The sequence below is a fragment of the Colossoma macropomum genome, unplaced genomic scaffold, assembly GCF_904425465.1.
Source record: "Colossoma macropomum unplaced genomic scaffold, Colossoma_macropomum, whole genome shotgun sequence".
NCBI classification, from domain to species: Eukaryota; Metazoa; Chordata; class Actinopteri; order Characiformes; family Serrasalmidae; genus Colossoma; species Colossoma macropomum.
The window spans coordinates 55,446,093-55,497,272 of NW_023494792.1; the positions used below are offsets into that span (position 1 = coordinate 55,446,093).

The 51,180-nt window shown below is 38.5% G+C and overlaps 1 protein-coding gene across 1 annotated transcript; it reads right to left on the reverse strand.

Annotated features, from left to right (window-relative positions):
• Positions 1–10,227: 10,227 nt before the first annotated feature.
• On the reverse strand, positions 10,228–25,708 carry LOC118811249 (scavenger receptor cysteine-rich type 1 protein M130-like). Its single transcript, XM_036575404.1, has 12 exons — positions 25,599–25,708; positions 25,065–25,373; positions 22,566–22,868; positions 22,081–22,380; positions 18,298–18,612; positions 17,858–18,172; positions 17,242–17,565; positions 14,444–14,758; positions 13,971–14,276; positions 13,550–13,627; positions 13,069–13,383; positions 10,228–10,346 (listed from the first exon to the last, which is right to left on the reverse strand). Exons 1-12 carry the CDS (start codon positions 25,615–25,617, stop codon positions 10,228–10,230), a joined length of 3,018 nt encoding a protein of 1,005 aa, XP_036431297.1. The 5' UTR covers positions 25,618–25,708.
• Positions 25,709–51,180: the final 25,472 nt, after the last annotated feature.

Genomic DNA, 51,180 nt, shown 5'->3' on the forward strand with positions numbered 1-51,180 from the left:
CACAGCACTCCCACACTTCAGCTGGCCACAGAGGACACTGGCAGCTCTCATATCCCAGCTTATGTCACACACTGTGCCCCACTCACTGAGGTACTGGAGCTCCACTTGACCAGAACAGGAGTCCAAGCCGTTCACCAGCCGAGCCCCAGTGTGACCTGAACACAGAAATAACAGTTTAATAAAACATCAGAAAACAGAATATATGCACTATATTTGCTTTCAAGTATGATCAAATAAAGCTCAGATTTTCTGCTTAACCTGAACATATTAGCCCCACATCACTGTCATGGGAACAGCTGTTTTTAAGTGAAGGTGATGTTGGACAGAAGTAAATCTGAGATTCGTTGCCTCTACACTGAAGCTCCTCTGACCACACCTGACCGTCCCCTCTGCCAAAAGCAGCTGCTCCCAGCACCTCCACAGGAAGCCCACAGCCCAGCTCTCGACACACAACCTCTGCATCCTGCTGGTCAAAGTCAGCATCACACACTGTGGACCAGGTCTCTCCATGAAGAACCTCCACTCTCCCAGAGCAGTGAGAATCACCAACCAGCCTCACCTCTCAAATGTGAAACACAGTTAGTATGAAACAAATTATGATTGATGTTTGCCTAAATGAGATACAGAGCTAAAAAATGTGAGTTAGGAGAGCCTTTGACTAAACTAAAAGTTTGAATTGGGTGAAATCTTGTTAGTGCCCTCAAGTTGGGTCACCTCAAGAAAAGCTGTGTAATCAGTTACATTATAAATTTAATTTACTTATATTTTTAACAGTGTGGTCTACCAATTGCTTCTATATTTCAGATTTTTACTTTTATTAAATTGTGTTTAATATTGACATTTTCATTTGTTACATTGACTGATCTGATGATTTTAACTAGTGTCGCAGCAAAGTACCTTTCTTTCAGTGTTTCATACCGCAAGGGACACAAAGAAAGCAGAAAAAAAATATGATGAGTTTAAGAGATGTGGGTCAAAATAATATAGGATTACTGCAGCTTACCTGAACATATTACTCCAACATGTTTTCAACACAGTTCCTCACTGCAGACTCTGATCCATCACAGGCCCTTGCATTTGGCCACACTGGTCCTGATCCTGGTCCAAAATGAGCACCACTCACTACCTCTACAGCCTCTCCACAGCCCAGCTCTCTACACACAACTGCAGCATCATTCATATGCCAGTAATCAGCACAAAATTATCCCCACTGTCCTTTATGAAGACCCTCCACTCTCCCAGCACAGCGACTGCCACCATCCACCAACCTCACACTGACTGTGCAACAGAATGAAAGAATGGAAGAACAAAGTAAATACCGACAGCAGAGGAGTAGAAGCCTAACTAACTGTGAAATTCCAAGGAGAAAATGTGGTTCAGTCTTATATTGTTTGGATCTATGTAAGTACAACTGAGCTTAGAACAGTACTTAATACTCTGAAATCACATTCCAAAGCATTTTGCAAATTGACTTTTTGAAAGCTTGTACTTACCAGCTGTGGTGAGTGTGATTGCAGAGGACAGAAGAATGAGAGCTACACAGCTGTCCATCTCCCTCTGACCTGCACACAGTCCGTTCAACTCAGCAGCAGAACAAGCTTCACCTCCACTCCCCCAGAGGGACTGAAGAAACTGAGAGGGAGAGAGAGAGAGAGAGAGAGAGAGAGAGAGAGAGAGAGAGAGAGAGAGAGAGAGAGCTCCCCACAGCCACCAATCACACTCATTATGACCGCCAATCACACTCATTATGACCTCCACTCCCCCAGGGAGACTGAAGAAACTGAGAGAAAGAGAGAGAGAGAGAGAGAGAGAGAGCTCCCCACAGCCGCCAATCACACTCACTATGACCTTATTAGAAAGAGGAGAGGAAATCATCAAACATTTTCAGTGACAAATCAGAGGAGGCATTTTTTTCTTTCTCCATATTTATCAAAAGAGCGTCAGCACTGAAGAACAGAACTCCACCTCCGTCTCTAGAGGTGTGTGTGTGAGGAGTGACGCTCGCAGCAGTGTGGTGAGAAACACACCAACATACAAGAGACTGACTTCAGAGAGAGGAAACACTCCAGTGTAATACAGCATTAATGCTGCACCTGCAGAGAGCTGATCCACACACTGATAACCATCTCTCACACACACACACACACACACACACACACACACACGCACACACTGAGTCACACAGAAAATATTCTGTTAAAGTTCATTTACAGTTAATTCTTAGTAAAAGTGTTATTTGCAAAATGTAATTAACTTGAGTGATGCCTTTCGGATTCATGGAATTAATGGTAAACATGATTACACAAAAAAAACTCTATTTGGAAAATCACTCCATTGAGGGTGCTGTCAGTTTGCTGTCACTGTAGGGGAGTACAAGACACTATGAAACACATTTTGATTTATGCTAAATAATTCTAAAAAGAATTTGAGAAATTTTAATGTTATGAGCAATTCAGCAGAAAGCAGAACCATAGGCAGGTTATAGACTGAGGTCTGTTGTATCAATTGCTAAAATTCTGATAAACTGACACAAAATACAATTAATTCAGTACAGTTCTATGTTGTTTGAATCAATTTGATTCAAAATACAATTAAATGAATAGATTTGAATTTAAATTCGAAATTGAATTGAGAACGAATGATGAAAAGAATAAATAAGACAAGATAAGATAATCCTTTATTATTCCCACACCAAGGAAATTATCAGTGCTACAGCAGCAAAGGAAGAGCAAGACACTCAAGAAAAGAAAAGAAGTAACAGGAAGAGAATTAACAAGAAAATAATTAACGTTGTTAATTACTTAACAAGGTTTTCACAGATTGTTACTTGTTACTTTATAGACAACATATAATACTAAAAGTAAGAAATAAGATAAAATATATAAACTCTATCCTTTACAAAAATTAACAATATGAAGAATTATAAATAAATAAAAGAAAAAATATTTACACTGTAAGGATATTTCACATGGAGTATTGCACATGAGGATGTTACACATGGGAATAGTGAGGAGTTAACAATATAAATATTATAAATAGAAAAGCAGAAAATCTTTACAGTGTAGAGATATTTTTAAAATATTCCACATGGAGTATTAAGTTTATTGCACACAGAAAATGGTGATGAATTCACATTGTATGTTCTGTAGGTGTGTGAGGTCTATCGGGGGGTGGAGAAGAGTTCTACTGGGAGCAGTCCTGGTTGTATAGTCTAACAGCAGCAGGCAGGAAGGACCTGCGATAGCACTCCTTCACACACTTGGGGTGAAGCAGCCTGTCAGTGAAGGAGCTGCCCAGTCTGGCTAACATCCTCCTGTCTCCCACTGCCTGCACTGGGTCTAGGGGGCCACCCAGGACAGAGCTGGCCTTCTTTATACGTTTGTCAAGTCTCATCCTGTCCACAGTTGAGATGTTGCTGCCCCATCAGACCACTCTATAAAAGATGGCTGATGCCACCACAGTGTCGAAAAAAGGTTCTCAAGAGTGCCCCATGCACTCCAAATGACCTCAGTCTCCTAGGCAGGTAGAGTCTGCTCTGGCCTTTCCTATTGAGTGCAATAGTGTTTTCTGACCAGTCCAGTTTATTGTTGAGGTGAAAACCCAGGTACTTATAAGAGTCCACTCACTCAATGTCCCTTCCCTGGATGTTCACTGGTGGAAGGAGGTGACTGCAGCTGCGAAAATCCACCACCATCTCTTTGGTCTTCCCCACATTAATCAGGAGGTGGTTCCTCAGACACCAGTCCACAAAGTCCTGGGTCAGTTCTCTGCACTCTCTGTCGTCCTCATCTGTAATGAATTTGATGATTTCTGAGGCGTCAGAGAACTTCTGCAGATGGCAGTTTGGTGAGCTGTACATGAAGTCTGCAGTGTAGAGGAACGGTGCCAGGACTGTTCCCTGTGGGACCCCAGTGCTGCAGAACGCCATATCAGACACACAGTCCGGTGCCCTCACATACTGTGGTCAGTTGGTGAGATAGTCCAGAATCCAATTTGATAGGTCGTGATCCGCCCCTGTGTTCTCCCTCAGGAGTCTAGACTGTATGGTGTTAAAAGCACTGGAGAAATCAAAGAACATGATTCTCACAGTGCTCCCAGGCTTCTTCCAGGTGAGAAAGAGCTCTGTGTAGGAGGTAGATCACCATGTCATCCACTCCAATTCTAGGTTGATAGGCAAACTGGAGTACTTTATTAAATGGCTTACCTTGGTGTTGGTGTGTGTGTGTGTGTGTGTGTGTGTGTGTGTGTGTGTGTGTGTATGTGTGGAGGGCTAAATTTGGACCCAACCAGGAATTACAGTGGTTTACAATCATTGCACTGCTGCACTTGAAATTATTTAAACCTTCTTAATCTTTGAATGCTGCTATGGAACTTCACAGCTGACAGCATTTGCCCTAGTTCTTTCATTGCTTACATGCTGCTTTGATGCCCATCCATATATAAAGCCCCTGGTGGCAGCATGGACCCACTTTTCAATTCACCAGCATCCTCCACAATGCCAAGTGTTGCTGTGGCTTGAAGTGATTGTTCCATGATGCCCTTCAGGACACCAGGCAGCACTGTGGCCATGAGAGAAGGTTCCCTGGCACTTTGCCAGAACACCAGGGGGCGTTGTCCCGACAAGTGGCGGTTCTGGCATGCTCTTTCAACACGTCATATTCATCAGATTCATCAGATTCACAACCAACATTACAAAATGTTCTTTCACATATTGAGTGCAATTACACATTTCCACCAGAGAGGACTCCAAATCCCCCAATCTTACGCAAAAATAAATTAAACAGAAAACTGAACAAAATTTTACAAATGCACATTCTTTCATTCGTGACTGTAATCAATGCTAGTTAAGCATTCCGTGCTGCAAACAAATTTCCTTGTTGGTCTGCCAGGCTTGAAACTATCATTCAATCACAAAACAGAATGCTATCAAGGCTAAACAAATGTAATTTAATCTGTTTTATTTTTCAAAAAATCATCACCAATTAACAGTTTCTTCTATTACTCTTAAGCTTCATCACCTGCCTGTAAACTACTGGTGTGGAAAGTGCTAAATAATTAAATAGATAAAGTAGTTATTATTGTTATTATTATTATTATTATTATTATTATTATTATTATTATGTTTGGTTGAATGTCTGTATATTGTAAGAAATTTTTGACCTGAAAAAAAAGAAAAAAAAACTGCTGTGGCCCCCTAGAAGTACCACTGCAGCCTGCTGGTCGAAAACCACTGACCTATGTGATATATAAGATTATTAAGAATAAAGTGGTGTGGTGCATGTCTTCCTGATCCCCAGGCAACACCGGGCCGCCCTCATGATCTGTTTCATCCCTACTGTGTCACTGTACAGCTCCTCTGGTGCACTGATACAGCATTTTGCTACTCTGCTGTGGTGTTGGCACTCTGGTCCAGCACTTTGTGAAGGAGTACATGAGAAGATAACAGTTTCTGTTGAACCCGCTCCATCAGAACATCAGCGTGGATCACACTTCATTTTAAAGTCCCCATAGATAACTTACGAATGCTCAAACGGTAAACAGTTTTAGGTTTAGAATGAGGTTTAGGTTTTGGGTTAAAAGTAAATTTAAGGTTAGGTCTAAGTTTATGGTTAGCTTTAACAGAATCTGTTCCATCCAAGCATCTACAGTGGACTCCCAGAAAAAGGTATTATTGAGCACTGATCATCTCTCTTGATAACTACATTAACCACCTGTGGTCCAGGGAAGTTCCAGCTTCTTTCTGACCAGGTCAGCAAGTGCTGACCACAGGCTACAGCTTAATAACAGCAGTCACTTTCATCTTACATCTCTCATGAATATCAGCGCTCCTTATTTCATGCTACCAAGATAACCAGGTACCTCTAACAGCTCTTTTAACTTTGCATTCTCCCTGGTCATTCCACCACCACAGCTCTGCCACCACTTCTCTATCGTTCACAAGCCAGCTGCAATAGAATTTAATTTGAAGATAAAAAAGATAAATCTTAATGTATGTTGAAGCAATTTAAAAAAAAAATACACAAAATATTTTAAAAATTATTTTTAATTCTAATATTTTTTGCCCTCAATAATCATTGCATGAAAAAAAGCATAACTATCAGAGCATCAGTGTCAGACAGAGTGACAGTGTATGATTTTAGCTGTATTTCCACTCTCAAAGAGTTTGTACTCTTCCAGTTTTAAACAGTTTGTCAAAATTTTAAACAGAGACAAAAGAAGCTTTAAAATCACACTTTATTAGCAGACTTTCCTTATGCTGTTGTAGGCATTGCATTTAATGTAATTGCTTATGATGTCAAGCAAGCAAAAATTGCTTTACTTATTACTATGTAGCAGGAATATGGGGAGGATTGTTTAACTTAAATTTCTAACATTAATAAAAAATAAAAAAACAATAGTAAAAAGTTTGTGCATAGCAAAAACCCATGTGAGCTGTTTTAAAGTAGAATTTGTATTTTCATTTCATTTTATTTATTTTTTTGTTCAAGAAATGTAAATAAAATTGACAGTGAACAAATTTCAGTCTGGCAGACTATGACATTGCAGTTAATGTATAAGCATAGTGGCTTTGAATGTAATTTAGCTGAAAAGTTTCACAAGTACTATCACAAAGTATATGAATGATATCTTTAGAAAAACAAATAGAAAGCAAAGAAACAATATAAAAATAACAACAGAACATCTGTTAAACCTGAGCAGATGCATTATTTGGCTCTCTGTCTGATGGTCTATCCCTCTTTCTCAGACACCTCTACCACATCGTCGTAGTCTGAAAGTCAAACAAGAATAATTATACTTTAATACTGTGTTAATTGAACTGTTGTTAAATTAGTGACCAACCTCTTAAACACAGGAATGACTCCATGTGTACATCTTTGTGCTAAAGCCCTTTGTGTATGTAATCTTACAGTGATGCAAATCCATGTTTAACTAATAATACTCTGTAATAAGGTTTGCAGGAGCAAGAAAAAAACAAAATCAATCTGTCTCCACCTCAATAAGTCCTGTAGACTCACCTGTTACTCCTCCTAAATCCTGCCCAGGAGTGATGACATCATCATAGCTCTCGGGTGTGTACACTGCACCAACGTATGTTGAAAAATACCCATGAGAAATGTGTTTTTTTAACCGCTGTTTGTTAAAGATGTGTTCACAATGACTGTTCCATTTTTAGAGAAACAAACCTGTTGTAATGTGTGGATTCTCTCCAGCAGGAATGGCATCATCATAGATTTCAGCCTTGTTCTCTGAAAAATTGTAAAAATAAATGCCAGCATCAGTGTACTTAAGTTTACAATTTGGTCACATTAAAAACAATATTTCAGGATAATGTTTGGAGGACAATGCTAACTACTAACTCCTCTATTATTCCTTGTACCGAGACTCGTTATTCCACACAAATCAAATCACTGTGGAGATCAGCTTTACCAGATCATGGACGAGTGATTTTGAAATAGGCAAATTACAAGATAGGAACATACTTGCAAATCTATCTGGTGTCTGACCAGCGGTGATGACATCATCATAGCTCTCTGGGGTGTTTTCTGTTCCCACCTCTCCTAAATCACATAAGAAGCTGTTTTTACAAAATAGTTTAATGATGTGAATCTTTAAAGTTATCTTTATAAAGGCACCCACTTTTCAGGCCACTGGTGGTGGCATCATCATAATATTCAGCTTTTTCCTCATTCACAGCCTTTGCTGGAAGAGAAAGAAGAAAGTTCATTTCTCCACTCATTTTAAAATATTTATTCTAAAAGATGCTTCTAGGTATGAATAATCTCAGAAGCCCAAATAATAAAATGATCTTAGCAATATACAATACAGCACTATTACACTGCTAAGACAAAGAAAACAAAAAGAAAGTGCTGTGTTGTGAATGCCTGGAAGCACTGGCTTATGAACTTATTAGTTAATGAGTATTTTTACAATTGCATTTTTAATACTTGTCAGTGGAATTCTGGTCCTCTTACCTGAGAGAAGCTCCTCATCCACATCCTCATATCCTGAATGCTGTTCTTCAGAGAGGATACTTCCTGTTAGAGGAGAGCAGAACAGTCATCAAACACGTTCAGGGTGCTAAATAAAACGGAACAAATCTCTCATTAATTACATTGAACTGTGTAACTGAGAGAAAGATGTAATATTTGTTCAGGCAGTAGAGGGCAGTGTTAGAGACAAACACTCTCACTCTTCCCTTCCTGTGTCTGTCTGGATGGTGCAGTCACTCACTCAATCACTCACTTCCTCATCTTTCACATAACAAAACTGCTACATCATGCTTACCATTTCTGCCACACTCTCTCTACTCTCACCATTTCTGTTTCTCTCTTTTCCTCTTATGTCTGTCTGTTTCTTTATCAGTCTCTATTACTGTTCATTTTATTACAAACACTTGTAGCAATATGGCATTCCGTACTGATTAATAAGTAGCCAGTAAATGTATAGTATTTTCACAACACATTTACCAAGTTATCATACACTCATATTAGCAGACGACAGAGTAACATGCAACCAGTCATGTCCTTTGGAAAGAGGTGATTTGTAGCCACAGTTCAGTACCAAGTATGAGGGCAATGGGTGAAAAACCGAGTTGAGACTTTCTAAACTTTATGCAAACAAATTATAATGTGGGGGAGTGACAATATAAATGATTGTCTCAAACAAATTTCTTAAACCAAATATACTTATTCCAAATATGCTTGCAACGCATTCCAAAAAAGCTGGGACAAGATAATGTTTACCGTTGTATTACATCACTTTTCCTTTTAACAGCACTTAGTAAACATTTGAGCATTGAACACACCAATTGATACAGTTTTGAGAGTGCATTTTTTGCCATTCTTCAGTTACTCTGATTACGAAGGCATGCTGTTATAACACATGCAGAATGATTCTTGTGTTGTTATTTTGAAATAAACAAGGACATCCCTGGAAAAGATCAGGGCATCTACAAGGCAGCATATGTTGCTCAAAAATGTGTATATAGCTATCAACATCAGTGGTGCCTTCACAATGTGTTACCCATGCCATTGGCACTAATACACCCCCTCCATATCACAACAGATAATGGCTTTGAACTTTACAGTTGTAACAGTCTGGATGGTCTTTTACTGCTCTGTCACAGTGTCTATTATTTCTATAAACAATCTGAACGTTTTACTTGTGAAACCACAGCACATGTTTCCACTTTGCATCAGTCTGTGGACTTACATTTCTCATGGATGAGAAGGACCCTCTGTTGGATGCAAATGGACAATTTGAAAATCGTATACATTTTCAGGGGGATTCAAGGCAGGAGATAGCTTTGGCCATGCAAGTACCATCTTCTTTTTTAGAAATCAGTCTTGAGTTATTGTGGCTGTATGTTTGGGGTCATTGCCTTGTTGAAACATCCACCTTCTTCCCTTTCCAAGCCAATGAGATAAAATTTTCCTCTGATGTAATGCATGTAATGCCCATGTGCTGTTTGCAAAGAACCAGCACCATATCATGATGCTCCCACCTCCATTCTTCACTATGGATATTGTGTTCTTGGGATCATGCGCACATCTTTTTTTCATCAACCATGACTAACTGAATCATTGCCAAAGCTTTCTATTTTTGCCTGACCAGACTTCACTGTTACAAAATAGCTCTCATTTGTCTAAATGCTGGTGTGCAAATTTTAGCTGTGCATCTCTGTGCTTCTTTTTAGCAGAGGAGTTTTACATGGGGTATAGGAATGGAGGTTACCCAGGAGTTCTCACAACCCTTGCAGATAACCACTGTAGCATTGTTAAGGTGACATAGACTACATTATTTGCTCTTTGGGAACGCCCAGGGATTGTCTCAATTACAATACTTCAAATTTACCCCTTTGAGTTTTTCTTTTACTGAGCAGTCGCTGGTCGATCTCCTCATAGACTGCCTCCGGCAGAGTCTTTTGCTTCCTCCTAGAGAGCACTGTGAGAGAGACAGAGAGAAACATGGAGCCAGTTCAGGAGATGAGAAGACTGATGACAGATTGACTAATGATGTGAATATACAGAAAGTTGACTGTAGATTAATCTACCTCTCATGAGAACTCTGTTCCGGTAAAACAGCACAAACAGAAGCAGTAAGGCCAGGAAGAGCACTGCTCCCAGAACCAGGAGAGACACTGGATAGGTGAGTGAAGCAGCTGGTGATGGAGTTTGTGGAGGAATGACTGCTTCTGTCTCGACCAGCTGAAAATAAATACAAATTCTATGGCACACTGCATTTAGAAACATTTAGAAGAAAAAAAACACATATTTTAATAAAAACAGTACCTGTGATGGTAATGGTAGTTACTTTGGATGTAACAGTGGGGGATACAGATAGGTCTGAAAAAAGAAAAGCATAATAATTATAAACATATTATAAACAATAATAAACATAGAACTTGCCACATAGTCAGAAACTGTGGTTTCTACATGGTGTGAGTGAGTACTATTTCAGGATAAGTTTGTTCTAGGGTTGGATCAAATTCTTTCTCTTTTGTTCTCTTTGATCTCCCATTCAACATTTTTTGCTGACATCATCGCTATAATCAACATAAATATGCCATCTGGCATCCACATAAGACCAAAAAGATGTCAATTGCCAAGACACTTTTGTTGATGTCAGCTACACAGAAGAATCTTCAGGGCTAGAAGATGAAGTCAGATAGACCCTGAGATCACTGCCAAATAAGAAGGTCACAGGTAATGGAATACACTGCAATGGAAATATTCCAAGATTCTGAAGAGGATTCAATTAAAATGCTGAGAAAATGATGCCAACAAATCTAGAAAAACACCTCAATGACTTGCAGATTGGAAGAGGTCTGTTTATGCCCTAAGAAAAAAGAATGGAGACAAGAAAGAGTGTGAAAACTATTGTACAATTTCTCTGTCACACATCACTAAAATTATTCTTGAGATCATTCAACGCAGGATAGAGCCCTACATGGAATGAGAACTGCCAGATGTGCAAACAGGATTCAGGAAAAGGCAGAGGAAGAAAATGGCATGTAATGGACAAACAGAGTGCTTCCACACTGGCAAATGAGTTAGATAAGGGTGCACGCAAGATGGTTGAATACAATCAGAGGACTCATGGATAAGCTATTCAAAAGCCTGAATATGCAAACAGAACACAGAATATTCTGTAGAAACACTATCCATAAGGAGCTGGAATCGACTTGATGGCACAATAAGAATGAAATCAGGAATGAAGAATTTCAAGTATCAACTCTCCCAAATTAACAAAATGGAGAAGATGAAGGCGACAGTAATTACAGCAACACACACAGCTAGAATAAGTATTACTTTTTGTGTGTTTTTTATTTTTTATTTTTTGTTTCAGTTGGACACTCTATAGCTAATAAAATACCCAATGCTTAATACTACATTCTCCTCCACTACTTAATGCTTTATATTCTGGCCTGTAACCTTAATGCAAATTAACAATGTTATAAACAAACTCAAGTACACTGATGCTGGTCTGGATGATTTTAAGCCAGTGTGTTAAATAAGCATCTTCCATTATTTTTTAAACCATTATTTCACCTCTTCAGCCAGCCCATAATTACTGGTATATATCCTGATGAACTGAAATGGGTCAAGTTATACAAGTTATGATATAAATACAAGCGTTATATCACGTACCAGTACAGTTACCGGAAAAAAAAATTCTCAAGAAGATCAGTGCTTTTAAAAATGTGTAAGTGTTTCTTGTTACTGGGTAAATACCAGTAAATTACACTGTAATAGTCTTATTTGGAAAAAGTTCATAAAAATGTACAGTACCCTCCACAAATGCAGGCACCCTGAGTAAACATGGCAAACATGGGCTGTAAAAAGTTGTATTGCTTATCCTTAAATCTTTCATTCAAAATATTAAGAAAGAACTAACCTTCATTTAAAGTACAATTCTTAAAATAAAAAACAGTAACTTTACAATAAAAAACAGAAACTTTACTTGTCATGCAATAAATATTTGTCTTAACTCACAATAATGCCACAACTGTTGTCAACCATAGAGATTCTTATGAGTGAAATCTAAATAAAGTATATTATCATTCATATTTTATGTTTTAAAGAGTGATTAGGAACAGTTAAATGGTCCACCATGACTTACACTATGAGAAAGACCAGAGAATACAGCAGTGGTGTATTGCTTCATACAGACCTCATGCACAGTGAGGAGGATGGAATGAAAGGCCAAAGAATCTACAAGGATCACAGCTGGAGAATTGTAGACACTAGTTAGGTTTTGGGGTCAGAATGTCTCCCAAACTACAATCAGACGTTAATGGAAATTTACTGGACTGTGTTCTATGGTTAGATGAGACCACAGAAAACCTGTAGGGTGAGCAGAAGATGAGAGTCTACAAACATGACATTACAATCTGAAGGATCTGGAGAGATTTTTGATGGAAAATGGTCTCATATCCCTTGTCATGTGTTCTCCAGTCTCATTAAGCATTATAGAAGAAGGCCCAGAGCTGTTATCTTTGTAAAAGGAGGTTGCACAAAGTATTTAATGATGGGGTGCCAGTAATCGTGACACAAATGTTTATTACATGATAAAATTTAGGTTTTTAATTTAATTTCAATCACTGTACTTTAAATAGAGGTTAGATTGTTGGTAATATTTTGAATGCAAGATCAAAAGGATAAGCAGTTAATGATGTTTTTTACAGCCTGTTTTGCTCATGTTTAAAAAGGAGGGCTGGAGGGCACTTTAATTTCCCTCACTTTATTACACATGCATTATACTACTAAACCATCAGTATCAGTGAAATGAATATATGTAACATAAACGTTATGTATGGACCTAATACATGTAAAACACCTCCCTGTGTGTTTGTGTTTTTTAATTGTTGTTTTTAATTGAATGTTTGATTTTATTTTTTTATTTTTTTCTGTCTGTGGAAAAGTACTGTGGTGTACAAGCCCACTCTCTCCCACCCTTTTTTTTTGTTAACTTTCCCTGCACATTGAATTTGCCTTGAAAATAGTTAACACTTAGAGAAAAATGTTGACGAGGTCTAAAACCCTGAAAGTAACTGACTTCTCTGACCTGTACAGGTGACTCCAGCGTCCTGCCTGTGGGAGCAGTCAGTGTGGTTCTTCAGGGAATGAGGACAGTCCCACAGGTGAATCTCATTCCCTCTACACTTCACTCTGTTCAGCCAGATAGGTCCTTCACCAGCACCAAAGACAGCACTCCCATCAGCACTCAGCGCCGGCCCACAGCCCAGCTGCCTACAGACCACCTGAGCGTCCTTGATGTCCCACAGATTATCACAGATGGATCCCCACTCAGCGTTATGATACACCTCCAGCCTCCCAGAGCAGATTCCTGTTCCTCCCCTCAGTCTGACATGCAGGTGATCTACATCACACACATCACACAAGGAAATACAAAACTGAAGCTTACATAAGGTTAACTTGACAAACATTTCCAAATGTATACAGTAATGATATACGATGGGAGTGCAGGAACACTTCAACAGTATTAACACTACTAAAAACTGAACTCAATTATTAGGTGTCCTTACTCGAGCATTGTCTGTGGTTGGGAAATGAGCATTTCAGATGGTTTTGCAGTGCAAGGTATTTTTTCTCTCCTGTTGGTTCTGAAAAATATAATTAATTCATTAACACTCAAAAATCCCAGGTTGATTACAGACTAAAACATATTATTTAGTAACTACAGGAACTTCTATGTAAACTTGTTGAACTATCCTTAGGTTCTAGAAGTGTGTAATAAAATTATGGGCCTGCCAGTGGGTGCTGGCCAATTAAGGGGTAAACCATTGAACAGCTGTTCTCACTTATTTAACTTTGAAAAACACAAAATAATAGCAGGTATCTACTTATTTCATTGAACAGTTCTCTGATTCTTCTGCCGTAATCTTTAAGTCTACTTTTAGACAGATGTATGTTTGCTCACAGTAATATTTTCAAGAAACTGCCTACCCGAGCAAGTAATGTGCGCCACTTCATCACTATTATCACAGTTGTTCTGTCCCCAGGGTGAAGATGGACACTGCCATACAGTAAAGTCATGTTTCCTACATTTCAGATCATCCAGCCAGTTAGGAGCTGATTTCACTCTTGCTTTGGTTTGGCTCAAACTGCCTTTTCTTCCACAGTTCAGCTCCTGACAGATCAAATTAATTGTTTCCTCCTCCACATCATTTAAACACACATTACCCCAGGTTCCATTGTAGAACACTTCCAGATTCCCCTTACAGCCATCAGTGAGTCTGATCTCTTTAAACTCTGGTGGGAGAAAGACACTTACTATTAAGTCTTCAGAATCAACATAGTGATACGTTTCATCTTCTAATTAAGCAGATTTTTATTTATTTATTTGTTATTTTTTTATGACAGTAGTGATAAATTACATGTCTGCACACTGCCTACATTATTGTCAGTCATCATGTTACCTGAGCACATGACTCCTACATCGTCCTTGTGTCCACATTCATTTTCTCCACACAGCTGAAATCTGCATTTCCACAGGGACGCCTCGTTCCCCTCACACTCCACCTCATTTAGCCATATGCGTCCAGTTCCAGGTCCAAACTGGGTTGGTACCGGAGCACTGAGGGCCACTCCACACTGCAGCTGTCTGCACACCACCTGAGCATTCTTAATATCCCACAAGTCATCACTCACTGTCCCCCATGAGCCACTGTGGAAAACCTCCAGCCTTCCTGCACAGTCTCCCCCAGAACCAACCAGCCTGATGGAGCTGTGAGCTAAAACACACATACAAAACCACAAACAGAGAAAGAGACTCAGTTCAAAGACTGAACATGACTTCCAAGTTCCACCTAAGTATGACTTGTTTGTTCCACATACATAATGTTTATTTCTCATAACAACGCTGATGATAATGTCACAAGCATTAAGGATTATGCTAATGTGTATTTTACTGAAGTAGAATTAAAAGGATCTATTTATGTTTAGTTCAGTTTGTAGATATTAAACATTTAACATTTTAATTTCAAAATAGTAAAACTCTTAAACAGTACAAATAACTTTAATATCTGACACTGTAAAAAATAAATAAATAAAAAGGAAACTTGCTGTAATGTTACAATTTTAAGACACATTTTTTCTTCCAGTGGACTTTAAAATCATTTGACCTTTGGAAATAGCATTTTTCAGGTTAGACACAACATAGATAGGACTTTGTTTACCATTCTAAGGTTATATTTGAGAATACACCCAAATCTGAATGAAAACTTCAAATATCTGTTCAGGGAGAACTCTTCCATTTCAAGTGAACCAGACTTAGTATTTGTTTACGTAATTGTTAATGTAAAAAAAGGAATAAATAATAAAAATGTGTTATGATATTTTTTATTAAAAATAAAATTACCAAATCTAACATTCTAACTATTTAGTTCAGACTGCAGTCTCACAGTAAACAAATAAATAAATATTTAAAAATTCATTATTCAGACCTTTGATATTGTGGCATCGGAAACAGAAAAGCAGAAAAGGCCACTGAAAAACAGCCACAATACTAGGAAAGGCAACTTTTAGCCTGTTCTCTCTATGGTAGAGACACAAACCCACACTAACTAACCAACAGTCCAACACCACAAAACACTAACCACATCAAAACATAAACACATCTTAAACAAACAACAACATAAACAATAACAGCAACAACAAATGTCGTTTTAGCTGTGATTTTCATTTATTTCCACTTTTATTGCTGTTATTTCTCTCTCTTTCTGATTCCCTAACTGCAGCAAAATGTGTAGAATTGTGACATATTAAGGGGTTCATGTGACACAGGGTAGTGTGTGTAAACTAGCCCCTCACTGCCAACAGGTTAAGTTCACTAGCCTGCTACTAGTAGTTTTGCCAGCTTGTTTCATCTCAGATGCAGGGCCGCTGGAACCACGGTGCCCCACCACTTCTTAAAGTACTGTGGTGACGCCCCACTACTTTTTGGGTTCAGGACGAGCACATGAAAACCTCAGCTTTCCCTAAACTGCATGAAACACTGAACCTGTCAAACGTTTTCTTTAGTTCGAGTTGGACGTGAGAAACTTCACCCACATTCAGGCAACACCGAACACCTAAACCACGCTAATACAGGAGAGAATTCAACACCACTGCACGTTTTTTCCACATTTTCTCTATACTGTCTGCATAATCTGCTGCTTTAACATTGCACTCTTTACAAATGCTCACACACGTGACTGTTTGTTTTTGATTAGGCATTTTGCAGTGCTGGTTCCTGCACTGCAAACTGCTGTAAATAACAAAACACAAGCAATAAAATATTGATATGTGTCTGATTATGTTGTGGAACTAATTTTTGGCCAAATATCAGCGAGTCAGTGGCCTAATTGCACTGCATCACTCAGTACTCAGCCTGCTGAAACAGTATTTTTGCCCACCACTTTTGGAGGCATGGTTCCACCCTTGCTCAGATGTACATAACTTTGAAACAAATCTCCTCAACACATATTCTTTTTAATTCTCCTAAGGTTGTGCAACACAAACTAAATGAAGATCCCCTTTCTGACAATGGTTCAGTGCTGCAGCCTGCAATGTGTATTTAAAACTACACTGCTGCACTACATAAATCAACATAAGAACAAGGAGCTTGCTTCTGACTGGCTAATATGATCACTCTTGCTTTTGCTTCCTCCCACTAAAGCCCTGTTTAAGCTGGATTAGTTTTACCTGAGGATGTGCTGTAAATCGAATTATTACCAACAAGATCTGTGATTTTAATCCAGTACAAATCTGCAATATCCATAGTTTTTACAAGTCTGCTAAGTAATAATTCCAAGGTGAATTGATAAATGGTGCTTGATTTGACCCAACTCCCAAATCCTCCAGTTCATGACTACAATACTAAAATTCACAACAATTCAGTGTAAATCCCCCCCTCTTATATGCTTTGATTATTTAACATTTTGAATTGCTCCTGATAATGCATCACCCCACACAAAGTCTCCTCCATTGTCTAGTATCAAAATTTTACTTTTTTTTTTTTTGGCACCCTATTTAACATATAGACACACAATGTATTTTTATTGTTCAGAAGTCTGGCATGTGTTGCATAATGCTGAGGTAAACATCCGCACATTGATGTTTCAATCTGAGCTATTTGAGGTAATTTGGTGAAATTAGACAGATCCTTCATCCTGTATGAATTGGCCAGTCAAATCATGCACAAAGTACATGCTCAAATAGGGCTTAAGATACTTACTAGAGCAGGTGATTGAGAGCTGTTCTCTGGAGCTGCAGTTGACTGCTTCTGCGCTGCTGCAGTTCCCCAGATGAGCTTCACTCCCTGTACAGTTGAAACCCGTCACACACATGTGTCTGTGTTCAGGACTGGATGTAGAGGAGCTGGAGAAGCTGATCACAGAGCCACAGCCCAGCTGTCTGCAGACCACAGAGGCCTCAGACTCACTCCAGGAGTCCAGCAGAACTCTCCTCCAGTCCTGCCTGAAGTACACCTCCACCTCCCCCTCACACTCCATCCCTCCAGACAACCGCACTCGCCCCTCATTAAGTGCCAGAGGGGAACCTACAGAGAACATTCACCATAAAAATATATTTGATTTTACAGCCCTCATATATTCATCAGTTTTAATAGCACAAGAATTGAACATATTATAAATGAAACACACTGAGCTTTTTTGGTAACATACAACCACATTCAGAGTTGAGTTGAGATTGAACATGTCAATATTCAGATTTCAGAATTCAAAACATATCTATTGAAATAAGTTTTGAACTTAAGCGGCCAACTTAGGTTTCAACTTACAACCCATATACAACCCAAAACAAGTCATAGTGACATGATTCGTAGAGCTCACCACTGCAGATGACTCCAGCATCCTGTTTATGAGAGCATACAGTTCGACTCCATGATGAAATGGGACATTTTGACAGGTGTGTTTCGTTTCCCTGACAATCAAACACATCAGCCCAGATCTGGCCACTCCCCTCCCCAAACCAGTCTGACCCCAACACAGCCACAGCACTCCCACACTTCAGCTGACCACAGAGGACACTGGCAGCTCTCATATCCCAGCTCACATCACACACTGTGCCCCACTCACTGAGGTACTGGAGCTCCACTCGACCAGAACAGGTGTCCAAGCTGTTCACTAGTCGAGCCTGAGTGTGACCTGAAAACACAAAAAGCTTATTAAAACAGTAGGTAAACAGAAATGCTGGTACAATAAGTAATTTTGTATAATGTGAATTGGATAATGAATATAAAATAATGGAGAGCTCAAATATTATACTTAACCAGAACATATTAGTCCCACGTCACTGTCATGAGTGCAGTTGAGTCTCAGTGAAGATGATGTTGTACAAAAGGTAATCTCAGATTCATCCCCTCTACACTGAAGCTCCTCTGACCACATCTGACCCTCCCCTCTGCCAAAAGCAGCTGCTCCCAGCACCTCCACAGGAAGCCCACAGTCCAGCTCTCGACACACAACCTCTGCATCCTGCTGGTCAAAGCCAGCATTGCACACCGAGGCCCAGGTCTTCCCATGAAGCACCTCCACTCTCCCAGAGCAGCGATGAGGACCATCAATAAGTTTTGACTTCCTGTGACCTGAGTGGAATATAAACACATTTAAATACATACAAAAGTGGAAAGTTTACAAAAAGAAGATTATTTAAAAATTATTATTATTATTATTATTATTATTAGTGTTATTTTTTCTAACTTTATGGTACTTAAATTTTATAGGCAGGGTGCAGTAGATTCTAGATTCTGTGGTGGATATCAAGATTCTAAATATGCATGGACTTGACGTGCTAAACAACCAGCCTGGCAATGGAAAAACTTTTAGGTAGCGTTCCTAGCAGTAGTTACACACTGCAATGCCCATGCAACTCTGATTTGTGTAACATTGTTTCTAGTAACAAATAGCAGCCAGGCTGATCCAGATAATAAACCAAGGAAAGTGTACTTTCCCTGCAAGTTTTGCTTCTGTAATGGGAAGTATTTTATTTTATAGTAGAGTAAGTACTTAATATTTAATTGGTAGATATGTAGTACTTAGAAGTAATTTGCTGATACATACTTTGCAAGTGCATTGTATGTGCCAAGTATGTACAGCAGTACTTACTCAGAATTTAATATTAAATATGTATGATTTACAATTAATAAATATTTGATGCATAGTTTAAAGTTTAATATAGAACTACAGAAACTGATGTGATGAATATAAGGTATAATTCATCGTTTAATGCTAAGAAGATATATGGTAATGGGAAGTACTACCATGTAACCTTCTACATAGTATTTATACAGCAACCTTTAGTTTTCTTCTATTTGTGGTATGCAGAGTGTAACCATATATAGTGCTCACTTAGCCATACATAATGTTATTCATCAGATCTTGGTTAACAAACAATGATAAATAGTATGTGGTGGCTATATTGCAGTGTAATACATAGATGAATTAAGCAAAAACAACACACAGGATTAAAGCAAAAATGGAATTGTATTGTACTAATACAAGCTAACCAGTGAAACAAGATCTTCAGTACATATAGTGTCTGCATACACAAATATACAAATACAACATTAAGGCTTCTAAATACATAAGACAGAGTGCAGTAATGATTAAAACAGAATCAGTACAGAATCTAAGTGCACACAGCACTACAGCTCTCATCAGTCCCACATCAATGAGTCATGCGCAGATGGAATGCATGAAATCCCGGAAGACATGGACTGGAGTTCTGGACTGAATTGTACCAGACTGTTCTAATGCTCCATTTCAGCCTGTTTGAGATCAGTCACTGGCCTGTTAGCTTCTGCAACTAGACTTGTGAGTCTACATTTGTTTCTCCACTGTGCTTTTTGATCTTGTCCTTTTGGATTTTTCATTGTTTTGTAGATAGTGTAGTGTCCTGCTACTGGCTTATGCTTCCAGAGTCTTTGGGGAAGCGTGAGCCAGTAGTAGGACACTACACTATGCAGAGGGCCATGCAAAGAGGCTCATTACTATAAGACATTTACACTATAATAGACACCACTTATCATTGCTGTGCTTTAACCTAGATCAGATCCATAACATTATGGATGGTTTTGAACACTATGTATGATTTTGCTCTGAATACCACAAAGACAAGAAAACAAACAGTTGCTGTGTAAATACTGTGTACAAATTTACACTTTATTTTATAGTCCTGTTCCACCATATTACCAATAATTAATAACAACATCCATCATTGGCCATCAGCATCCTCCAACAGTCCTGCAAGTCTCTATCTGAAGCTGGTCATGATGTCACTAACATTGGTGCTCGTGCAGCCACAAACTCTCCTAGCTGGTAAACAATCATTTCCACACAAACCAACAGGGACTTTGGACAGAATTATCCTTGAGCCGGTTAGTGAGTATTAAAAAGTCAGAAGCAGTGGTTGCTACCAAGTTTAGACTTTTTCATCACTTCCTCTTAAACATGCCCCACTCTAAAAAGTCCCTCCTGACATCTCGCCCAAAGCATTTGACTGACAGTGAAAATTCAAACAGGATTGCAGTTGCAAATGGGTGATTCTTATTCCATTATGTCACAATTAGACCATTGAGACAATGAAAATGAATTGTTAAAAGCACATTGCTTTTCCATATTAGCTTTAACAGCCATTATGCACAGAAACGCAAATGCAAATACACATTTATTATCTGAATATGAATTATGCCTTAAATAATGCACACTCACATGGGAAATACAATTGTAAATCCACCACTGAAGTAGCATTTTCAAATTTGTATTCAAGTTTAAATAAAATCTAAAATATGCTGCCATATAATAGTAATTTACATAGAACTATTACAGAGTGAAAAACAAATGTGCATTTCAGCTTGTATATCAGTTAGAAGAAAACCTGGTAAATTCAAATGTTTCTGTTCCAGAAGCCTCTCAAGTCAAGCCAAAGTGATGCCTAGCTCCAAAACACATTTCAGCCCTAAATTCCTTATGGCATGGATGCATGGATTCAACAAGGTTTTGGGAAGATTCTTCAAAGATTCTGGTCCATGTTGCCCATGACTGCATCACATAATTGCTGCAGATTCATCAGCTGAACATTCATACTGTGAATCTCCTATTATGCCACATTTTAAAGGTGCGATAATGTATTCAGATCAGGAGACTGGAGAGGCCACTGAAGTAAACTGAACCCATTCGCTATAGAACAACTATTGGTCTATTGGTCATGGAACCTATTTAAGATCCTTTGTGCTTTGTGACATCATGATAGATGTAGTGATTAGAAGATAAAGTAATGCACATGGGAGCCATAAAAAGATGCACATGGTCAGCAACAATGCATACATAAGCTGTGGTTCAAACAATTCCAGCAATTTAACAATGCTTGATTGGTATCAGGGGGCCCAATGTTTGCCAAGAAAACAATTCCCACTATGTTTACAACCCACCACCACCTGCAAACTGTTGATCCAAGGCAGCTTAGGTGAATGGGATGGATTCATGTTGTTTATGTCAATTTCTGACCCTACTGATCTGACTCGCATGTTACAGCAGAAATTGAGGTTCGTCAGAACAGGCAAGATTTTTCCAATTTGTTTAGTTTTGTGTTCAGTGTTCTACTGTTTCTGATCTAGAGGTCAGCTGCTTGACTCAAAGTGCCAAAGTGGCCCAACAAAACATCAAGTTTTTAACTTTCCTCTTGCTATATTTGATTCATTGATTCAACTGTTCATATATATATAATCACTGAAATATATCATTGTGAATGTGAAATATATCATTACTTATTATGTTTACTTATTATGTTTATACATAAGTGGACTAGTTGTCACACCTTGTGTGGACTCTTCAAGTGTTACGGACTACATTTCCCAAGACACCTTGGGAAATCACGTGACGGCGGACTTAGAAGTCCGTAGAATCGGAGTCCCTCATGGACTCCATTACCCAGGAGTCAAGCGGGGATCATGTGATCAGTGACGATCAGCCTTGCACCTATCAGCGCGCTCATATATATATATATATATATATATATATAAAGCAAGAGTTTATATTAAGATTGACAAACATACCTGAACAGATAATTTCTGCATCCATATAATGAACACAGCTATGTTTGCCCCATCCCAGTGATCCACAGTTTTTCAGTGTAGACTCTGATCCACTGCAGTCAACATGACTCATCCAGATCGGTCCAGAACCTCCTACAGCAAGATCAATATTTAGTGGCTCCCCACAGTCCAATTGCCTGCACACCACTGCTGCCGCTATTACACTCCCACCAACAGCACAAACTGTTCCCCACTGTCCTCTATGAAGAATCTCCACTCTTCCAGCACAGCGACTGCCACCATCCACCAATCTCACACTGTCTGTGAGAGATATAAAAACAGAGAGAGAGAGAAAGAGAGAGAGAGAGAGAGAGATAATGAAGCAATAATGACAAAAAAAGGAGTCAACCAATACAACTTGTTTTAAATACAAAATGTGTTTCATATATGAAAAAAGTGATGTCCTAAATTCTAAAGTAAATACATAAATAAATAAAAACACTTACCAGCACATATCAGTCCCACATCGTTTTCATTGGTGCAGTTGTGTTTAAGTGAAGATGATGTTGGACAGAAGTGAATCTGAGATTCGTTGCCTCTACACTGAAGCGCCTCTGACCTCACCTGACCATCCCCTCTGCCAAAAGCAGCTGCTCCCAGCACCTCCACAGGAAGCCCACAGCCCAGCTCTCGACACACAACCTCTGCATCCTGCTGGTCAAATCCAGCATCACACACTGTGGACCAGGTCTCTCCATGAAGCACCTCCACCCTCCCAGAGCAGCGAGAACCACCAACCAGTCTGACTCCTGAAGTAATATTATGAGAAAATACAAATCATTCAAGGACATCTAATGACTTACAAATTTGAGTTTTACTAATTTTACTAATTTTATAAGAGGACATAATTGTTGTCATATCTAAAGTATTTAATCTCTACAAATGAACACAGCAAGAACAGTCAAAACTGGTACATGAGATCCATCTATATGTCCATTTGCAGAATGATTTATGAAGAAAACACTTAAAAATGTTGTGATGACTTTAACCCTTGCTACTTAATCAACCCTGTACTCAGAAGAGTGTGACTTTTTAGCCAGGGTGCCGACTCTTCCAATTCAGTTTGTTACTGTAACCTCATTGCCAAGTGGCCTACATTTACTGGTTTGCACACTATGTAGCTTGTTGATAAAAAGAACAACATTTGATTGATCTATGTTCTATGTTCTGCAACTATGGTCTTTGTGTATATTAACTGCAGTCAGACACATGAGAGGGAACAGAACAAATTCTACACAGTTTGTTCTCACCCTATCCAAAATTTCTCACTTTCGTCCTCAGATGTTCTCATTACGAGAAGACATCTGGCCCCACAAGACTATATGCTGAGACAGATCCTACCTCTATAGTACTGATTTCACCCTCAAAAATAACTATGCTTCCCTAACCTGGCTGCTGAGCCCAAGGGCCAGCTAACTAGATTGGTGGAAGGGCTTAGTATTTTCCATTGACACTGGTTCAAGGCAGCTGCATGCCAATGTGAAGCCAGAGGGCAGCAACGACTGAGACGCCAGAGCAGTGTGCAGCAGTGACTGTGGCTACTGACGGTTCTATCCGCCCTAGTTCATATCTGATTTGCCACCCAAACAAAATGACTCTGGAAACTGTTTGATCAGACCAGTGAAACCTTTCAGGCACATGAGGTAAAAGTTTTTCAGTGACAGAGGCTGCCTGTCAGAAAATCTATGGCTAAAGCTAACAGCTAAAGCTAATGTTAGCAATTACAGTAACCAAACAGTAAACTTACCTTAGAATCACTTGTTATTATCTTTTTACACTGAACTATGAGCTAGGTGTTTTAGGAGTTTAATCCAAAACACTTTCATCTTCAAAAGTAAATAAAAATAACACCACCTTTCGGATGATAAGGACAGTGTGTGTCTGAATAACACATTCCACAGTAACACCTTCTAACCATATTTTCACCAGTCCAATAATTCTGACTCATTACTACCCATTCTATTCACTATAGATTTGTTATGAACAGTTCTGTTGGAGTTTTGCCTTCACTTAATGGAAAAGTAATGTTTAGAGATAGTGGATAAGTAGTGATTGATTGAGAGGCGTTTTTGTCAATATTTTGCAAATGGTCAATTCAGTGTTTTTTAGAACACACACCAGTGTGAAGTGGTGCTGGCAGTTAGTAACCAATATGTAGCATGGCTTAATGCACTCAGACATACTGTGCAATTTCAGGTATTCTGGTGCTGCCCATGCCAAATTCCTGGCCTCAGCAATTGCTTAAATTGACTATACCAGGATCTGCTACTCATTGGAGCGGTAAAGTGATTTCAGTGAAAAAAAGCAGATTCCCAAGCTATGCAAAAGAGGGCCTATGACACTCACTGCTAAGGAGAGCCATGCCATGCTGCGGACTGAGTGTGTCTTTTTAGTCCAGGAAAAAAACAGCAACTTTTCTCCAACCTGATGGGTAATTGGGTAAGCACTACTGGAGTTTGTTTATTGGATGTGAGCTGGGGCAGGGCAGTGAACAATAGTGGTTCACCTGGACCGTTTAGCCACTTATTGGCCCTAAAAGATCATCATCAGCCCAACGATTGCTGTGTTATCCGGTAGGCGTAGTACTGAGTTTCCCTTATGGAAGAAAACATCTAGGATGAGCCTGTGTGTGACAGTGCCTCTTCTCACTCCAGGTCTGCTAATTAATATGTGTTTATTGGAACTGGGCATTTCCAAGTTACCTGCTTTCACTGGCCTGCACTGCATGCAGTGGCAATTCAACTAAAGGTAAACCTTGTGATTCACCTTCATTGCTTCAAAATATATATTTGTCAACACTCTTATTGCTAAAAAGTACTGCTATGCTTATCTGTACCCAAAATATATAGAAACATATTAAACAATTCATAACTAATTCAACAAAGTGTGGGAAAGTGCTAATGTTAAGTAATTTAAAATTTTTCTGCATTCATAATATAATTTACCTGAACAGATGACTCCAGCATCTTTGGAATGATCACAGTTATGTTTACTCGAATCTAGTGAAAAACAATTCCTTAGTAAAGACTCTGATCCGCTGCAGTGCACATCACCCATCCAGATTGGTCCTGATCCTGATCCAAAGTGAGCATCACTCAGTGCATCTACAGCCTCTCCACAGCGCAGCTCTCTACACACCACTGCAGCATCTCTCATATCCCAGTTATCAACACACACTGTTCCCCACTGATCATCAAGAAGAACCTCCACTCTCCCAGCACAGCGACTGTCACCATCCACCAACCTTATACTGTCTGTACAACAGAGAGAGAGAGAGAGAGAGAGACAGAGAGAGACACAGAGAGAGAGCACCAAAGACAGTATGTAAAAACTTTGCTCTTCATATCAGTGCTATGATATCATCTGTAAATGTTGCAAAGAAAAACTATTTGTTGAAAGGTGAGAAAACAGAATTTTAATTTTATAAACAACCTTCACTGCTGCCAAAAAATGATATTAACTATGAATGCAACTCTTACCAGCACACACAAGTCCCATGTCATTATCATGGGAGCAGTAGGGATTGAGTGAAGGTGATGTTGGACAGAAGTGAACCTGAGATTCATTCCCTCTACACTGAAGCTCCTCTGACCACAACTGACCCTCCCCTCTGCCAAAAGCAGCTGCTCCCAGCACCTCCACAGGAGGCCCACAGCCCAGCTCTCGACACACAACCTCTGCATCCTGCTGGTCAAAGTCAGCATCACATACTGTGGACCAGGTCTCTCCATGAAGCACCTCCACTCTCCCAGAGCAGCGAGAACCACCAACCAGCCTGACTCCTATAATATTATCATAGGAGGAAAGACAGTAATAACTCTATTAGTTAGCATTAAAATAATAGTATTAAAATAATATGTTTAACAATTAATGATGATGAATGTAAAAGTTTTTAGATAGAACAATTTGATGGATAGACCTTCAATGTCTTGGGACTTTCATTAACAATGACAGACATAAACAGGTGACACAAAACCCAAATAAATGAGAGAAGAAACACAACAAGTATAGACTCTTCCAGACAGATACACTGTTGATCAAAATAAGTATTTAAAGTCCTGCTGTGTTCTGTGACATGATGATCCATTTTTTAGCCACAAATGGCAGGATATTCAGTCATAAAGATTGCTCAATTGGCTAGTGGCTATTATAGTAGAGTTGCAGTGCATAAAGCTATCATTAAATGAATGTTCACTGAAGAGTTCAGTAGTGCAACCATAGGCACTGGTCTACAGGAATGTTCAAAAGTGATATACCCAGATCACTCATCCTTCATCATATTCACCATAAATGCACTAGTGCATGTGTGGTGAACATCAAGAGAATGGTACTGGCCTGAATGCTTGATCCCTATAGCTAGGGATTCCAGTAGCTCTATTATGCTATGAGGGACATGAAGGCATGTAATGAGTCCATAGGTCCTTGCAGAGAGAAGAGTTATGAGGAAATATTCTGATTAATCAAGAAAAAACATTTCTTTCCTGATCGGAATGGTCTTTTCCAGGAGGACAGTCCACAGTAGTCACTGAATGGTTTGATGAGTATGAAAATGATGAAAATCTCATGCCATGGCTTTTGTACACTATAAAAAGTGGTAACTTAAAAAAAAACTGACTTCATGTGGTAACAAGCAAATGAAATAGTTTTTCAACTCAAATAAATACTTTGAATAAAATGCTGGTTCATTTAAATAATTTATTTAAGTTGAATAAAACTAGTTTCACCACTTGTTGCCACATGAAGTAAATTTTTTAAACTGACAAACCAATTTTTAGTGTATTCACCATAACTTAATGCAACACCTGTGTTACACAGCTCTCCCTACCACCACCATCATCACAACACCAACTGGGCGGATATCTTTTCAAAGTATGGTGTTCCATCACCCATCCAGTACATTTCCACATTTAGAATATCTACTAAGGTTCACTAAAATTCTTCTGGTGGACTAAGACACTTCATGTTGGTGTTACCTTTACTTTTGCATCCATCTATAGGCATATTTGCAAATGTTTAGGTATATGATTGCCAAAAGGTTTTAAATTCAGTGACATGGCAAAAGGGAGCAAATCATGTTCGAATAGAAAAGTAGACTGACTCATTTTTTTAGTGTAACTTACCCGAGCAAATAACACCAGCATTTGTTGATTGATTACATGCATGTTTATCCAATATATTTGACTGGCATTTCTTCAGTGTAGACTCTGATCCACTACAGTCCACATCATTCATCCAGATTGGTCCTGTTCCCAGACCAAAGTGAGCATTACTCAGTGCATCTCTGGCCTCTCCACAGTCCAGCTCTCTACACACCACTGCAGCATCTCTCATATCCCAGTTATAATCACACACTGTTCCCCACTGTCCTCTATGAAGAACCTCCACTCTCCCAGCACAGCGACTGCCACCATCCACCAACCTCACACTGACTGTACATGAGAGAAAGAATGGAAGTGACATGAAAAGATGGAGAAAGATGAACATTATTCAAGCAGAACCAGATGGCTGCAGACAGAAAATTAAACCCAGAGATACATTTTAAACCTGAGGTGAGTAAGAGGAATACAACTATAAAGATATATTTCTTACCAGCACACACCAGTCCCACATCATTGTCATGGGAGCAGTAGCGATTGAGTGAAGATGATTTTGGGCAGAAGTGAATCTGAGATTCGTTCCCTCTACACTGAAGCTCCTCTGACCACACCTGACCCTCCCCTCTGCCAAAAGCAGCTGCTCCCAGCACCTCCACAGGAAGCCCACAGCCCAGCTCTCGACACACAACCTCTGCATCCTGCTGGTCAAAGTCAGCATCACACACTGTGGACCAGGTCTCTCCATGAAGCACCTCCACTCTCCCAGAACAGCGAGAACCACCAACCAGCCTGACTCCTAAAATATTATTTACAATTAACATTATAAACAACATAATAAATACACAGTGTATACAGTGTTTGCAAAGGAATAATGATTAACCATTAAAGTTACATGAAAAAAATGGCTGCACACCTGAACAGACGACTCCAACATCTTTAGAATGATCACAGTTATGTTTACCCCATCCTGCTGATCTACAGATCTTCAGTGTTGACTCTGATCCACTACAGTCCACATCATCCATCCAGATTGGTCCTGATCCTGATCCAAAGTGAGCATCACCCAGTACATCTACAGCCTCTCCACAGCGCAGCTCTCTACATACCACTGCAGCAGCTTTCATATCCCAGTTATCATCACACACTGTTCCCCACTGTCCTCTATGAAGAACCTCCACTCTCCCAGCACAGCGACTGCCACCATCCATAAGTTGCACACTGTCTATATAACAGAGGGAGAGAAAATAAAGAAAGAATTCAATTAATTGTGAAATACAAAATTGCACGTTATATGTTATTTATCATTTACACATCATATTCTGTATTTTTGCAGAAACAGTAGAGCCTCCATATTGAGCTATTATTCAATTTTTGGTCAACTTACTAACCATCTGATTAGAGTGTACTACGCATTAGCTGGCCACTAGTTAGTTTCATTTTTGTTTTGTTTTCATTTAAGTTAAAAAGAAATGCGAAGAGAGAAAACAGGAAAAAAAACAAAAGAGACAGCATCTTGCCTCCATCCTCCTCTGGACTGCCTTTTCTGGGCCTGGAGTGGCCAACTGGCTGGCCCATGAAATGAGCAGTGAGTGGATGGGGCCACATTATCAGCCACTAAGCCGCTGGAGGAAAAGCAGCACTTAGCACCGCTAGAATGGGACTGGTGCACGTGATGTTTTGGGGAGAAACACCAAGTGGAGATCTGCACCACCAGGAGGAGCTCTGCTGCTGCTGTCTGCCCCCTGAGGACTCGGATGAGGACAACAATACTGTGGAGTGGGTTTTTTCGGGCCTGGGAAGGTCAACATCCCTGTGTGGACCCTCGTGGATGTAGACCTCCTCCTACTGGAGGACGAGGAGCATGGCACAGTGGAAGCCCATGCTCCCATCCGCCTAGACCTGGTGTCTCCCTCATGCCTGAGCTTGGCTTCTCCCTCTCTCTCTTACCCCTTGCATTCTTCTGGAGGTGGGTCTGAAGGTGAAAGAGAACTCTCTCTGTCCAGAGTGTCTGCTACAGCCCAACACCTGAGCACTGCGGGGGGCTCCAGACAGCACCTCAGAGCACTAGCGTAGGCAGCACCCCCTGGTGTCCTGGAAGGCACCCCAGAGCTGCCAGCATTCACAGCAATGCCTGGTGTCCAGGAGGGAACACCAGTGTCAACAGCACCACCTGGTGTCCTAAATGACACCCCAGCATCAACAGTGCTACCTGATGTCCTCAGCATCGGCAGCACCACCTGGTGTCCTGGAAGGCACCACAGAGCTGCCAGCCTTGACAGCACCACCTGGTGTCCTGGAGGACACCCCAATGTCAACAGCACTGCCTGTGTCCCAGAGGACACATCAGTGTGAACAGCACTGCCTGGTGTCTCGAGGTATACCCCAGCATCAGCAGTGCTGCCTGGTGTCCTGGAGGACACATCAGTGTGAACAGCACTGCCTGGTGTCTCGAGGTATACTCCTGCATCAAGAGCGCCGCCTGGTGTCCTGGGGGACACCCCAGTGTTGACAGCGGAGAGTGCACCAGAGTCGCCGCCTACATTGATGTCACCACCTGATACTCTGGAGGGTGCCCTTGAGCTGCTGCCCACATTGATGGCACCACCTGCTGCTCTGGAGAGTGACCCAGAGCCTCCTCTCACATCAACATCTGCTTGCACCAAATGCACCACCTGGATGCCAGGAAATCTCCTGCAATGGCCACACCATCACTGTGTGCCCCTGCCTACACTGAACCCCATTTAGAGGCTCCGCTTCTCCTACCCCGCCTCTTTAGTGTCGGCTCAGGCACCAGAACATGCCTCACCTTCGACCCTAGCGGCTGTTCACTAAGGGAGGGGGACTGTGGCGGTGGAGAAGCAAAGCCACCATGAACACGCCCCACTTCTCTTCTCCCTGATTCAACACAGCTGAGGCGATTGTCGCTGTCCATGGAAAAACAACATAACAAAATAACTTTACAGGAAAGGGCAAAAACACTCTTACCTTTTAATGTAAGTTAATGCAAAGAGGCTTTATTCCAAATTATTTTGAAGCATTTCTATTTGTCCAATCATCATGAAATTTTCACACACAACAAAGGACAGCTAGTGTGTTAAAATGACATAGAAAAATAAAAATTGACAAAAATGGAGATACATGTTTTTATTGGACAGTGACGATAGATACAAGCTTCATATTTATGTTATAGATGGTCTAGGGATGTGACGATACAAAATGGTACGCGACAGAGATCAGGCTTACACATAAATAGAAAGTATGCTCCTGTACAAAGTTTATGACCCTAATGGATAAAGTGGTCATAAAAGCCCTTCTGAAGGCAAAGTTTTCAGGCCAGACATCTTCACAAAGCATCAGCAAAAAGGGCTGTTTTATCTCAACCGTCAGGAAAAATGACAGACCAAAGCCATAAAGCAATCAACACCGCACAGATGCGACTTAAGAGGGTCAGCCTCTGTGACCTGTAAGGCTCACGACTGAGGAGTTACACGCAGACACACACACACACACACACACACACACACACACACACACACACACACATCAATGGAAAAAGTAAAAACATCATAACTTCTGTGACATACGTGTTGCATGATTTGGACATGATATGAATTTTATGTTAGTATCACAGGACAAGACTAGTCAGAGTGGTGAAATTGGAAATACCACCCTGAACACCTCCCATGCAGAAAGAAAACAAATCAACATTGAGAGACAGAGACAGGGACTGGGACCCATAAAAGTCATAACACCTCAAGTTTTCTTCGGAGTTGTGAATTGGGGCTCTTCCTTATTTACAGACACCAACTTTAGAGTCTGAACTTTTGGCATCAGCCTTTCGGTAGATCCTTTTTGAGCTCAGTCCAATTCTTACTTGTCAGAAAATGAGATAATGCATGCACATTTCTGGATTGGTACCTCTGTTTGTTCTGCAAATGAGGACGGACCACTGACTGATGTCTCAGGCCAGGCCTAAGCCATTGAACACAAGGATGCACTTCTGAGTGTAAATATAAAAAGCTGTTCTCTGCTTCTCTCTCCAATATGGCACGGTGGTATGTCTTGAGATACTGTGGCACTCTAGGAAGTTTATCATTGTTTGCCATTTAATATAATGTGTTAATCGATCCTACTCTTGGTTTTGGCTTTACATGGAGACACATATATACCTCTCAGATTTCTTATATTATTTTGCTTCGGATCTCTCTCTCTCTCTCTCTCCATATATATATATATATATATATATATATATATATATATATATACATATATATATATATATATATACATATATATATATATATACTTTGTTTCAGTCCTTTACATTATAGCCTCTTGTGACTGAGTGTTGGACTGCCCCTACATCTAATTAATTACATTAGTGAAACTAATTAAACTGATTGCTCGAGGCCCATCCTGAAATGTTTTTAGAAATGTATATGTGTTGAGAACAGATTTGGCCCCATCATCTGTTCAAAAGACAAAAATAAAGAGGGACTTCTTTAGCCAAGTTACCCTGTCTTTTTAGAAGACTGTGGAATTTAAAAATTAAAAAAAAATCTTTTTGAGTGAGGAACATATAAAAAGAGAAAGTGGTACATTTCCAAGTGTCTCTCATAAGGTTTAAATGTTTTGTTTAACCATGATGAGAAAACCGAAATAAGGAAGCTCAGCTCTTACCAGCACACACTAGTCCCACATCACTGTCATGGGAGCAGTTGTGTTTAAGTGAAGTTGTTGGACAGAAGTGAACCTGAGATTCGTTCCCTCTACACTGAAGCTCCTCTGACCACACCTGACCCTCCCCTCTGCCAAAAGCAGCTGCCTCCAGCACCTCCACAGGAAGCCCACAGCCCAGCTCTCGACACACAACCTCTGCATCCTGCTGGTCAAAGTCAGCATCACACAGTGTGGACCAGGTCTCTCCATGAAGCACCTCCACTCTCCCAGAGCAGCGAGAACCACCAACCAGCCTGACTTCTAACATGAAGAAAACAGAGAACACAGAATGCACTATAATTACTCATATCACAGTGCTCATTTCCATTCATTCGTTGGTATAATGTCCAAGGGGGAAGGGGGAATTACAACCCCTCAGATGATTTTAACTAGGCCATACACCCCCACACACCCCACCCAATGATTAATTTTAATAATGATTGTGTGGCAATGAAACATGACAAAAGATTAGGTCCTTATCCTTTGTCATTCCTTTCATATGGCTGCATGCCCCTGGATCCCTCCAAAAAAGTAATTTTCAACCTCTCCAATGCTCCAAAATGTAATATTTACTTAATGACCATTGCAACAAATACATAATTGGCTAAACTGTAATTGGTTTATTTCTGTGTTCACATTTTTACATCTGTTTGTGTTCATTTAGTCTTTGTTCCAGTGTTTCGGTGTGCTGATTTTCTCAATAGAAAAGCTGTGCTACCCACTTTTGCTCAAATTCATTGCGACACACAGTAGAATAGTATAGTGAGTATCTTTGTTAATATTATGTGTCTGTCATTCCTGCTCTTCACTGTCTTTGCCTAGTGTTTGTGCTACTGACAATTTGTGAATAACTGGCCCTTACCGACTGCTGCCAGTTCAGTTATATTTTATTAACCAAGAACCAAGGTTCTGGTGAGAGCCAAGAGTTTTACATTGCCATAACTGGTGATCATAAGAAATGTACATTTTTTAAGGCCCAACATGCATTCCTGTAATTGTAAATTCTTTAAAACTATTGTGCTTCTAATGTTTTACATCATTCGTCTGCCATTACGGGACATTACATGAGTTTAACTCACTTTCATAAGTTTACAGACAGTTTTACAACCTGAAGTCTACTAAATATAAAATATAAAAAAATGTAATTTACATTAAAATGCAGTTGATCCTCCAAGACACTTTGGTGTCAAACATTTGTCTCATTACTTTAGGACTGGACCTATAAGGCTAATATCACTATCACTAACTTTTTTTAAATAGGTGTAGGTAACTTATGGATGTACTTCAGACCAAAAACATGCAGATTTTAGCATGTGTTTAAGGAAACAGTTTTGGTGATCATTTACTTCGAGTGCTCCTTAGTGCTGTTTAATTTCTATAACAACAGATTTAGTTTCACTACAAAACATTTGCCCTACAAATGAAAATACAGTATTAGTGGACTTAAATTAGATATAAAAAGAAGCTAACATACTAGCAAATGCAAAGAAATTAAAATGTAGAAAAAAACATTTTGTCAAAATCAGCATCAAAGTCATGCAATGTTTAAAATGCTGTAAATCAAAAAACCAAAAATATATGCAATATATTGCCAAAATCTTGGTCTAGTGAACAACTAATGACATTCATTCAATTTCAGACTGCTGATTATTGAAGGTTACCTGAACAGATCATTCCAGCACTTTTAGCGGGATCACAGAAAAGCTCAGAATCTATATCCCTTCCTTTACATTTGCTGATTGTAGACTCTGATCCGTTACATATTCTCATGTAATTCCACATTTGTCCTGATCCTGGTCCAAAATGAGCATCACTCAGTACATCTGCAGTGTCTCCACAGCCCAGCTCTCTACACACCACGGCAGCAGCTTTCATATCCCAGTAACCATCACACACTGTTCCCTTTCCCTCTCTACGAACAATATCTACTCTTCCAGCACAGCGCCGGCCTCCATCTGCCAGTTGTACAACGTCTATATATTAGAGTGAGAGAGAGAAAGAGAAAGAGAGAGAGAGAGAGAGAGAGAGAGAGAGAGAGAGAGAGAGATAAAGAAAGAAAACAGGTAAATAAGAGCGTTAGTAAAAGTTGTGGTAAAACTTCCTATGAAACTTGTATTCATAATGCTTTATAAATGCATTCATAATACCTTCAAATGCCTGGCATGAGCTTGTTTAATCGCTTATAAGCTATAAAACAAGACTATTTAGCATTATGATGTCAGGTTTTATCACACTTTATAATATCTGATCACAAGATAATTGTGAACGTGAATGTTGTATTGCACTGTAACTCACAATAAGAAGGTTCCTGAAGAAGATGCCATATCGTGTGAGAGAACAAGGGTTGATTTTTGGTGGACTTCAAGTTTGTTTTGAAAATATTTTTTTTTTACATAACTTTTATATAATAATGTAAATTTCATAAGGTTTATTTTTAGTTTACTCGAAGCTGTAATGCTACAGAGAGCTGCTTTATGTTAGCCAGTAAATAGCAAGATTAGATAACAAAGTGTTAAAAGTGCTTTTTTTTGTTTGTTTGCAATAAACTATGTACTATTGAACAAAAATGACTAGGGTGTATGTCTTCAATTACCAGTTAGGTGAGATTATCTAACTTCACTTAAAGTGTAAGTAAAGAGTATTAATAATGACCACATTAGTAACTATGATAATAGTTATTAATGCTCTGTGTATTGAATATTTTATCAAATGTTTGTGTTTATATTTTCATTTGTTGACTAATAATTAATAATTAGGTAATAATTAATAACAAATAATAAATTACTAATAAAGAATTAATAATTACTTACCAGCTGTGGTGAGTGTGATTATGGAGGACAGAAGAACGAGAGCCACATAGGTGTCCATCTCCCTCTGTCCTGCACACTGTCGGTTCAACTCAGCCGCAGAACAAGCTTCACCTACACTCCCCCAGAGAGACTGAAGATACTGAGACAGAGAGAGAAAGAGAGAGAGAGAGAGAGAGAGAGAGAGAGAGCTCCCCACAGCCGCCAATCACACTCACTATTACCTTATTAGAAAGAGAAGAGGAAATCATCAAACATTTTCAGTGACAAATCAGAGGAGGCATTTTTTTCTTTCTCCATATTTATCAAAAGAGCGTCAGCACTGATGAACAGAACTCCACCTCCGTCTCTAGAGGTGTGTGTGTGTGAGGAGAGACGCTCGCAGCAGTGTGGTGAGAAACATACCAACATACAGGAGACTGACTTCAGAGAGGAAACACTCCAGTGTAATACAGCATTAATGCTGCACCTGCAGAGAGCTGATCCACACACTGATAAACATCTCACACACACACACACACACACACACACACACACACACACACACACTGATAACCAGTTCACTCTCACACACACACACACACACACACACACACACACACACACTGATAACCAGTTCACTCACACACACACACACACACACACACACACACACACAGATACTCTTCTCTCACACTCACACACATACAGAAACATACACACATATATTGATAAATTATTCACACGTACAGATACAATATTTACACACACACTCTGATGAACTACATACACACACTAATCAAGTACTAAATTATACACAAACACACACACCTTGATAAGCTGCTCTCTCTCACACACAAACACACACGCTCACACACACATACACACACACACCGTTAAACATCTCTCACACAAACACTTATAAACTACTCACACATATGCATGCACACACTCACAGACACACACAGACACTGATACACTACTACCATACATATGCAGCACACTGACATACTACTCAAACACACAGATAAACTACTCACACAGTGATAAACTACATACACTTACAAGTACTAACATATACACACACGCTGATAAATGACTCTCACAAACACTGACAAATTACATACAAATACATTTATAAAGTACTGGCATATACACAAACACTGATAAATTACACTGTCTTTACACTCACACATACACACATGGATAAACTCTCTCTCTCCCTCTCTCTCTCTCTCTCACACACACACACACACACACACACACACAGATAACATACTCTCTCTCACACACACACACAGATAACATACTCTCTCTCACACACACACACACTGATAAACTACTCACACACACACACACACACACACACTGATAAAACAATCACACATACACATATATAAACTCTTTCTCTCACATATAAACTCACACACATACACATACACACACTGATAACATAGTCACACACACACACACACACACACACACACACACACACACTCAAAACTACTCACACATACACACACTGATAAACAACTCACACATACATGGATAAGCTCTCTCTCTCTCTCTCTCTCTCTCACACACACACACACACACACCCACACACACCCACACACATGCACACACACACACACACACACACACACACACACAGATAAACAACTAGACTGATATTTGTTCCAATGTATAAAAGTAGAGCAATGATAAATAAAGACCACTCATCTTGATTCTCTTCTCTACCCCGTCTACTCCCTCACCACATCCCCAGCTCTCTCTCTCTCCTTCTCCTCTACACACACCTGCTGATACGCAGCTTCCTGTTTCTCCACTGAATCAAAAACTTCAAAGGATAAACAGCTTCAGCTGCCAAACAGATTCTTATCAGCAGATCACATATTTACCACATCAGATACAGAATTACCACAGTGATATAAATATGCTGTGATACAGGACAGACTTCAGCTTTATGTTATTACAGTAAAGTGTACTTCACTGTTGATGCAGAGGAGAGAGAAGGACCATGGTTTTAAAAAAGGATTAAAGGAAGAAGGAGACAGAACATAGTTTTATAGGGACGTGTGAGTCATTTAGGGCAGTGCTTCTCATATCTGGTGCTGGACATGTTGCCCTGCATGTTTTAGTGCTTTTCTGCTTTAGTAAGTAGTTTAGTAAATAGTTCTGCAAGTTGTTTAAAGACTGAGACTTTTTTTTTTATTTAAAAAATTAAATATGGTGACAGGGCCCAGTGTTTTTTGTTTGTTTGTTTATTTTTATGACTTTGGTGACAGTAAATTACTGATAATAAAAAATAAATAGACATTGATGTGCATTAAGCTCAATCAAGCTGTTTGTAGTCCATGGAGAACAGCTTGCTGCTGTCCATCCTTTTCAGCAGGACAGCAGGTCCACCCCATGGCTAGGCCAGTGGGCACCAATGGAGCCCCAGCTTTACTGATGCTGATGCTGGACCAGACCAGTGTATTTGCTATCCACACAATGACCAGGTTCTTTGCTAACAGCTCTGCAAGCTTTGCTTTTGCCCTGGTCTCCCTGCTGTTCCACCTCAACAGCTTGATCACCACATCTCTGGTCATCAGCTTTCTGTTGTAATATTTTGGGAGCTCACGCTAATCTAATCTAGCTTTCTCCTAAAGCCTGGTTTGCTTTGAAGTCAAAACCCCAGTTAATACAATATAAAACCCCTCACAGAACCTACATTACTAAACTAATGTAGGTACATTGTATGGGATTTAGCCACAGTAATGCAGGCCTACATTGCCCAGCTTTAACAGACAATTACTGTAATGCTTTCTGGATTTGTCCCCTACCCAGCAGTGCTGATTGGAGGTCATGGACAGGCTCTCAGAGATTTTTGAGCCTTGTCATCCCTTTCTGTACCAGTGTAGCACTACTTAATGACCTCTCTTCATTTTCAGCACCCAGTGGCCCCAAGACCTTTATGTTACTATCACTCACCACTGTCAAAAAATTTGAAGTTGGAAGGACAGAACCCAAATTTCAATAAAGAATTGACTTAACCTCCTTATGGATCACTGCTACTTGGAAAGACTTAGAGAAAATCTTAAAAATAATACAAATCATTCAAGGAAAGCTGATCTCAGTTTGTACAATGTATTGAGAGCTGATTTCTCTTTTCACACTCTTTAGGAAAAGACTAAATTGTATTTTTTCTCTCTTTCTTATCAATTTAATTGACTCACATAGTCTTGAAAGGCATTTGGCCTGAATAACAATCAAACTTATGACACCATGACATTCACTCACTGATTAAACTGTATGACACAGTGTTACCTTTTTTTAGTAGAGCTCAAATCACCAACATCATCAACATTTTGACAAGTGTATCTGCCATCAAATAGCACATATGAAGAAACATGACATACACTATAAACCTCCTGCCAAAATTGTCTATGTTATTCAGAAAAATTTGCAACGATACCTATTGAAATTATACAGGTACATGCAATTGTATGCTGTGATTTGGTAAAATTACATGTTGATTTTTGAAGGGAAAATAAGTAAATTATATAAACTATTTAAAAAATCAGCACATTTTAATATGCAGCTAGTTTATATTTGACTGATTTTAAAAATAGAAGAAAAACAAAAACAAATAGTAATCCTGGACACTCTTCCAGTTATAAAGTCCTACATTCCCTGTCTGTACAAAACTGGAAGCTTTACTAAATTACATAGTTTAACTTGATCTGCCTAATGACTGATAAAATGATTATCACCACAGCTGCCTATTAAGCAACATAAGGACCCATGGCTGCCAGGGGACCCCCTAACAACATCTGGATTACTACTGTAGTAACATGTTGTATTAAGGGTATTGGAGCATGTGCCTTTTTTCTCCCTTTTCTCACAATTTGACATGAGAACGGCGCTAAAATAGTTGAATTTTAACAAATGCACCATTAATGATTTATACATGAGTAACAGCCCCTGTTGTTGACAGGCTACTTTCAAGCCCTGTTTGAAGAAATTCCCCTTTTGGTAAATTTGCTAAATCCCACACTGAAAAAAGGAGAGAAAAAAATCTCTGTAATTAAAGTTAATTTATTCTGTGATATAAAATCTCTCATCAAGAAATTATTTTTTTTTTAACAAACCACATATGCCACAGTTATTACTACCCTTGCGTTTAGTACTTGTGACGTGTCAACAGAAACCAGACGCTCGCGGAAGTAAAAGATGCTGGCATTTAATAATACTAGGCGAACAAACCGAAAAAGGGCAGAGCAAAAGACGAAGTCAAAAATACAGGCAAAAAGTTCCAAAACACAGATCAGTCCGTAGAGGCAAAAGCACAAAAGGGAAAAGACAAAAAGGCAGAGTCGATAAACACAAAGCAAAGGTTCAAACACGAGATAATGGCAGTCAGTATACAAACGCTCGGTAGTTCAACAGGAAACAATACCTCGCACTGAATTAGACTAAAGCCCGGGCTTATAAAGTAAACTACACAGGTGCTGCCAGTTAATATTCAGGTGATTTGGAGCGCTGATTGGAACGTAAGCCAGTGTCAGAAGTCACGTGATCTCCCATAGAATTGTGGGCAATGGAGTCCGTGTCGGAGTCGGAGTCCGAGGGAAGTTGCCGAGTCATGTGATCTCCCAGAGGATTCTGGGAGATGAAGTGTGTTTCTTTCAGAGAGTTCACCGAATGCGTGACAGTACTTTTTACAACCTCCCTGCCAATGAAACAGAACACAATTCCAGTCAAAGTCCCAGCAGCATTTATTAAACTCCAGGCACTTACGTTTGTGGTTAGATGACAGGAAAGGCTTTTTCCTGGCATGCCTTCCAGATGAACTTTTGGCATGGAGCTGGCATCTGATTGTAGTTTTGGAGACTTGATGACCCCAAGATGCTGCTTTTTTTCTGTAACTCCCCAACAGTGGTCCTTGATTTTTTTCTTCTTCTCTTACCATCCATCTTACTTTCTGGAGGCAATATAGACTTGGATCTTCATCCTGGCAAGTTTGTCACAAGTTTCAGCTGATTGGAGCTTCTGAATTATTAAGTGTAGATATGGGCATTTTCAGATGAGCAGCAATTTATAGCAATTCCCTGACTTATGAAGGTCAACACACTTTTCTCTTATTTGAATTATGTTCTCTTGTTCTTCCCATGTTGCAGAATGACTAAGGGAATTTGACCTCTGTGAGTTAAGTCATAAATTACTGCTTGAAAGTTCCTAGACACTCTGAGTCTGATCAACTTAAATAAAACAGAAATGGAAAAATGCTTCAGTTACAATTTCTAGGGGTGGCAATAATTGTGGCACATGTGGTTTTGTTAAGAAAAATCTTGATGAGGGACTTCTTTATTTCAGATTAAACTTACTTCAATTAAAGGCTGCATTGTTTCTCATTTTTTCAGTGTGAGATTAACCTCATTCGCCAAAAGGTGGATTTCTTATAACCCTTTTTACTCATCTTTACAAGGAGTGTTAATAATTGTGGAGGAGACTGTATGGTGGTAAGATGTGCCTGTAGCAGATAGCCTGCTGACAGACATTTCTGAAGGCAAAACCGAATAATAAAAAAACTAAACATCCTTGGATTGATCTGTGTGGTTCACCTCACCAAACGGCTGAGCAGGATAGCAACAGCACTGTCTGCACAAAGGTCACATGGTATGAGAAACAAGACTAAGTCAGAATTATATATTTTTCCTATAAAAGTAATTGTTAACTTTGAGCACCTGCCCCTCTAAGGGTCTCTGCATGGCCTTGCATAAAAGCATGATGTTTATAATGAACAGCCAATAACTATCTCTAGGGGTCATGGGTGAATAACAACAACAACAACAACAACAACAACAACAACAACAACAATAATAATAATAATAATAATAATTAACCAACAACTACACACATATATATATATATATATATATATATATATATATATATATATATATATATATATATATACACGGTTAGACACACTGTGCACTGTTTAGATGCAGTAGTCATTTGTTAAGAAATATGTACTGCAGTATGTAGGGAGAAGAAAGGCATTTGACATGCTGCCTAAAACAGTTGGCGACAGTGACACGTCATCTGACCCGAACACTACATGCTGACTTGCTGATTGGATTTATTGGGTTCTCCTTGAGAACATCACTGACCTTTAACTGTTTCTGCTGACTTTTGTAACAAAACATATCTAGGGTTTAAAATTCGTTGTGTCTTAAGAATGACTAACAAGAGTCAGATCAATCTGTAAAGGATGGAATTTATTGTTTTTTGCAAATGAACTGTTCAAATAGTGTCTAATATCTTGCATGTCAAGCCTTTGCTTTAAAACGTCCTCCAACCTCTTTGGGTATCCTCTGAACAACTTTTGTGTCCTGTCAGGTGTAATTTTAGTCCATTCTTGCTGGCATATTTGCTCCAGTTCTTTTCTATTATATTCAGGTCAGGAGAAGGTCATGGCAAAACTTTCACATTCTTCTTTTTAATCCACGACTCAGTTGGCTTTGCTTTATGCTTCTTGCTAGTCTTTTATGTTTCCATGTTCCTTCCATTTCTGGATTATGGTCTTCACAGATTGCTACCCTCTCCAGCTCTATGTAATGTTAATCATTTCTGTTTGAGTTCTTCTGACAGCCGTTTGTCTGAATCTCCTTTTTTATTGATCTCAACTGTTTGTTCCTGAAGACCTACTTACTTGCAAACCAAAACAAGCCTAATGTAAGACATCTGATTCCATTCATCAAGCATTAAGCGTTGGCATTGATGTTTAAAGCTCAGACAACTAATTGTACATATTCTCATTTTAAATGTTTATCAAAGGGGATGTCATTGGTGATTTAGACTGAGCTGTACTTCTAACCTGGAACTCATAAAGTTCTCAAAAGTTTTAGAGAAAAACAGCTTTAAATGAGAATTTAATGTTATTTTGAAGGCTAATGCCTTTACAGAGTTAAATCTTTGGAGTAATTAACAGATAATTTAAGGGGGTGCACTCAATTATGTATGTATATACATATGTATATTTTAGCTGTATTTCCTCTCTCAAAGTCTCTGTATTTTCCAGTTTCAAACAGTTTGTCATCAAGACCAGATTTGGCAAACATTTTTTCTACAGAGATTAAAACAGCAAAGACAAGACTTTAATGAAAAAAAATCACACTTTATTATCAGACTTGCTATACTGTTCTGCATATTATAACACGTTTAATTTTCTTGACAAGGCTTTAAGCCTTTCATGACATCTGACATAAACCTACACAAACATTTATAAAATCTTATTCCAGCAAGCTGCAGTTGTCACTCAGTAATGACAGTTCTGTAGAAAGAGTTCTGTATATTTTCTCTACCCCTTAAGTAAAGTGAGATTCATGTGCTGCATATAAGATGTTATGAACAGTAATTGTGGGAAACTACCATGAGTTATATATATTTTATTCTATTTTGACTTGACTTTTTTATTCTATTTCTACTTGACTTCTGTCACTGAAAAAGCTGCTTCATGGAGCCACATCGTTCCTTTCTCTCCTGGTGGTGGTGCTATAAGACATACACAATATTCAATTATAATTGAAAATCGACCTTGCTGTAGAATAGTTACAGGCCATTATGTTTCATTTCACACAACGCTACTAAAAAATCAGCTGTCATAACATCTGTCATTTCACACCTCACAAAGGCATCATGTCAATTTGATTTTGAATCTGACAAAAGCAGCCTTTATGCCAATAACTGCTTATTGGAATAAGCCTTTATAAATGTGTATGTAGCTTTATGTCAGCTATCATGAAAGGCTTATGTGATTGTCATGTCTCCTTATGAACATGATGAGCAAAGTATTAGCTTTTATTTTTGATTTCATATCAATCACTGAAATGCTAATCATGCTAAATGTGCTCTGAAGCAAAGATGTGGGAAGGAGGAGTGCTGAGTAGGATCCAGCCCAGGAGAAATAAAATAACAAAAGAACACTTTAAAATATTTTGTGTTCATAAAATATAAGCAAGCAAAGCAAAGTAATATTGTTTTAAAAACTTTAAATATTCAGCTAACACAATTATCCCATTCCCATGGATTTTTACTGTATTACACTGTAATAATCTTTCACTAGATGTTCACATATAGTTTGACTATGGCTGTAACAAAAACAAATCAACAATCTGATTGGTCAGTACTCAGCTCATCTGCAGAGACAGCAAAGTGAGCATCAGCTGTGACTGCAAAAAAAAGGGCAAAAAGAGGAGAGCGGGCTTCTTTACTTGTAGTTTCTTTAAGGTTACGTGTTGGCTGTCTCGCTCCCCTCAGGACCAACTTTTTTCTTCTGACTGTTTCTTGTCCTGACTGTATTTGCTGGCTTTAAGGAAAGAACTTTGAGAGGTGGAGCTAAGGCAGAGCTAAGACGGGGAAAAAGTTTTGGTTGGTTTGTTAGGTTGCATATAATGAATATGCAATTTCTTTGAATGCTGCTCAAGTGTCACATAATCCTTTGGAGATGCTGGGTGTGGTTACACTTAAGTAAAAGAAACTTAGACACATGCAATTTCATACATAAAACATTACTGTTTCCATAGTGACTATCACAGATAACTGTGGAGCTTACAGATTATTATATCTAAACGTAAACCATGATATGGTTACATACAATTAGTTGAATCCTTAACCATTCTAGTCATATAAGAAATAGGAACTACTTAGACAAAAGAATTACATTGTTAAAAGACAATATCCAGGTTATACATCACACTACCATTTCTAAACAGTGCTTAAATGAATAGTTACATACTAACTCAGAGTAAAATAAGTGAGTGCATTATCATCAATATTTCTGTAGCTATGTTGGCAGAACCTCTATGATTAGCTACAAGCTACAAACTTTATAATCATACTTCTAATACAACTACAAGAAGACTTGCAAGAAAAGCAGATATATAAGATTAAATTGTGATTATGAAACACATGGATTGCATGTTTCCGAAATTAAAGAAAAATAAAAAAAAAATAAAATGAATGAAATGAACACAGTTGCAAATGATCAAAGATCAACACAGTAACCTAGGTCATGCAACATGTTAACAGTTACAGAGGTATTCTTCACAGTTTGATGAAAGAAAAGCATTTGATTTAACATTTAATCAGGACTCGGGTTTCATAGAGTTCAGAGTTTCAGAGTTTTTAGGTTTAGTCTCTTTCAAAGTCCTGAGGAATTTACAATGCATAGGAATTTTGAACATCTTTGCTAAGAGATTTGGGAGGGGCCATTAGGCCTCAACCAGGCTGATTAATGGGCCATCTTGGTCTTATCCGTTTAGGCTAGAGGTATCTCTCTTTGTGTAGGAGATGAGATGAGTGTGTGTGAGAGAGAAAGGAGTTTTCAAAATTCACAATTTATTTGTATCCAAAATACAATGTGATGTCCAAAGGTCTCTTCGGGACTTTTAAAAGGGGTGGCATGAGGTTCCATTAAGTTGCACTTAAACTGTTGGTCAAAATGTCTCCAGACCTAGGGTTTGACTAGGATTGTCCCTAATGGCCCACCCCCCCTTTCCCCACTTCTGCACCAGGTTGCCCAGGGGGAAGGGCAGATGGGGGTTGAGAGAAGTGTCTTCAGCACTCAGTCATAAATGTAGCTGTTGGTCCTTCTGAACATCCTGCCACCTGCAGATGCAGATTTCACTTTGCTCAAAAAGTTCTGATCAGTTTATAATCTAAAAACAGCAAAGCACGCTACAACAGGTTATTGTTTTTTAACTTGCTACGACTCCTGCACATAAATAAATAAATGTAGAAATAAAAAACATTTTTTCAGGTTAAGGTGCTCTTAGTAGCTGTTGCTGGCAGGTGCTGCATGCATTCTTCCTAGTTATTGGACTAACAAAGATAAAAAGCTAGTTCGTTTAGCTGGCTTATTCACTAAAGGATAACATTAGCTTATGATGATTAACGTTAATGGGACTGGATAGTAGGTTTACCCTTGATGCATTTCAGGCAATACAAGTCCATTATGCTATATGATTTATCAACAATGCATGTCACAGGAGCCTTTTAATATTCAGATCCCCAACCAGCAATGCTTTATCATAGTCCACCACTATACAGGAAAGAAAATCCTTAAACACTGTCATAAAACAACCTTGAGCCCCAGGGGGGTGATTAATCCAGCATTTTGTGCTGTGACTTTCACCAAGCACTTTCAAAGATTGTATTTCAAAACTTGAAAATGTCCTCAAGAAGAAAGACAGACATTTATAAGAGTCTTTGAAAATAACAGCCAGTCCACCTCCAAGTCCTGTTGTCCTCAAAAGATTAAAAAGAGGAATAGTTCTGTGGGCAAAGTTAATTTAGGTGCCAGTTCTCATCAGGTTTAAGCCGAGTCTCTACCAAAAACAAAAAATCCAAACTATTGGAGGATATAAGGTCCCACACAATGACTGAAAAAATGTTACTTTGATAAACCCTGAAAAGCTGCCTCTACTCGAAGCTGAGGTGAAGACATGATTCTCGTTGTAAATACAGTTAGAAATGTTGCATTGAAACAACTGCAAGAAATGACAAGTTAGCAAAAAATGTTTGTCAGACTTTTAGGATAGCATACAGTATTCAATCCCATGCAAAAAAAAATGAAAATAGATAATAAACAATTGAATCAACTCAAAAAATAACAAATTAAAGTTTTAAAAAAAGTCAAAAAGTCAAACATTTATACTCAAAAGACCAAATTCATTTTATATAGAGAACATTTGTTTAACATTGTTACTACAGTAATAGATTCCATATATTGCATAGTTACATCATAAGAAACTCAGGAAGCAGAATTCAATTGATTTTGCTGGTGTGGATAAAATATTAAATTATTAACATAATAATTTGACAATCATTGAGGCTTGCAAACATTATGAAAGACAAATACCAGACACCTTTTCTTACAGTGCACTGTATTATTAAGTGAATAATTATGTTTTAGAATTGCTCTGTAAACAGTTATAAGGAGCTGCCTGATTCTGAATGTCAACACTGATAAAGTCTGTAAACTGTCTGTATCACAATCAGTGGGTTAATTTAGCAGCTCATACAAATTTATTACAGTAAAACAGTTTTTTTTTTCCTTTACAAAAATAAAGTGCATTTTTTTAAACAAAATGCTTCTATGAAGGTGGATAAATACATAAATAAACATAGGTGTTAAATCCCATGTTCTGTTTATGATGTGTGAAGCTATAATCAGCAGTATTTATGCTCAGTGAAAATATACTGAACTGTGATGTAAAACAATCATTTCTTGTGTTTGAAGGGCACTAGGTGTGTGCTCTCCTCTTGGTCACATGATTCATCTCAGTCTAAGGCTCCAAAGTAATCTGTAAAATCAATACATTTATAATTTATATAATGTATTAATCAAAAAATGTGTTAAAATAATAATTATAATAATAATTAAGAACACAGAAATAAAAAGCATGCAGGCTACAGTTCAGATCAGGTTTTCACTGCATAACAACCTCTTTCTCTTTTATTTTCTGATATTTTTTTCTTCCCAATATATTTTTCCAGTAGTTTTTATTCCTATATTTTTCAAAACCCCACCATAATGCTAAGATGATCCATGTGTAGAAGAAGCTACAGAGCTGCCAGTGAATACTAAGTTTAGTTCAGTCCGATTCCCCTCCATGGTGGTCCTTAGTGCAGGACTCTTAACTCTGGTCCCAGAAGGGCTGGTGTCCAGCGCAGATTTCCCTGTTTCCCAGTTTAGTGTTCAAACACACCTGATTTAACTCATCGGTTAATTACTATGTTTTATCTGACCATCTAGAACCTACAACTCTATACATCTATTCAGTGCCCTTTAATGAAAGAAACAACCATCAAAAACACAAGCAACTGTTTTAGTTTTGAGTATCTGCACTGTCCCATCATTCTTAGAACGGAATTAGACAGATATAGAGAGGACTGATTACTTCGAGTCCTGTCTAGAGAGCAGTGTGGTACTAATCAACTGTTTCTTATTCTTCTTAATCATTTATATTCCTATAAATGTAGCTGCACTTCTTTTATGGATGATGATTTTTTTCATAAAAAGGCTCCCCATCAAAATAAAGAGGACATTATTTATCATTGATAACAAAACTCATTTATCACTAGACTTCCTGTGCACTTACTCCACCCTCCACACTGTTGCACATCTGGAATGTAACAGCAGACACAACATCCCCTTCACCAACACAGGAAAATAAATTTCAACAGTAAGCAACAAACCAGACATTTTACTGTATTGATGTTTCAGTTTAAATTATGTTTAACATTGAAATTATGTATTAATCAAGGAAAAACTTACTTCTCATAATGTTGGAGTTTGGTCCAGCGGTAACAGCATCGTCATAGTTATCTGTCATGTCTTCTGTCAAAATGTAGAGATAAATGTCATTAAATCAGCTTCAGTATCATCAGTGACTGTGTTCATGTTTCAGATTACAGTTTTGTTACATTACAAGTCAAACCTGTTACAACAGCTGAGCTCTGATCAGCAGCGATGACATCATCATAATTATCTGCTACGTCCTCTACAACAAAACAGAGATATTTAAAGGATCAAAACTACATTTTGAATGACTGTAGGTGTCTGCAACAAATATTTCTCAGCTGTTTCAAACATAATCATTGAAAATATCGTTATGAGCCGATTAGTATCAGCACCATTAATTTTGACTTAAATTATTATTTGTCATGATTCATGATTTTTAATATGTGAAAGTAAAAGTTATTTGATCATTCTATCTTTATTGTATTTATTATTTTGTTTATATATAAAATAAAAACACACCTACTACACTATCATAAATCTTTCCAGCAGTGATGACATCATCATAGTTCTCTGCTGTGTCCTCTTCTGCTGCACCACCTAAATCAAATAAAAGCAGACTGACTTTACAAACAGTTCAGTCACATTTTACATTGTAGTTTAACATAAAGATAAAAATCAGGTGATTAAATATTAAAGGAACTCACTTATCAGCCCACTGCTGATAACATCATCATAATATGCTGCCTTTACTCCAGTCAGAGACGTTTTCTGCACAAAAGCAAAAAGTATTACTGTTAATTATGTTTAAAAATAAAATACTTATTACTTACAATTTTAGTACAATTTTCTTCTGATCTTCAGATCAAAAGATGAATCAACTCTATGAAGTTAATTTTTTACTAAATAAAATAATAAAATTTTGTTTTGGTTTATTATTATTTTTATTTTATTATTTTGGTTTTGGTTTATTATTATTATTATTATTATTATGATTCTACTTTATTATGATTATAATCTATGCGATTTTGTGGACTTCTAGAGTCACCCTTTTGCTTCTGACTTTTTGGTCAGTTGTTTTGGAGTGACAGGTCTGAACACGTAGCCACACCCACGCACTTTGTACTCAGTGTAGTATTTCCAGAGAGATTTGTGCTAGCATGTCCAACATTATGAGCAATGTTTGTCATATTTATAAGGTAGCACACACTCAGCATTCTGTGTTTACAAAACATGTCAACTATATATTTTAGAAAATTGATATATTTTAGGTTAAGAGCGCTGATGAAGCAGGCTGTGTCATTTTTTGGGTTTGCAGCTGCTAGTGCTAACTTGCTAGCAGTGTCTGCTCAAGGGTCAACTTGGCATTCTTTGCAGCAGTTTAAATCAGTGTTTATTAGCCCTGCTTCTGGTGACCTGCAGCTCAACATGGTTTTAACTGTTCCTTGATGTAGCTCATCAACTGATTATCAAGCCCTCTTGAGCTGATCAGGTGTGTTGAGTCAGGAAATCACTGAATCTGCATTGCTGTGGGTCAAAGGAAATAATGGCTAAACATCATAAAGAGTGGAAATTAGCACTTAACTGCCAGTTATGAGTTACTGCTGCTGAGATAAACAGTCATGTTTAATCTCTACAAAAGGGAATAAGGCCGATATGTCAGTTTACTGAATGTGTTGATCCAAATCACTGGCTGCACATTAATACAGTGAACTGACTTTAGATAGCAGTTTAGTTACATGACCAGTATGGCTAGCCTGTTTAACCCTAGAGTACAGCTACTGCTAGCAACCAAAAACTCAAAAGGTGGTGCAGCTCATTCATAAACAGCTAGGTATGTGTTTGTCAAACACACATTGCTCATAATGCCGCCAGTGCAATGCTGCACCTTAACACAACACCTAAAGAGCTGCCACTCCAATCAGTTGACCAATAGATGGTGAAGGTGAACGCCCTCTTCTAAGACCCATCCTCTGTGAAAAGTGCCGAAAGTCAGAAGCAAAAGAAAAGAAAGACAAAAATTAAAGCTGAAACTGGCAAAATGCTTACTAAATTTATATCAGAATGAGAGAAAACATGTAGTAATCTTTTTTAGGAAAATTATGTTTAATTTAACTCTCATTATTTATATTTGCCACATATTTTGGACATTTTGGTACTTAATATTTTGCTTGTGGATTTTAGGTTTTTTTTTTTTCAATTAAAACTTTTTGCACAAAATTAATTCCATACAAATCTTTAATCAGAGAAACAAACTAGACTCAGTAAATTGAGAATGGTTAAAAAGAATATGAAAGAGTAAAGAGCAGCAAATTACTAGAAAATCATATAACTGAACAACCTGAATAGAGACTGAGGTGATTAAATGTATGTCCTGTGTTTTAAAACATCACATTAACTGTACATGGTTTTGGCAGTGCTGTAGTTAATAAAACATGTATTTATAATTACTTTTTTTATTTCTAATGGTCATTGTGGTATTTGTCAGTGGAATAGAGTGTCAGGTCCTCTTACCTGAGAGATGCTCCTCATCTACATCCTCATATCCTGAATGCTGTTCTTCAGAGAGGATACTTCCTGTTAGAGGAGAGCAGAACTCATCTAGCTGTGATAATGTGTAGCACTGTGGAAGCACCACAAAATGTAGCAAAAATGATATGATTTTGGGGGGATTTATGTGTCTGTGTAATTTTTATTGCCATTACTTTTCAATCACAAATTCATCACAGCCATTGAAGTTTACATCAGCAGTTAGGCTTAAAGGATTAATCAATGGTTTAATAAATGTTTAATAAATGTATTTAGAGTCTATCAAATAAAGGTGTGCATGGGTCTGATTATTAATACCCTGCACCTGCCTGATTCAACAAGAATCACGCCCGCAAAATCTAGTGTGATTCTTGTCCACTCCAATCCGCAAAACATAGCACAAATTTTTGCCCGCATCCATCTGCTTTAGCCACAGGCCATGCCCACCTGCACCCAACCACTTCAACCACGCACCATGCTCACCCGCGTCTGCATACTTTGGGCTGTGCATGTGGTCCTCGTCAACTCCTCCACTGATGCCTCCAGACTTATTTTAAGTCCACACACCCAGCAGCAAAAATAAACGTTTCAGTGTTGCAAAGTGAAAGTAAAAGTTTGTGTATTTTAAGCTAATTAAAGTCATGAGAACTTGTACATGGCACAACACAATGAGTCACTGTCAACAGACAAGCAGGCAGCAACACAGCCAAAAAAAAAAAACAAAGCAAAAAAAGCATAGCAGCTTGGCTTCGCTACTAACATTGTTTTTATGTGTGCCAGCATTATATTGTTAGCTAATTGCTCTATAAAACATATAAAAGTCAGCTCAAATTAAATTAAAGTCAAAACCGAGACTGAGGCCATGACATTTAAAAGTCAAAAGAATTGTTGTGGAGAAAAATCTATTTGATTTTGCACATAGCTATTTACTGGGTGTTCTATAGCTTCATGTGTTTTTACTGCTTGTGATTACTAATTACTAAATAGTTTTTCTCTGTAGCACACTTGCAGCTCATTTATCGCTTCCTGTTTGTTACAAGCAGCCAATAATTGTCCAAGCCTCCCCCCACTCAGCCAGCCATAACATCCACCCGCACGAGCCCACAACCTGTTGGCTGTTTACCCGTAATGACCGCAGTGCTTCAAAATGAATGTTTCAAAATGAAAATGAAAATGAATCCTCTATTATCAAACAAAGTACAATTAACTATATTTGTAATTTAAATGAGTATCTGACCATTTTCTTTTTTTCCACAGGGAATCACCAGTGCTGTTGGTTTTGCTGTAGCTTAAGAATCATTGATTTACAATTATTTTTTATTTTTTTATTCTAAATGGTGATTGTAATATTTTTTAGTTGAATGGAGTCTGACATAGATGCTCTTACCTGAGAGAAGCTCCTCATCCACATTCTCATATCCTGAATGCTGTTCTTCAGAGAGGATACTTCCTGTTAGAAGAGAGCAGAACTCTGTCATTTATCTGTCATACCATGTGTAGTACTATGGAAGCACCACAGTATGTAGCAAACATGCCTAAAAGCTTGGTCAGTATTGATCTGGACCACATTTTAATTGAGTTAAGTCAACTAAAATCTTAATGGGATCCTAACAGTGTTGTTTACCTGATCATATCT

What these genes read in the sequence shown, in the direction of transcription:
- LOC118811249 (XM_036575404.1), bottom strand. An exon ending in GCTCTCAATCACCTGCTCTA is followed by an intron (nt 14,759 to 17,241) that starts GTAAGTATCTTA and finishes TGTGTGTTTTAG; the next exon opens with CTCACAGCTCCATCAGGCTG. An exon ending in GGCGCACATTACTTGCTCGG is followed by an intron (nt 13,628 to 13,970) that starts GTAGGCAGTTTC and finishes TATATTTTTCAG; the next exon opens with AACCAACAGGAGAGAAAAAA.